This window comes from Gadus macrocephalus, chromosome 1 (genome assembly GCF_031168955.1).
Source record: "Gadus macrocephalus chromosome 1, ASM3116895v1".
Lineage (NCBI taxonomy): Eukaryota > Metazoa > Chordata > Actinopteri > Gadiformes > Gadidae > Gadus > Gadus macrocephalus.
The window spans coordinates 2,657,998-2,730,086 of NC_082382.1; the positions used below are offsets into that span (position 1 = coordinate 2,657,998).

A 72,089-nucleotide genomic window follows, 5' to 3' on the forward strand; every position below is an offset into this window, starting at 1 on the left:
ATACCTTCTGAGATTCTGCCCTAAAAGTAAAAAAGAATGAAATAGCAGTAGCTGAAATAAGAGAAGTAGTAGTATGAGTAAAGATGTACCAAACAACAATACCAACCAGAAGTGGAGGGTTCACTATTACTATAAGGGCTCATTAAAGGTCCCATGGCATGAAAATAAGGTCACTTTCTGAGGTTTTCTAACATTAATATGAGTTCCCCTAGCCTACCTATACTCCCCCAGTAGCTAGAAATTTTGTTGGGTGTAAAACGAGCACTAGGCATTATGCTCCGCCTTTAATAAAACAAAGCTCAGATGCGCCGTTTTGGAATTTTCCCCGTATGTCGTCATAATGGGAGCCACCTCCCCTTTCTCTGACTTGCCAGCCCAGAGAATTTGGCCCGCCAATGAGATACGACCGTGCGAGCACCACATGTCTGTGTGTGTGTGTAACTGTAACGCAAGTGTTCTACACTTCTGTTATTTGGATAGCCGCTCTGCTGTTGGCGTTATGGCGCATAGCACGTCGGTAAGGGAGTAACATGTAGGGAACATCGTATGTACACTCAAATGTTGGGTATATTAAGTGCACTATATAGTGCGTGAAATAAACCACTGAGAATTCGAACACCACTACAACATGGCGAGCACCCTATATAGTGCACTGTATCCGTGATAGGGAACGATTTGGAACACGGCTAAAGACGACGATGACACCTCTTTGAAAGGGTCTCTGGCCGACAAACCACTGATCTCCCTCAGCAGGATTTCTCTTTAAGAGGAAACAGACAGACGGGGGCCCATGGTCAGGAGGGGCCCCTGTTCAGGAAGGGCCCCTGGTCAGGAGGGCCCCCTGGACAGGAGGCCCCCCTGGTCAGGAGGGGCTCCTGGTCAGGATGGGCCCCTGTTCAGGAGGCCCCCCTGGTCAGGAGGGCCCCCTGTTCAGGAAGGGCTCCTGGTCAGGAGGGCCCCCTGTTCAGGAGGGCCCCCTGTTCAGGAGTCCCCCTGGTCAGGAGGGGCCCCTGTTCAGGATGGGCCCCTGTTCAGGAGGGCCCCCTGGTCAGGATGGGCCCCCTGGACAGGAGGGCCCCCTGGACAGGAGGCCCCCCTGGTCAGGAGGGGCTCCTGGTCAGGATGGGCCCCTGGTCAGGAGGGCCCCCTGGTCAGGAGGGGACCCCTGGTCAAGAGGGGCTCCTGCAGCTACAAGTGACCGACCAGGCCCGGAGCTGGGGCCCCCTTCATTCTTGTCTCATTCATGTTCTCTGACTGTTGCCCATCTTTTAACATTTCTATTTGCTGTTAAGGGATATATTAAAATAATATATGAATCTCTCTCAGCGATACAACACGTACTCTTTGAGAAGTAATGAACTGAATCTTGTTAAACAAACGCAAGTAATAAAGTATCTATTCATAGAAGGGACACATGTAATTTTGTTAGAATTAAAGTGATTTATTTGTATATTTTATTCGTAAACAGAAAACCAAGTGTGGGAACATTGAGTATAAAAGGTTTGTGAGAGATGCTGCATTTCATAAGATGTTCTGACCTAATGTAAGCCATAGACATTATGTGAAAAACGCATGGGATTGAATCAGTTTCTTGTAAGACAGTCACAGTGATTACAAAGCAGCCCAGGAGGAAGTGTGTGTTGAGATGTGCTCATAGTGGACCGAGTGTGTTGCTGGTTCACCTACTCATGTCACTCATGAGCAATGGCCATTAGTCACGAGGAATATAAGACTCCATTAATAATAACTGTGTGTTTTGACCTATAATAAGATCAGTGTCCACATCATTATGAAACTATTCTATGAATTATGTCTTCAGAGCCCTCGACGTCGTCTCAATACTCGATGGTGACCGCCTTGGTCTTCAGGTACTCATTCAGAGCATCTTGTCCTGTGGGGAGAGGCGGCGAGAGTCAATGTGGCATGATGAGTAACAGTGAGACAGCTTACCTGGGCCTCCACGGAAAGATGAACAGAGTGAAGCTGCTGTGTTAAATCTCGTTATACATTTAAGGCATTTATTTTATCCAAATCGAGCTCTAAACCATTTATTCACACATTCTCACACCAATGGCGGAGTCAACCACGCAGGGCAACAGCCAGCTCGTCAGGGGGAGGGTTATGCATCTTGCTCATGGACAACTCGGGGATCAAACTAGCAAGTTAACCCGCTCTATCTCCTGAGCTACCGTCGCCCCAATATCAAGATTACTATTTATGATGACCATCATGATGTAACCATATTTACTCCAAATGCCCTTTGAAATCATCTCACCAAGGTGTGTTGCGTTGAATATCTGTAATATCCTCTATAGATATATTCACACTGACCCTTCTCCCACCCACCCGTACCCCCCAACAAACTGTCGATTCCTAGCTAATCAGCACAAAAGCAGAGCCCATGGTCCTGTGCCGGCTCTGCGTCTCCTGTCCCCTGAGGTCCACTACCCGGGGGGGGATTATGGATCCGAGCTCCAATTTCTTCCTAACATCAAGCCCATCTCAGCCAAGTCTATAACTCCACATCCGCATGCAAACAAACACCCAACACACGCACCTGCAAAAACACGCACACACACGTCCAACACGCCCACGCACACACACGCACACACACACAGAAGACACATCAGAAGAAGGGAGGGCTCACCGAGGTCCTTGCCGAAGCCCGACTGCTTGAAGCCCCCGAAGGGCGCGGCCACGTCCGTCTTGTTGTAGGTGTTGACGAAGACGGTGCCGGCGTTGAGCTTCTCGCTGACGTACAGCGCCTTGCTGATATCCCGCGTGAACACGCCCGACGCCAGGCCGTACTCCGTGGCGTTCGCCCGCCGCAGAACCTCATCCACGTCCCTGGAGCGGGGGGGGGGGGGCAGAAACATGGACAGATGTACAAAAGAAAAAATAAAGAGCCAAATATACTACCGTAACATTCATTCATGTAATGAGACAGATAACATACGGAGCATTTGATGCCATAGCCAACAATTGGTTTATAAAAGGTAACCAGATACATAAATAGTACTTAACCCAACCAAATACCGCGAAACTAACCGAACCGTGATTCACCTGAACCCTGACTGAACCGTGACTCACCTGAACCCTGACTGAACCGTGATTCACCTGAACCCTGACTGAACCGTGACTCACCTGAACCCTGACTGAACCGTGACTCACCTGAACCCTGACTGAACCGTGACGCACCTGAACCCTGACTGAACCGTGACTCACCTAAACCCTGACTGAACCGTGACTCACCTAAACCCTGACTGAACCGTGACGCACCTGAACCCTGACTGAACCGTGACTCACCTGAACCCTGACTCACCTGAACCGCGACGCACCTGAACCGTGACGCACCTGAACCGTGACGCACCTGAACCGTGACGCACCTGAACCCTGACTGAACCGTGACTCACCTGTACCCCGACTCTCTTGAACCCTGACTCACCTGAACCCTGACTCACCTGAACCCTGACTCACCTGAACCCTGACTCACCTGAACCCTGACTCACCTGAACCCTGACTCACCTGAACCCTGATTCACCTGAACCCTGACTGAACTGTGACTCACCTAAACCCCTAAAAAATTCATGATGAACATATAACGTTTGGTTGATGCTAGCCTAGTGTTAACAGCGTACACACCCGCCCTTGAAGGAGGAGACGATCATGACGGGGCCAAAGGACTCCTCCACAGCAATGTACATGTGGTCCTGGACGTCCGTGAACAGTGTGGGCTCGAAGAAGAAACCTGAGCATAAAACAGACACTGACTCACAATAAGTCCCATCAAGGAAGAAACCTGGGTACTAAACAGACACTGACTCACAATAAGTTGCATCAAAGAAGAAACCTGGGTACTAAACAGACACTGACTCACAATAAGTCACATCAAAGAAGAAACCTGGGTACTAAACAGACACTGACTCACAATAAGTCACATCAAAGAAGAAACCTGGGTACTAAACAGACACTGAATCACAATAAGTCACATCAAAGAAGAAACCTGAGTACTAAACAGACACTGATTCACAATAAGTCACATCAAAGAAGAAACCTGGGTACTAAACAGACACTAACTCACGATAAGTCACATCAAAGAAGAAACCTGAGCATAAAACAGACACAGACTCACAATAAGTCACATCAAGGAAGAAACCTGAGCATAAAACAGACACTGACTCACAATAAGTCACATCAAAGAAGAAACCTGAGCACAAAACAGATACTGACTCATAATAAGTTATACCAAATGACCCATTCTGTGCACTAAACAGTCTAGGGGTTGAGAAAATCCCTGGTCCTTACCTACTTTTAAAGACTAACACAGTCCTTGCTTGTTTCATTACAGTATAACATGAAGTCTAGTGTTAATCTTTACCTACTGTAACCTTCTATATATTCTACTGCTCCTCTCTCTACCAGGTTCTCTGGAGGTCTTCTCTAACCGGGTTCTGCCACCTACCCGGGCGGTCCACCTGCTGGCCCCCACGCAGCAGGCTGGCCCCCTCCTTCACGCCGGTGCGACAGAACTCCAGCAGCTTTTCCAGGTGGGCCCGGTGGTTCTGGGGGCCGTGGTCCGTGGAGCGGTCCATCGGGTCGCCCACCGTCATCTTCTTCATCTCCTCCAGCTGATTGGGAGGAGCGTCAACACTTGGTTTTTACTAGGATTTACTAGGACAATCAGGGCCTGCTAGGGTCCTTAGTGTCTCTTGGTGTTTTGTAATTAAATATGTGAGTGCTTAATAGAGTATATATCTTACTACTATAATAGCAGGCCTGTCATTACTCAAGTTGGTCAGTGCGCGTGTGCCAAGCAACCTGCAGCTCAAACACACAGCACGCACAAACGCATACATACACCACAAGCATGCACATACACACACGCAGACGAACATACACGGAAAAGCATTTGCACGCACGCACGCACGTTCCTGCCCCAAAGTGTGTTCGCACATGGCCAGCTCTACACTGCCTTTAGCAGAGGCAAGCGTGCCAGAGGTGGAGGGGTGTTCAGTGTTTCCCACAGACCAAGGACCAATGTGTGGTGGTGCGGGGGGGATTATTAGATTTCCAAATTTAGATTTGGAAATCTAAATTTTTAGATTTCCAAATCGCGTTATTAAAAAATATATATATATATAAAAAAATAATAATAATAATAAAAAAGACAGAAACAATTCGTGGCGCTCGATGTTGATTCTGTGGCGCCGCGCCACACAATGGTCTATGTATGGGAAACACTGGGTGTTTATTGGAGACCACAAGGACGGCCTGACAGACAACATTGTGCATTCAGAACTGCTCCAAGTGCAGCTGACGAAAAAGGGATAAATCTTTTGCAATATAATGTTACCAGTTCACTACATGGTTGGGTCTACTTAATCATTTTGTGCTTTTATCTCACACTTCATTTTTTGGTACGCCGAGATGCTATAGATTACATTGTACATATGTGCGATGACAATCAATGGAATCTGAATCAAACTCATGACCCACTAGGTTGAGAAACTCTAGTCCAATATAACGTGAAACAGCAAATAATAGATTTGAATAGACCATAAAGTTACAACAGCTCTAGCAGCTTTATCTAGATCTATGTTTTTGTAGGAAGTTGTAGGAATCACTTAAGCATTATGGAGGCACTGTGCATATTTAAATGTCCTTATGTTCATTAAGTCAGGCCAAGCTCGCTGTAACTGCTAGTACTGTGCTGAGTTGATTATGTCAAAATGTAAATGTTTCCTTTACTTCTACTCAAACCTGGCAAGGCATTTAGCTATTTAAACTGTTATAGAGTTTCTGCTCAAAGTAAAGAAATGTCTGCGTGGTGATACACCGTGCCTAACAGATTCAAGAGGACCATACCACTCTGGCCACAAAGGCATCGTGAATGGTATCTTCCACGAAGAGTCTGCCGGCGGCGATGCAGTTCTCTCCCTTGTTGAAGAACACTGAGCTCATGCCCTGTAACACACACACACACACACACACACACACACACACACACACACACACACACACACACACACACACACACACACACACACACACACACACACACACACACACACACACACACACACACACACACACACACACACACGTCAGCAGTCGGTAATGGTAATGAGGTAAATAGGAGAGGCTGACGTCATGTTAACAGGACCAACCGAGCGCACAGCCTTGTCCATGTCACAGTCACTGAAGATGATGAGGGGGGACTTCCCTCCCAGCTCCAGAGACACCTTCTTCACGTTGCTTACCGCACAGCTGCATAAGGAGGAGGTAGAGGAGGAGGAGGAAAAGGAGGAGGAAGAGGAGGAGGAGGGGGAGCAGGAGGTGGTGGAGGAGGAGGAGCAGGAGCAGGAACAGAAGCAGGAGAAGGAAGCGCAAGAGGAGACGGAGGACATCATTACCATTAGGGTTGCAAAATTCAAGGAATTTTCAGTTAGAAACTTTCCATGGGAATTAACGGGAATGTAAGGGAATAAACGGGAATTTATAAAATGTAAGGTTTGCTCTTAACAGGGGACTTAAATATAGTTGGGTAAAATATATTTTAGCATAATCTTGACTAACACAACCAGATTTCATGCAAGTAAACTTGAATATCTATGCTGTTCCTCAATCACGCTAGCACACTGCCTGCTGCAGGGCTATTGAGACCACGCCCCCTACATGCACTCTGTATTCCTCCATCACATGTGCACTGATGACTCCTAGAACCCTGGACCACACTTTTGAGCCCAGAGCATATTTAACTCAAAATTCATGTTTTTGTTCTTCAATGAAAGAATGAAAGAATTAGAACTTGTGAAAGTTCTACTTACAAATAAATCTGCTAAAAGTCTTTTAAAGGTTTTTTATAGTGTTATTTTGCATGGCTTATCTACTTACTAAAACATATATATATATGCTTGGATATGATATAGTTCGATTAAATTACCCTAAATTCCTAGTTAAATCCCATTCATTCCCATTATTTTCATTTCCAAAATTCCCAAGCTTAACATCCCATGGTAATTTACCAGAAAGTTTACAAGAAATTTCCCCCACCTTTGCAACCCTAATTTCCAAGGAGACTCAGGTGAAAGAGCCAGCAGTGGTAGTCATGGTGTCTTGTTTACACAGACGCACACAGCTACAATGTGGACATCGGGTATCGAACCCAGTTCCTTTTGGCTGAGAGACCAACACCCTAGGTACTAGCCTTTCCTGCCCCATATATATGAGCTTAAACATAAATTATTTGAAATACATAACTCATTATTAAGTGGAAATGAGGACATAACGATGTAGTTTTCCTACAGTGGGGAAGCTTTTGAATGGAAGCTAGCCACGCTGAAACCACGCACCTCTTCATGATGTGTTTTCCTATCTCTGTGGAGCCAGTGAAGCCTAGCTTGCGTACGTCCGGGTGGTCCGAGAGACGCTGTCCCACCACAGACCCTGGAGAGCGAGGAGGTAGACATGGAGGTAATTTAACAGATGACACAACTCATTAGACCGACAACAATATACACATGATGTGAGGGCATTAGTGTGTGTGTGTGTGTGTGTGTGTGTGTGTGTGTGTGTGTGTGTGTGTGTGTGTGTGTGTGTGTGTGTGTGTGTGTGTGTGTGTGTGTGTGTGTGTGTGTGTGTGTGTGTGTGTGTGTGTGTGTGTGTCAACCTGATCCAGGCAGGATATTGATCACTCCTTTGGGTATTCCCGCCCTGGCGGCTAACTCCGCAAACTTGACGGCAGTCAGGGGCGTGACCTGAGGACAATAGTTAGCCATGTATTAACATCAGGCTAACATCTGTTTCCTGGTTCTCCGACTGTCTCTGGTTCAAGTACTTTCACACCTGAGCTGGTTTGAGGACCACGGTGTTCCCTGCCGCCAGGCAGGCCGCGGTCTTCCAGGCCAGCATCATGAGAGGATAGTTCCAGGGGATCACGATGCCGCACACGCTGAGAGGCATGGGGGACAAAGTTAGCTTAGCATGGACAGCATCACTACACACTCTGAAAGGCAGGTGGGGACATCGTTAGCTTAGCATGGACAACATCACCGGCATGCTTTGTGTGTCATGGCAGTTTCAAAAGGCACCCTTTACTCACTTCTGTGACGTCCTTTTTAACATTAAAGCTGATTCAAAACAATTATTATTGTTTTGAAACGCTCCTCAAATCGTGCATTAAAAATGATTGTTAGAGGGTGGTGCAGAGAGTTTTCTCCGTCATAACAAAAAGGTTGAACGTGTGATGTAGATTAGCTTGGTAAACCCCGCCTCTGGAGCTGGTGTACGCTACACTCAATCTAGAGGACTCACTATTGAAACCTGTCTTTGAATTGAGAGCAAACAACGGTTGTACCCGTTGTTTTAGTGAGTGCTCCAGCCATCCTGAGCCTCATCTCCTCACCCTATTGGCTCCTTCTTGGTGAAGGTGAGGTTCCGATTGGGTCGGGCCTGGTTGATGGGGATGGTACTGCCCTGCAAGACAAGAGAGCAGTGCAGTGTGAGGGGATGTGGCCGTGGCTGCATGGGACACCGCTCAGGACCTCTGAGCCCTCAGAACACCTGCTCTACTGAACTAGGTTAGGGTTAAGGCTAGGGTTAACGAGGTCAGATGGAAGATCAGGATTAGTTTGTATTATTATTATTCTTCTGACTTATTTGCTCTATGGTTTCAGTGCATGTCTGTATTTCTAGAACAAACAGTATACTTATTTGGTTGTATTTTAAAGATAATACATTGTATAAGCTTTTTTATACATTTAATCAGCTTTAAAATCCTTGCAAAAATAATAACCGTGAACCCAAACTACAGAAAATCATACAATGGTACATATAACATTGAACATAAATTAAACCTACACATGTTCCATAAGAAGGCTGACCTTGAGGTATGTTTACAATTAAAAATAGCTGAGCAAACACCATTATGCAAATAAGCCATCATTATCCAAATCAATTACAAATCCACTTCGGAGCAGCCCAGGGACCTCAAACTTGGAGAGCACTTTAGGTACCTTTTCATTGGGTAATGATGAAAGTGGCTGTCCGTAGCTCACAAATGACCTCAGAATGTCCAGTCAAAACTACCACAAAAGGATGTCTCATCCTGACCTCTGGGAAGAGGAGAAGGACGTGCTGGCTGGCACCTCGTCTCACTACCCAACCAGGTCTTAAAGAGACCGTGTCCTCTTAAAGAGACCCTGGCCTCTTAAAGAGACCCTGGCCTCCTAAAGACACCGCGGCCTCTTAAAGAGACTGCGGATTCAGCACGACTCCCCCTCCCCACTCCCCCCGCTGGCCCGTGGTCACACTGCTCCCAAAGGCCGTGGCCTGGGCATGATTGCTCCTTCATACATACGTCATCACGTCGTAATACGATAAATACGTCATCACAAAGCGTGGTGTCCAGCTGCGACTGAATGCTGTCATCGGCCCAAATTTCCAGTAAACCCTCGACTTCACTATCGCACCAACGTAAACCCACTCGTGAACCGCTTGCCACCATTGTTTGAAATGATTGTTGTGGGAAAGAAGGGCATCGACCTATAAAGAAAGAAGGGTCGTGCAAGGACTACGTCATCCAGCTCACGTTGCGTATCCGCGCGTCATCTCATTAGCATCTGTACTTTGGCCACGGCACACCTCTCCCAAGTGTGCCGTGGCCAAGGGGCTGTTCCGTGCTGGAATACGGATGGCGTGGTCACACTAGCCAAATGTTCTAGAATTTAGTATGCAAATGAGCTCGGGCACCGGGCCACGGCCCTAGTGTGAGTGGCCCCTTAAGGGTGGCCAGGGTCACTTTCTTTTTTAAGAATTTTCTTAAACACAAAACAAAACAATCTCAAACCTCATATACATACATCACAAGATGACAAAACTCACAGGACATTAGAAAACAATACACAGTGCAACAGGGATTGGGGGGGGGGGGGGGGGGGGCAGATCCATAATAATCAATAAATTCATTTAAATGCCCAGTTTCTCAAATACAGTCTTATAAAGTATAAAGTCTTATAAAAATCCATGGACCTTCATCCCCACGGTCAAGATCATTGAGGAACGAGGTTGAATGTTCCATTGACAGGAGATCCATAAAGTCTTTTAACCAATTGTCAGTGTTGAAGCAATTTGGTTTTTGTACTTTCCAATTCATCATAATGATTCGTTTAACCGACAAAAAGGCTAAAGCTATAATGTGTTGCGTAAGAGTTGGCTCGATATTTTCAACTCTACTGCCTAAAAGGCAAATTAGTGGGCAGAGAGCTATTTTCACTTTCAGAATATAAGACAAGTTATAGATCAAATCTTTCCGAATTATGTTTACTTTGGGGCAATACCACATTAGATGTATCAATGTTCCTGCCTCTCCGCAACCATGCCAACACACATGGGAGAAGGACTTGTCCATTTTCTTTAATCTGCTTGGTGTTATATATGCCCTGTGCAAATGTGTAAGAATTTTATATCTTACACATTTGGATAAGGCTGTTGTGTTTTTGGCAAGTGTATCCTACTTTGCATTACTCAGGGGTATGCCCAAGTCCTGCTCCCATTTGTGTTGAATAGAAGATAGGCTGTCAAAGGATGCAGTGGTCAACAACTCGTATAATCTTGACACTGTTCTCCTCCCTGATGCAATCTCCCTCAGTTTTTTGTCCAGATCTAAATCCTGTACTATGTGTCGTTTTGAAATAAGTAACCCCAAAATGGATTTTAATTGTATACATGCAAAGAAGTCAAGATCGCACAATAAAGGTTGTGAGGCCAAAATAACGAGTGATGGCGAGGCGGGACAACCCTGCTTGGTAGATCTTAGGAGTTGGAAAGGTTTACTGTTCCATTAGTTTTAATTGAAGCACTAGGGTTATTATAGAGGGGCTTCACCCAGCTAATAATAACTGGTCCAAAACCTAATTTTGACATGACGTAAATGGACTGCATTTATATAGCGCTTTTTCTAACCATTGGGCGTCCGGGGCGTCCGGGGCGTCCGGGTTTTTTTTATTAATTGATGATAATGTCCGGTTTTCGGACATTATCTCGTCGCATATTTGTTTTTCCCCCTCGCATATTTGTGTTTCTGGGTCTTTCACATAACCTACTAGTTATTACCATTGTATATGTCTATGGTTATTACGGCCTTCCAAGTTCTGGAAATGGTATCTCCCTTACGTTCCACCTTCTTGCGCGAGCTGACTGTAGAGAGAGTCTGTCATTGGGCGACCGATCTCAGGGTTGCCAGAGCCACGATAATTATCCTCCAAATACGACCATTTTGAGCCTTTGGTACGTTACTTTGCCATTTCCAATCTGGCAACATTGAGCACCTTGCCGCTTCCACTCTGTTTACAACAGCACATTACATCTGCAGCCATGCCTAAACGTAAATGTAAGTTCACGGACGAACTAAAGAAAAAATACCCATGTTTTCGCCTCGGCCGTGATGCTTCGGCCGAGGCACTCCCCCCCCGCGACGAAGTGTCCTCTTTTTCACAAACTCAAATCTGGTCACCCTATACTATATAATAGTAGGCCTGTCGCACCAGTTACTCAAGTTGGTCAGTGCGCATGTGCCAAGCATCCTGCAGCTCACACACACACAGCACGCACGCACACGCACCAACACACAGACGCACGCTGATGCAGACGTTTTAAGACAAAGGCAGCGCAGCACACCACATAGGCCTACACACCCCACACACACACGCACCCCAAGCGCCCTCTCCCCGACGGACTGTTTCAGTTGTTTTATTTTTCTTATGTTTTGTGTGTATGCTATGTGAGACTGTAGGCTACTGCTGCTGTCTTGGCTAGGACAGGATGATTATTATTTTTAACTTACCATAGTTGCCATGCATTTTAAAATGTCAATGCAGTTTTCAGCCCTGAATAACAATAAAAGCTATTTAATAATTGATTTGCATGCATAGTATACTACACTTTCCATTGAACAATTAACCCTGTTAACCATAAATTGACTCATTTTATAATGTAATCAAATGCTCACACACTAGCTGCTTTCAGACACACGTGTAAGTCCTGATATTCTCCCGATGGGCCGTATGTGTCAACAACATATCCTGACATTTGTACGCTGAAAATCTCCTGAATAATACTACCCCATGAGGTAGTTTTTTCTCCGTAGGAAATATAAATGAGTAGAAACTTCAGTGGGCGTGTTAATGATGCTTCTGCATGTCATTGAGTGGCCCCCTAAATGATAATCAGCCGGTTGCCTTTTGTTCGCTGAATGGTTAAAACATATTTAAATGTTGGCACTGTCAAGAGTCATTTGTGGTGAACGCTAAAAGATAGGTCTTATCATAACCCTAAAAGTACACGTCCTACAATAAATTACAATAAAATAGTTCACAGCTGCACGTGTATAGAAAATGTCAGCTTAACATTATACGGTCCTTTCCTTCCACGTTGCACTGTTTTCTCAGTTAAACACAGAAATCAACTAAATTTGTCCAGGTGTTAGTTATATATGAAATGAAGCAAAAAAAATACTTTGGTAACGTTTGCAACACTTTTCTTCTTCGTCGTTTCTTCTATTTGTCTCTAACTCATGACTCCAATCTTTCATCGAACGATGCTTCGGATTTTGTGGATGCAACAGAATATATGAAGCATCATTTTAGCAACCTTTAAGATGATCACGAGTAGTTCTGCCCGTTCTGCCTCCATTTTGTCTATGGTCAAACAAACTAAAGTGACAGCGGCCACATTTATCCCACCTCTTGTGAACTTAGACCCTATGTCAATGACGCCCCTTGCAAGCCCACCCCCCAAACCCCCCGTTGATTCTACTGATGTCTAAACGACATCGATTTCCACATATAAAGCATTATGTGTGAATTTTTGAAAACTCAGAAAAGATTATTATGCTTGCTTCATATACGTAAGGAGGAAATTATTATGCTTGAAATGTCAGAAATGTGTTACATTATCGACTGGGGTTTCCACATTATTGCTATGGGTTTAATTAAAATTAGAGGTGGAAACTCTAGTATTTCGAATAGCCCAATTTATTTGTCAGTCCATGTACAGATTGGGATACCGATCTCATCCAGGACTTGGACCAGGACCAAGTCCTACACACCGCGCTGGTTTGAGCACAGGGTCCTGTTTGTCTTACAGATTCAGGACTTTGTGATTATTGGAATGCAAACCTACGACATCTGAGCCTTTTGGGAATCAGTGCCACTACTCATCAGGTCCACTCGGTCTCTAATAATGTGTGCAAGCGCTGATTGAAGTTGGAGAAATATGTCAGATATTAAATACCAGCATGGAAAACAATGACCCTTCTTTCTGTTTCTGTAACCACAGATGTCAGTCTCATTCCAGGCGTTGAAAGCAACAGGGATCCTCCAGGCTGACTTAAGAGGTGACCTCATCCTGTTGGTCCACCAGCGAGACCAGCAGCTGAACTTTGACCTGATTGACATTGGGTTGACTGTGCCCATCTACGGTGCAGAACGGAGATACCTACAGGCCTGCTGGTCTAGGGGAATCCCCAGGTGCTGCTGCTGTTGGGGACTTCATGCTGCTGTTGGGGACTTCATGCTGCTGTTGGAGACTTCATGGGAAAGGTAAAAGGCCTCTGCTTCATCTCGTCCCGTATTGTTGAAACATTAAAGTACTGCTTGTATTTTTGTCTCCATCCTGAGCGATTCTTGGGCCCGCCCAATACAGAGGCCATCTGCATCGGTGTGCCAGTGTGACGGTGTCTCCCTCTTTGGCTGTTATCTAACTGGCTACTGGGCAGAGAGGGGCTGGATCACAGTGCTATGGTGCCAAGTATGATTCCCCCCACCCCACTGTGCCGCTGGCCTGTGCTCACACTAGGCAATCTCAAATGGGCCCGAGTACGTTTCGCATGGACTAAACGTCACCCAGCTCAGGTTGCGTATCCGTGCTTGTGCGCGTGTCGGCTCATTAGCACCGTACCGTGGCCTGAGCACACCTCTCAAAAGTGTACTGAGGCCACGGAATTTAACTGCACTTGAGTAAGGATGGCGCCGTGCTCACACTAGCCAAACGATCTAGACTTTAGGGGGAAAAAGTACTTGGGCACGGTACAGATAGCCTATTGTGAGTGCGCCCTCCCTTAAGAACGTGGGAAGAAAAAACGTAAAGTTGATGACCAACATTTACAAAAACATGTACTTTTAATTCAGCCTTGGGTTTAATCGAAGTGTTACACCTTTCCTGCAGTCGGCTCCCAGACCGTAGTTGAGGAGCACAGGAGAGACGTTCCCTCCAGGGCCGATGTTCTCTCGGGGGTAACACCCTTCACTTTGACCGGCAGTGGGTCTGCTTAGAGGTCGGAATGAAGCGGCCACCGATTCTTGAAAAGCTGGATACTTTATTCATAGTTCCACTAACTTTACAGTACACTCTACCGCTCGCTCTCCTCGCTCGTCCACTCACTCGCTGAGGTCACTCAAACACACACTGCCATTCTCACGCACACACATACGCTACTCTCGTAACAGAAGCGTAGTGTGTACTGAATGCATGTTGATGATGATACACTTCTTATAGGGGGTATCTACATTGGCACGACATCAGCTTCCTCCATCTTCTTCGCCACCCTTTTAAATAAATTGCCGTTTCTCGTTTTCCGACGGTGACAATAACACAACCATCGTCTCCTTATACTTCCAGCTCACAACCCCGGGAAAAGATCTCGAGCATGTGCAGAATGCAAGATCCGATTCCAATCAAATTGAACGTATACATGCACGCTTAATGCGACTATCAATCGAATAATCTAGAGGTCTTAATCCGACTATGAGTAACCCGATCCGATTAAGGTGTATACATGCATCTTAATAATCAACTTGCCGTTGCTTGTCAACTGAGAAATTGTCTCTTCACTTCTTTTATCGCAATCATCTGAGATTGCCCCAAACTGGATCCAGACTGGAAAGACATTCAGCTTGAGATCAAGCTAATTATGGGGGTAGGCCTGACACTGGAGCCAGAAATGTTTATATTGGGAAAGACTCCAGGAAATACAATAAATATAAATCAGGCGTATTTAATCAGGGTGTTGTTGTTTATCGCAAAAAAGATGATAACTGTTTATGGAGGAATGTTAATCCACCAACTGTCCAACAATGGAGGGTAGGAGTAAAAAAAAAAGAGAGTATTACAGCCAATTTCCAACTCAGGACTGATGCTTTCACTGTTAAGTTGGCACCTGTAATAATGCAGCTAAAGAGACTGATTAAGGAAATAAACTCTCAATAACATCAACAGGGAGGACATTTCTCCAGATGAAATCGTGATGTGGTAAAAATACATGGGTGATTGCATATGGGCTTGAATTAGTTGAATTGGGTACCTGCTGTATGTGTAATATGATTTGAATTGAATGGGTCAATGCAGAGTGAAAATATGCTATGTTGTTTTGTATTGTTGTATATTTGTTCTTTGTATGATTGCTTATAGAAATGTGAAATAGTAAAAAAAATAAAAAATCCAATCATAGTCGGACTAAGCCAATAATTTGATTTTCTTGAGTGTCATGTAAACACACTGAGTGTTTCCTGGTGGTGGAAGCGAGGGACAGTAGTATGTTCAGTGACCAATAGAGAGACGCTGTGTGTGCGGGGAGGCTCTGCTACGAGCAGGCACTGTTTCATCCCTAGCATCTGGATCTGGAAGCTCTGGCTTTAAAAAAAGTTGACTTCAAACCCACTATGCACATCCAAGGCAGACAACCTAATGCATAACACATAATATTTATAAAATAACTGACTAATTTTGATTATATATATATATAGAATAAGTTCCTTACATGTATCTTGTCGCACCAGCCGGCGAAGTAGCGGAAGGTCTGGATGGACATGCCCACGTGGGTCTTGAGGGCCAGCGTGTAGACGGCCCCGGAGTCCATGGTCTCTATGGTGGCCAGCTCCTCCTGGTGCTGCTCCATCAGGTCCGCCAGCCTGGGAAGGGGGGGCAGGGTGTGAGGGTGGAGGTGGGTACATATGGAGGTTTGTGTGTATACATAAATATTTTCAACAAGTATAATAACACATTTTAAACTTAAAAAGTGAAGCAATAAACCCCGTCACTTGATCGGCTGGCGGCCGAGTGTGAATCGGCTGGGATGAGGATCAGCACCGCTAAATCTGAGGCCATGACTCTTAGCAGGAAACCGGTGGATTGCTTACTCCGGGTAGGAAATGAGTCCTTAGCCCAAGTGAAGGAGTTCAAGTACCTCGGGGTCTTGTTCGCGAGTGAGGGTACTATGGAGCGTGAGATTGGCCGGAGAATCGGAGCAGCGGGGGCGGTATTGCGTTCGCTTTACCGCACCGTTGTAACGAAAAGAGAGCTGAGCCACAAGGCAAAGCTCTCGATCTACCGGTCGATCTTCGTTCCTATCCTCACCTATGGTCATGAGGGCTGGGTGATGACCGAAAGGACGAGATCGCGGGTACAAGCGGCCGAGATGAGTTTTCTCAGAAGGGTGGCTGGCGTCTCCCTTAGGGATAGGGTGAGAAGCTCAGCCATCCGTGAGGAACTCGGATTAGAGCCGCTGCTCCTTTACTTAGAAAGGAGTCAGCTGAGGTGGTTCGGGCATCTGGTAAGGATGCCCACTGGGCGCCTTCCTTGGGAGGTGTTTCAGGCACGTCCAGTGGGGAGGAGACCTCGGGGAAGACCCAGGACTAGGTGGAGAGATTATATCTCAACACTGGCCTGGGAACACCTCGGGATCCCCCCGTCAGAGCTGGTCAATGTGGCCCGGGAAAGGGAAGTCTGGGGCCCCCTGCTTGAGCTGCTCCCCCCGCGACCCGACCCCGGATAAGCGGATGACGATGAGGATGAGGATGAGGATGTTGTCTGCCCTTCTGGAATACTTAATGTTGGCCCGCAATGAATCATATTAATAAACAAAACAGTGATGATGGCCTTCTGTTCATTGGTCAGAGTCGGTCATTGTGGTTCCTGTTCAGAGGTTATAGTGGTTCTGACCTGTAGAGAAGCCTGCCTCGGTCCCGGGGGTTCATCCGGCCCCATTCCCCCTCCTCAAAGGCCTCCTTGGCGGCCGCCACGGCCCGGTCCACATCCCCCACCTGGGCCAGAGACACCTCGCAGATGGCCTGGGGAGACGGAGGGAGGAGGAACACCTCATCCTCTGAACCTCAGACTCACTGTCATGAGGACAACACTGAGGGCATCAGTTTATATGAGATATAATATTTGATATGTGAGATGAGAGGAAATGAGAACTTAATCAAGGGTACACATAATAATAATAATAACAACTAAAGCAGCAAACGTTAATTATTTGAATCAAATAATTATAATGATTTATTGAGCAGCCTGTATCGGGGGTCAAGCCTAAGACTCGCGTCCTTTTGGTTTTGATACGGTTAATAACACTGGAAGACCCTCAGCTCGAGTCTGGCGTGTTAAATCTTAGCATGCACATTTTATATGACGTAGCATGTGTCAAACGGGTGAGGGGTTAAGCTTCACTGAAGGTTAAAATCCATCGCTGTAGAGGTTGACATGATCGATCAGATACGGGACATGAATGACAGGTAGAGGCTATTCATCTCTGCCAGGGATGCCTACAGCTTGACTCAGACCACGGGGATCAGAGCTTTCTGCCCCATAACCCTGGTAGATGTAGCATGGTACGGTCACGACACTGTGACCTCCAGGGTCCCTGACACCGTGGCCTCCAGGGTCCTGACACCATGACCTCCAGGGTCCCGACACCATGACCTCCAGGGTCCTAACAACATGACCTCCAGGGTCCGTACACCATGACCTCTAGGGTCCTGGCACCATGACCTCTAGGGACCTGAGACCATGACCTGCAGGGTCCTTACACCATGACCTCTAGGGTCCTGGCACCATGACCTCTATGGTCCTGAGACCATGACCTGCAGGGTCCCTTAGTGTGACCCCTCCCGTCCTACCGTGCCGTCGGTTGGGTTGATGGTTTTGTAGGTCTTTCCTCCCTCGGCATCCACAAACTCTCCGTTGATGAAGAGCTGGTGGGGCATCCTGACCGTCATGTTGTTCACCTCTTTCTCCACCTGAGGTCAGAACACAACAGTTTAGATCAGAGACAGGGTGCGCCAAGCAGTGTTGTTTTTGGCAGGCATTTTAGATTTAGTTTTAGTCTTAGTCTTTGACGAAATGCTTCTTAGTTTTAGTCCCATTTTAGTCATTTCTATCTTTGAAAGTTTTAGTCTAGTTTTAGTCCGACGAAAACTCCAAAGGTTTTAGTCTAGTTTTAGTCCGACGAAAACTCAAAAGTTTTCGTCGCAAAACTTTTTACGACCACCCGCACCCGGCACCGCTGCTGCTGCCATGGTGTGTGTGTGTGTGTGTGTGTGTGTGTGTGTGTGTGTGCCTCGTCCACCAGCCTCTCTCTGTAGTGTATGACTGAGTGTGTGTGTGCCTCGTCCACCAGCCTCTCTCTGTAGTGTGTGTGTGCCGTGTGCGTGCAGGCGCAGCTGCGCGCGAGCGAGGCTTAGTGTGTGATGGGGGCGTGACTGTTAGGACAAGCGTGACTGTTCGTCCACTCACTAACAATTTAGTCTCGTCTAGTTCTCGTCTGACGAAAATGTCTACATTTTTCGTCACATTTTAGTCTTTATATGGCTTTGGTGACGTTCGTCTTAGTCTCATTTTCGTCATGGAAAAAAGGGGTCTGACGACGTCATTTTCGTTTTCGTCTTGCCTGACGAAAACAACACTGGCGCCAAGACCAGTGGGCGGAGGGGGCGAGGGAGGAAGGGAGAGAGGGAGGGACGAGGGAGGGAGAAGGAAGTGAGGGAGGAAGGGAAGTAGAAAGAAGGGAGAGAGGGAGCTAGAAGGGAGGGAGGGACGAGGGAGGAAAGAGGGAGGGAGGGAGGGAGGAAGAAGGGACGAGGGAGAGAGGGAGGGTGGGAGGAAGGGACGAGGGAGGGTGAGGAAAGATGTTCAAATCCTTCATCCACGCCCACAAATTAGTTAACAAGTGGTTACAATACCCCATTGGGTTCTTAATTTCGGCCCAGCAGTTCGGGGGAGGCGTTACTACCACATAGCGATTTCCATTTTCTTCGGTTTCTTAGGTCCAGGCGTATCGCATGCGATGGGCGTGGCTCGGCTCTCTAAAGGACAAAGGGAAGAGCGCCACCTACGGGCCTTCAGAGACCTCTACCAGCCCCTTGTGGTCTCCCATCTAGAATGGACCAGGACCAGTCCTGCTTAGCTTTCACAGAAATCAGCCGCGCAAGGAAGCTAGCCACCGTGAAGCTAACCTAAAGACGGAGGTGATGGAGGAGAGACTCACGGGTGACACAAAGAAAAGACAGAGCCGACGAAGGTGACGGAGGAGAGACTCACGTAGTCCACCTGCAGCTCCTCCTCTCCGTCCTCCCCCCGCAGCTTCCTCACGCACATCTGGATGAACTCCTGGAAGGAGGTGTTCATGTAGACGTCCTCGTTCTGCAGATGGCAGCCCGCTGCACGGAGCTTCACCTCCTCCACCAGCCTAGGAGCCGAGTTCAAGGTTGAATTTATTAAACATTATATATTTCGATTATTGTTGAGACATAAAGTTAAATGGACTAAGTGGAAGAATCTGAAATGCCTCTTCATTACCGAGTTGTGGCTGGTAAATTGTGCATTGAACGAGAGCTGTGGAGCGCTCTGTGGGGAGAGACAGTCTTAAACTAATGCTTCTGATAACCATAACTAAACGTGAGCTAGCTAATTAAATAAAATCATCCCACTGGCGGTTCTAAGCAAATCAAAGGTCGGAGAAGGTCTTATTTCTTAAGTACAACCGGTTCCTATACTGGCGATAATTGCTTATTGTTGGACGCTGCAAACTGTTGGATGATGATCTCAGCCAACACATCAGTGTTTGGGTTGTAGGTCCCTTTAGGATAGGAGGGACACTAGAGGAGCAGACGTGATCAGCCCCAGGGGAGGACGGCTGTCTGCGTTAGCTTCTCACGCCTGATCACAGATACACACAACCTCTCTGGAAGGTTAGCATGGCCTCTCGGTGAGTTCCAGGCTCAACGCGACCGCACCCTCCCTGCCCTCCCACGGTAACCTGACAACATCCATGGACGCCGCCCCGGACTTGAAGAAGTCCGTGGAGTCCTGGATCTCAGCCACGTTGGTCAGGATGCTCTGCCACACAGCCTGCCGATAAGAAAAATATAGCATTATGTAGCATTGTTCTCATAAAGTGTTACTTATTTTACAAATTACTTTATTTGCACATGCAACACCAGAAGCTGAAGAAATACTAATTTCTTAAATACATTTTCTGGTCATAATGACAAACTGTCTAAACCTAACAAACTGTATGTATGTATGTCCGTCTGTCTGTATGCACATGCGTACGTATTTACGTACACACGTATGAACTGCACTACATTTACGCTGTTGAAATGAAGAGTACATCTCTAATCAGGCCAATGCCCTAACATTCTCACAGTTTGAACATGTTCACATCTCCAAACAAATCTTTTCAAATACGGCTCTGTTGTATATCAGGGCACACTGCGGACCCCTCTGACGACCAGGAGGAGACGACAGTGGCCTACCCTCATCTGCAGCGCGAAGGCCCGCTCCTCCACAGTGAGCTCCACAGCAGCGCTGCTCCCTGAGCTGAAGTACTGCCCCGCCGGGATCATCTTCCCCTCCGCCATCTGAAGGTTCTTCACCAGCAGCTGCAGGGAGAGAGGAGAGACAGACATGAGCCCCCTTACCCAGAAAACTCACAGAACATCTCCTGCTTGGTGTGAGTTGGAACAGGGCTTGTAATTCTTTGAAATCTGCACTGGCAATTTGACCAGATCAGTGCCGGTGTGGCTGTGTTGTGAAGGAAATCAGTAACATTGCCGGGAGTGGTTCATCACTGGCTCCAATATGACCCCCCCAATACTGGCCCCCCAATACCTTTCATAGCAAAGGCCCAAACCTTTCAAAGCGGAGTCAATATAATGTGTACAGTAGTAGCTATGGAAACAGATTGATCACACGTCAAATGGGTGTGTGCTTGAGTGTGTGTATGCGTGTGCATATGCGTTGTGTGTGTGACTTACAGCCTTCCCATCGTTGCCAAAGAGCATCAGGCCTGCCTTGGTGACGATGCCCGGGCGACTGGCCCCCTCTATCTCCAGAGGCTGTCCCTTGGGTAACGCACCGCTGGCCACCAGAGAGGAACCGAAGAACGTTACTCTCTAGTGGCAGGAGAACCAAAGAGTTAGCTTTTGTTTCCAATGAGACTTCCTTCTATGTCATTTGTCCTAACAATTGAATAAATTGACTATTCACGCTTTAAACAATTAGTCAATCGGATGGGGCATACCATCTAGTGAGGGTTAGGTTTATATGGAACAAACATCTGGTGAGAACGCTGCTCTCCCCACCTGTCCGTCCACCGTGGCCCAGGCCCCAGGGACCTTGTCATTTCCTCTGATCCAGTTATGGACCGCCTCCGCCGGCTGGTTCCAGTCGATCTAATACAAGACAAACCAGTGTCAAGGGGTCAGTCAGCCATCAGTCTTATTCAATAGGAACTTGAAAGTCAAACAAATGGCAGCGTTGCCTGCCCGTATTATTCTCAACGTAAGATACAAGATACATCATGTTTATTGTCATATACACAATGGAAACATAGTTTGCACCGGGCAATGAAATTCTTAATTTGCAAGTTCCCTTCACAAAAAATGTAATTAAAATAAAGTAAATCTGTACAAAGAGCAGATTTAAGTTAAAACAACAACAACAACAACAACTTAAATATAAGGTGCTGTTTAGCATGTGCATTGTTTGCATACAGCACAAGGCACTGAAAGAAATTGAAATATAAGAAGTTTGAATATATACATTGGATATTGAATATTATTCTTAGATAATACATAATGCAAATGTAGTTCACAGTTGAAAATAAATATAGTTCACAGTATTGAATATAGTGCAAATACAAAGTTGTCATCAGTGTTTGATAAGAGTCATTCAGCAGCCTGATGGCCTGTGGATAAAAACTGTTTTTAAGTCTGGTTGTTCTGGCTTTCACGCTCCTATAGCGTCTGCCAGATGGTAGCAGTGTGAACAGTGTGTGCTGGGGGTGTGTAGTGTCCTTGGTGATGCTGTGTGCCCTCTTTGTGACCCGAGTGTTGTAAATATCCTAAAGTGATGGGAAGGCTGCCCCACAGATGTATTGTGCAGTTTATCCTACGTTGGAGAGCCTTCCTTTCCTGTACAGTTCCCAAACCACACTGTGATGGAGTTGGGCAGGAGGCTCTCCACTGTACACCTGTAGAAGTTGCTGAGGAGTTTGGTGGACAGTCCAAATTTCCTCAGCTTTCTTAAGAAGTACAGCTGCTGCTGAGACTTCTTGGCAATGTGCTGGGTGTTGTGAGACCAGGAGAGGTCCTCGCTGATGTGGGTGCCGAGGAATTGAAAAGGTTTTCACCCGCTCTACCTGAGTCTCGACGATGTGCAATGGACTGTGCTGGTCTCTCCTCTTCCTCAGGTCGATAATCAACTCCTTAGTCTTCTCAGTGTTTAAGGAGAGATTATTTGTGTGGCACCAGGACACCAGCTGAGCCACCTCCTCCCTGTAGTCTGTCTCCACCCCACCAGTGATCAGTCCGATGACTGTTGTGTCATCCGCAAACTTGATGATGGTGGTGTTGCGCTGGGTGGAGGCACAGTCGTAGGTGAAGAGGGTGTACAGCAGAGGACTCAGCACACAGCCCTGGGGGGTCCCTGTGCTCACCGTCCTTGTGCCTGATGTCCGGGTACCAACTCTGACTGTCTGGGGTCTGTCTGTGAGGAAATCCAGAACCCAGCTGCAGAGGGAAGGTGTCAGTCCGAGGATGAGGAGCTTCTCAGCCAGTCCGGTTGGGAGGACTGTGTTGAATGCTGAGCTGTAGTCGATAAACAGCATTCGAACACACGTGTCCTTGTTCTCTAGATGTGTGAGAGCTGTGTGGATGGCGGTGTTACTGCGTCGTCAGTGGACCGGTTCTGACGGTACTCAAATTGTAGGGGGTCCAGCCAGGGTGTCCGGGATGGTCTTTTTAATGTGGGACATGATTATCCTCTCAAAACACTGTGAGTGTGATGGGGCGGTAGTTAGTCATTTAAGCAGGTTATGGTGTTTTTCTTAGGGAGGGGCACAATGGTGGTGGTCTTGAAGCAGGTGGGAACAGAAGATTGTGAGAGGGACAGATTGTAAATATCTGTTAGCACCTCAGCCAGCTCCGCTGAACAGACCCTCAGTGCACGGCCCGGGATGTTGGCAGGGCCTGCTGTTTTCCGGGGGTTCGTTCTCCTCAGCGCCCTGCACACCTCAGCTGATGTCACCGGTTGGTAGAATCCCTCTGTTGGTGTTGAGGTCGTCGAAGCGAGCGAAGCGAGCAAGCGAACTCATTCAGCTCATCTGGCAGTTTGCTTTGGCTGGTTGTGAACCCCCTGCTCCGCTGCTGGTAGTCTGTGATGTGTTGCAGGCCCTGCCACATGCGCCGTGGATCCGCGGTGGTGTAGTATCCCTCCAGCTTCACTCTGTCCCGTCTCTTGGCTTCTCTGATGGATCTACGTAGGTCATAACTGGCCTTTTTGTAGCCTTCAGTTTCACCAGAGGCAAATGCAGTGGAGCGGGCACGCAGCATGGACCGTACATCACAGTTAATCCAGGGTTTTTGGTTAGGGTATGTTTTGCAGCACTTGGTGGGGACAATGTTGTCTATGCATGTGCTGATGTAGCAAGTTATAGCATGTAGCATATTCCTCTAAGTCCACAGTACAGTCCTCTCTCACAGCAGCAGTCTTAAACACATCCCAGTCAGTACTGTTAAAGCAGTCCTGCAGCACAGGATCAGTCTCTTCGTTTTAATTACTGGAGGGGCCTGTTTGAGGAGCTGCCTGTAAGATGGGTAGAGGAACACGGAGATGTGGTCGGACTGTCCGAAGTGGGGGCGGGGGGCAGCCTTGTAGGCGCCCTTCACGTTGCTGTAGACGTGGTCCAGAATGTTGTTTTCCCTCGTCGGGAAGCTCACGTGCTGGTGGTACTTGGGGAGGACAGTCCGAAGGTTGCAGTGGTTAAAATCCCCTGCCACAACAAACAGTGTCCGGGTATGTAGTCACGTGTTTGCTGATGGTGTCTTGCAGTAGTCCGAGCGCTGCAGTCCGGTCTGCCCGCGGCGGGATGTAAACAGCCAGAATAAACACGGCACTGAAGTCCCTCGGTATATAAAATGGTCTGCACTGAACAATGTTTCTCCACCACCTGAAAGTCCGAAAACCTTCTGTTTATGTAAACACAGACGCCACTGCCTTTGTTCTTCCCCGAAGCCGACGTGCGTTCTCCGCGGTAAGAAGCTCTGTGCTGTATCTCGAACACCAGCCATACAGCTACATTGTATTCTCTGCACACAAGGGTGCAGATTTCATTCAAACTTAGGGGGGAGTCCTAGCCGGGGGGATCACAAACATGGAATTTTATCAAAGTATTTTTTGGAGGGGGCATCCATAATATCACCAACGTGTATCAAATGATCTTTGGTTTGTTGGTTTTGCTTTAAACATGACTTATATGATCGTGACCATAATAGTCTAGGCAAGGTGTGTGTGGGGGCCGGCCCTGACCAATTTGGCGCCCTAGGCAAGATTTTTGCTAGCGCCCCCTACCCCGTTGGATCGCACAGTAAATTCGACTACCAATGTTCATAAACTCAGAGAAGCTACAAAGCTTTGTCTTTGAGACTCTTTGATTTTAGATAGAAAATTAAACACACGAAACGTATTACAAACCAAGTAACAAGCAATGAATCACTCATACAATAAGTATGCACAAAATACTGCAAAGAAATGCATGATGTTTACTAAAGGCATTCATAAGCAAAATAATAGATAGAGTTCAGATTCAAATGATTGTAAATACAATTAAATGTATTATGGTTTATCTAGTTTGGTTCTAACCAGAGATTAAACAAGCACTCAACTGAAGTCTAAAAAAAATACAAAATTAGGGCTGTGCAGAGGTAGACGGGACAGCAGCACCTGATGCTGTGTCACTGGGGGTGGTACTGAAATATTTTAAAAGTGCATCTGAAGGGAGAAGAGAAGTATATGTGACGACTGCATGTTACATTTTAATAAAAAAACAGATGCTTGGTGTGCTATACATGAGACTAATACAGACTAATGAAAATGTGATGAGATTCATTCAACTTTATTGTCATTGCAATGCAATTCAGTCTAACCACAGTGCAAAAAACAGTAAAGTGCAGTGAAATGAATGTATATATAGCCTATGAATGATATGTGAAAGCTAAGGTGTGAAATATTAACATTAATACACTTTAACTGCACACTCTTGACCCCGCCCCCCTCACAGAGGGCAGGTACAGAGCAACGAGCCAGGCAGGCACCCAGAAAAAAGGCTTCTCCATTATTTAATAGCCTTTGCTATGACTTTATGTTTCTGTGGGCTTAAATAATATTTCGAAATAATAGTAGTAATGGCACTGAAAAAAAAAAAAGTAGTATATATATATATATATATATATATATATATATATATATATATATATATATATATATATATATATATATATATATATATATATATATATATATATATATATATATATATATATGGCTCTGTGTCTGGGCAGTGGTTGAATGCAAAGAACTGAAAAACTAAAGATAAGCTTCTCAAGGGTTCATGATGTGTGTCTATCTAATTTTAACGCTGTATTGGCGTTTTCACTCCTCCAGTGTTGGGTTACCTGCGAGTTGTCCTTCTTTTGGATGCACTCGTAGGTGGCGCCCTCTGTGGGCTGGGTGATCCTCGGAGCCTTCCCTTCCGCTATCAGGCGGACCGCATCCACCTGCCAGCGGGACAAACTGCCCTGTTACGGCTCAGCGACTAGGTCGTAGCGGCGCAAAATAATTCTGGGGGGGGGGCAGAATTTTTTTTTAGCAGGTGCTCATACATTTTGACCCATACTTGTAGAGAAAAACGAGATTCAATGAGCCCCGGCTTATAGGCCACATTTACATTTCATTTACATTTCTGGCATTTAGCAGACGCTTTTATCCAAAGCGACTTACAATAAGTACATTTGTGAAACAATATATCGCTGTCGGTACAGTAAAGATGTTCTATGAACATCACTCACATCACTAGGTTAACCCATTCCCTGTATGCAACAAAGAGAGCTAGGATAAGATGCTACACAACTAAGTACTATAACTAATTAAGACATACAATAAGTGTGTAAGAGGGATGGGAGGGGGTGACTATGCAGGGTCTAGGTGAACTCTGAATAAGTGAGTCTTGAGTCTTTTGTGGAAGCTGGTGAGCGAGACTACATGATTACCATGCACTTTACTAAATGTTGCCTTTTACAACAATGCAAGCACAACTAGAACGATCTGCCTGTTGTGTAAAATATAGATATACATATTATATTATTATTTTTAATGTAGTGTCCGAGGTGAATGGGGGTTCTGGGAGGGGGGCTTAGAGGGGGCTCAGCCTAAGCCCCCGCTAGCCCCCCCATGCTGCCGCTTCGATCATGTGCTGCGTAGCACAAAGTTACTCTGGTCCAACTGAAATGGTTCTTTGTTCTCATGCAGAGGTGAGCTGTACCGTATTCCTAGCGCTTTGGTTGGGGGGGGGGGGGGTACTGCAGAATCATCCAGTCTTTCCATGTGAACCTTGTATTTAAAATGTTTCATTAGTAAAAGGAATTGTTTCTACATTTAGAGAAACAGGAGGCGTGTCCTGCCTGGTTTGATGAGGACATCATTGATTTTGTTTCTGTGAACAACGTTTGGACTTTGGTGCTCAGTGTTTTTTTGCACAGAGGTTTTTTTAACTAAAACTATAATAATACAATATAACACAGACACATAAAGACATGAAAGCAGAACAGAGTGCTATACCAACGCCTGTATCAAGAGAGGAGTGTTCCAGGTCTGGGTGACATGGTTTTTAAATGGTTTAGGAACAGTTAAGGGTATTTGTCGAGGACGTAGAGTGGGGTTGCAGTGAGTCCAGAGGATACAAGTCAGAGCAGTCTCAAACCTTTCTGACTGGATGTTTGTGTTAGACAGACTTTATTCTTAACGAAAAGATCCAACACCAAAAGCCATGTCAAATATATAAAATATCAAATAACTTAGATAACACTCAATTCATAATGTTATGTATGCAATGGATAGTTGCATTGTTATTCCCATGCCTTCGGGGCGCTATACAGCACCTGTATCGTAGGTATAACTTGTAACATTATTCTGGTGCGAGTAAATCCGACTTAAAATGGATATCAACGTCTCGACCTGCATTCTTGTGTCACTCCATTACGAATTAGATATCCTTATATTATTTAAAGAACATTAAACATACTCCATAGTCCGTGATGACTAACAGATCAGATCATGTTTTCTGAGTTCAGGACTCTAATGGCGCATTTCAACCGGACGGTGCGGGTCGGTTCAGTCTGCAAAGGTGAAGCACGGGTTGCGTTTCCACCCCCCCCAGGGGGGGGGCCTGACCCAGACTGAGCCGTATTGAGCCGTACTCGTCACGCAGTACTCCTCCGTTGGGGTACTGAGACGTCTGAAAGGATGCCGGCAAGTTCGAGCTACACACGCCATCCGTTAATTGGTCGACAGAATCGCACTTCCGTGCGACAGGGGGATAATAACAAACAAACACATTATCCGCGAGGTATTTCTGGACAACGGCGAAAGCTTTGTTTATTGAAGAAAATGTCGCGCAAAGAATGTTTGCTGTCCTTCTTGGACGTCCTACATTGTTGCTCTTTGTTCATTTTGTGCGTTCTTCTTCTTCCTTGGATATATTAGCAGGCTGTAGCAGGCTCTGTGTACACTGTGTGGGGCTGCTATGAGGTCACGATGTTTACGTAGCTGCCGCGGCTATTGCCATACGGCTTAAACCATGAGGGTACTGTCGGCGGGTGGAAACGCGAGCCGTAACTGAGCTGGGCTATATGCAGCACCCTCACTACTGGACTGAGGCGTTCTGGGTCCGAAGCGTACCCGCCGGTGGAAAAGCGCCATATGGCTCAGCAGCAGCAGAAGAAGAGCCAACAGGCTGATCTCCATCAGCAGACTCACAGTGCCCTTCACCCCCTCAGGGAACAGGAACCTCTTGTAGATGGTGCTGACGGTGTCGTTGGCCTCTACATCACACTCCCTCTGGAGCAGGATTGGTCCGGTGTCCAGTCCGTCGTCAGCCCAGAACACGGTGAACCCGCCCTTCTTGTCCCCGTGGATCAGGGTCCTGGAGGGGGGGGCGGCAGCAGACATGTGACCGTTACCATGACATCCAACCACCATGTGACACAGTTTAGACCCCACCGCTCACCAGTTGATGGCGGAGGCCCCCCGGTGGCGTGGCAGCAGCGAGGGGTGGTAGATGATGGAGCCGTGCTGGGGGTGGTCGATAACCTCCATGGGGATGAACTGGGAGCAGAAGGGCAGCACATTGAGCTCGGCGCCCGTGGCCTTGTACTGGGCCACCACCTCAGGCAGCGCCTGGCCCTTCAGGCGCCAGCGGGGAAACTTGAAGACCGCCACGTTGTCCCGCTCTGCCTCGACGGCTGTGGGAGGGGAGGAATCACAGGGTTAAGAGGCAAGGGGACATCATGTAGACACATTACAGGGTTACTATATGAACAACCTCTTGGGTCTCATGCTGAATAAAAGGCATCTTACTTCAGATCAGACAGGTAAAAACAAAGAGATAAAATCACCACGAGACTAAAGCTGCCATAGAATAGATAGATAAGCCATTTTCCCACATGCCCTCTGTCTTTTCTCCACATTTGTATATCAGGAGGTTCGACTGTGATGGTCATTCACACCAGATACCCGATATGCGGACATCGGTGTCGCTCAGACATCAGTCGAATCAACGGGGGTTTAGGGGGGCGGGCGGGCGGGCTTGCAAGGAGCGGGATATGACGTAGGGTCGAGGTTCGCAAGAGGCGGGATAAGGACGGCCGCTGTCACTCTAGCTTGTTTTGGTTTGACCGCAGACAGCACGGCGGCAAAATGGGCAGAACTCATCACGATCATCTTAAATGTTGCTGCTATTTATTTGCTTAATTTCACGTATAACAAACACTGGGACAAATATAGTTCATTTATGTGTTTAAGAGAAAAACAGGGAGTGGAAGGAGGGGAACATATAATGTTCAGCTTTTCTTTTATAATAATAAAAAAAAGCTGTGATCTCATGTATGGTAATTTATTGTACTTTTAGGGTTACGATAAGACCTATCATTTAGCGTTCACCACGAATGACTCTGAAATGCAGCGCCAACAATTCAATAACATTCAGCGAACAAAAGGCAAAAGGGTGCCACTCAATGACAAATGCAGACGAAACGTCATCAACACGCCGACTCAAATTGTGTGAAATTCCGACATTCTACCGCTCATGCACATATAAAAGGTAATTAACATTTCCGCCGGCTAAAATACTACCTCAGGGGTAGTATTTTTTCAGGATGCTTCCAGGATACCAATGTCAGGATATGTAGTTCACATACACAGCCCGTCGGGAGAATAGCGGGCTAAGCAGGACTTGCATGTATGTGTGAAAGCAGCTACATAGATACATAGAGAGAACAACAACCTTCCGGTGGTCGATTTGAGGGATTCTTCTCTAAAATGATGGGTTACAAAGGACGTTGCTGCGATGGGGGCCAGGGTCTGAGCAGGGCTGAGTGACAGGATGGCTGTAGGACTACCTCGGCCTGGCCTTACTAGAAACACAGAGGTGGTACTTTGTGTAAGATTTCAATGAAGTCGCACTGCAGTACCAGTGCTGAAGAAAAGAACACAAGCACTAATCTGGAAGATGGATCCGCAGAAAATGAATAAAATAACATCCGGAGTCAATGACCTGATTCAGTCTTACAGTTGTCGTAGTAGCAGGAAGGTTTTGATGTAATGTGTGTTTAAACATTGACACAGGGTGGTCCTTATCACAAGCAAAGGCAACAAGCGTTGTTAAAAAAATATAAACATGTTTCATGCATCCAGTTTCCCTTCTGTGTAGCGCCTCCTAGTGTCATACCATGAAATATACAGACATCCGAAATATTTACCTTACCGTGATCATTTTCCGTGATTGATCTGCCATACCCAGCCATGGTTAATACACAACATACAAAGATATTTATTGGATTAATGATGAGAGCAGAACTGACCGTCGTCTTTAATGATTGAGGGTAACAAGGCTGTAGACCTGGAGTCAACTTTGGGGGGGACCAAATCTCAACTAGTAATTCACGTTATTCTACAAATAAAAAAATACACAGATGGTTTCGGACTGGGAGCGTTTGGGTTGTCAGCCAGGCACTTTAGCCAACAACGCCACAATATAGCTTGCCATCACAATGCAATGCGTGAGTAACGGAGGTCTACCTTACAGCAAATGTGAAGGCGGGACAACAATTCTAGGTGGTTATTTAAATCCATCATACATTGGCTAATTTACAGTATATCAAATACACTGCACCACTGTCCCCCCAAGAATTATTGTAATTTTGGCCTTGGTATGATTAGATTTGCTAATGATTATTTCGGACGGAGGTGTTTTTTTTTGGATGGCGGTGTGAATGTCAAAGGAAAAAAATAAAAATATATAATAATAAAGGGGGGGGGGGGGGGGGGGGACATTTAAACGCAGCTGAATATTGGGATTACAGCCTTGGAGTAATAACTATTAAGAAACAATAAACACAAGGTTGTGAGCCCATTGATAAACAGTGTTGCTGTTTGACTTATACAACCGAAAGGGTCAGGTTTGTAAGGTTGACCCAGTCTGAAATAATAAACAGCCTATAAATAGTTTGACTGAAGCCTAGCCTGGCCACATGTCAACCTTCATGCATGCGAGTGTTTTAAATCAGGTCTAATTATAGGCCCTATTATAGTTCCCATTGTTAAAACTGGAGATAAAACTCAGAAGGTAACATTGTATTGCGGCCTCTCTTTTATGATGAAGACATTACAAAGGACTGCTGCTTTGACAACAAGCATTTTGTTTTACAGAAGACTTATCTTGGGGGTCCGTTGGTCAGTTGCTGATAAAGTTATGGTCTCAGTTCAGCTCCTTCATTCATTCACCAAATAAACCATAACAACGTAGAGAACAGCAATACAAAGTGACCAATGTTTCACGTGTATGGCATTGGTGTGAGCTCTTTAATCTTGACGGTTTAATGAAGGTAATTCCATGTGTGGTTTATGATGCCCCATGGGAAGTGCGATAACCCCATGCTAGGCTGTTTATCAGGTTCACTGCCTCTTCTTAACCCTGCTTCCTGAAGAGTTTCTCCACTGTTTATCAGGGCTTACTGCCTCTTTTAAACCATGTTCTTTGAGAGTTCCCCTGTAGCTGTCCTCACCCAGTGGGTCGGCCTTGCCGTCCTTGTCCGGGACGGTGAAGACGCCGACGATTGTGTGGCCATCCTTCCTCAGCTCCTTGTAGACCTCCTGACCAAAAAGGCTCTGGCCAATCACAGCAATCCTCATGTTGGAATTAATGTCCTGAAGAAATGAATGAATTAATGAATTATTGTTACTCAGCGGATGTCTACTAATTATTTCGTTCATTATTAATTTCTCAATGAATGATAAGGAATAGCAATAAACTCGACCCCCCTCTCGGCTGTGTGTCTTGGCTCAGGGGCCACAGACGGCCAGCCGCAGCAAATCACGCAGCACAGCTCAGTCATGCCTACTGTTCGACCAATCAGGTCTCTGAGCCGCTGCAGCCACTGACAGGTGCACAGTGCATGCTGTACATGTTTAATACCTTTATGTTTAACCTAGATAGATAAAGTGGTAATTATTTATCCAAAAGTGTTGCTTAAGGTGTGCATGCCGTCCAGCCTGACTTCGCTAGACCAATTCACAAATTAAAAGAGTCGTCAGATCCGTGTGGTTCTCAGTCTGTACTACAATTTATCTACAATAATTGATCATTATCACAGCTGAAACAAACAAACTACTCAAAGTGATTTAAAGTCTACAGTGTTTTCAAAGTCCATCGACGTCGATAATAGCGATGGCTTTAACGTCGTCCTCATGGATCAAACCAACGAGTGGGTGTTCATGATGCAAGTTATAAAGTTAAACTAACTACGTGGAAAAGAAGCATTGTGCCCATAACAACCGTAGTGATCTCACCCCTGCAGCGCTGAACAGATATGAATCCGCGTCTCAGCCCCCCGATGTCCCGGTGTCAACGGCTGCTCTGTTTTCCGGTAACCGAGTAAGAAGGAGCTGCACCCCTGACAGTCAATTCGCTGCATAACCTGACAAGAGGTCATGGGTTCATGGGACGGAGGGGAGGGTCCGGGAGTGAATCAGCCTATCACTGGCAATTTTACAGGATCACTAAATTACAAGCACCAAATCAAAGGCTGCAATTTTTCAATTTCAATTGTGTTTATTATAGGACAGCCCTACTTAAAAGGGCACCATTTGTCATAAGCAGATTTCACTGCAATTCCCAGGATTACAGTGGTCTTGCAAAAACGATGATTATGCAATTGTTGTGCAAACGATTTCTGTGCTGATCACAATCCACACACATCTGATTTAGGCTTAAACCTCTTTGCTGAAATCTTTAATATTATCTTAATTTTAAATAACATCATGGAAGGTCAGATTATATCAGGAATATACCATCCAAAACAGAAAAAACAAAATTTCTAAAAAACAAGAGGCCGACATCAAACACACACACACACACACACACACACACACACACACACACACAACCGCGGTGACCTTGGGACCTGAAGTCTTGTTGACGTCCCCATAGGACACAGGGACTCTCTGTACCTTAGCTAACACACGTTGTTCAGGTTGAGCTCTAAAGGGGAGTTAATACTTTACATTGGCTGTGGAGCCCAGGTCCCATTTAGAGCTCATCTAACCATAGTTTCTGCTTAAACACCAACAGTTGTTCACCGCATTTTTCTTGAAGTTGATTGATTCTATTCAGGTTTTTTATTCTTCTTATGATGGTCCTGAATAGTATAATGGAAAATCCACTCTTTGGTCTGCAGTGGAACAAGACCAAAATAATGGATTACTGAACAGAGTCAGGGAGATTCTTACTGAATGAATATAAAAGTTATAAAAGTTATGAAATGTGCACTTTCTTTCATGCATTCATATTTGACTGTAAATTTCGACTGCTCAATTGATGTTAACTGAAATGTAAACTATTATAATCTTTTAAATGAGTCGTTTGTATATTTCTATCAGCCATCCTGCCAAGAGGGGGTCAGGTTAATGAGTCTGGCAGCTGATGCCTACGTACTATAGGGTACACAGCTCCTCTTCTCAAGTCACCCTATGGCTGTACTGCTGGAACTCATAATACATTGCACAACTTCTTCTTTTTTTTCTTACACAGACAACACCTTCCGTCTGTAATGATATGATGAATAGTTATGAAACACAGACTAAACCACATGAGTGTTGCAAGATGAGGGTCAGGGGGGTCAATGGGTTGTGAGGGTCTGTGTGCATCAGTCTCTCACTACTGATGTTTGCTCTCAAATGACTAAAGATTCGGCAACAAACTACAAAATACACGTTGACATAAAAACACCTTTTTAAATTTTTTTCAAAGTGACTTTGACTATTGGAATGAAGGCTCCAGTATTCATAAATCTGCAAATGTTTCAAATCATTTAAGTTCTAAAATAAATCAACTTATTTAGAACTTTGGTCACAATGCTGGAATTTGTCTGAGGGAGCAGGTTTGGACCGGTTTTGTAGCTCAGTTAATGATCAATTCGTTGTGTGTGTTTTTGTGTTTGGGGGGAGGGGGAGGGGGGGGGGGGGGGGGGAGGATGCATGTGTGTGTGTGTCTGTGCGCGTTTGAGTGTTTGTGTGTGTACCTTGGTCAAATAATATTTGAGTTGGATGTACATCCGTGTTTGAGCTTCTATATTATGTGTGTACATAGAAAGATGACTAATGGTTCATGTAAAATGTGAAAGACGTTGGAGTTGCTCAGGCCATATTGGGTTGTCGCCTGAAACTGTTGTCATGTGTCTGTGATTGTTATATTATGTGTATATATATATATATATATATATATATATATATAGGTGACCTTGGGTGTCTTGAAAGGCGCCTCTAAATGAAATGTATTATTATTATTATATATATATATATATATATATATATATATATTATGTTATATACAGCTCTTTATTTCCCTCTTATGGAGTTGTGGTTATTCCACCACAGGGAGGCGCTACAGTACCACGTTACACATTCAAGTTCCCGGGCTGCCGTCGAAGGTCTAAACTGTGATTTAAACCTAAGTTGGCTGATTATAAAATGAAATACTTTGCAAGTTAAATCAATTGACCAAGCCACTTTCACATTTGTTTGAGACTTCCTAATCATCTGATTTCCCAAATGACTTGAAACATCGACATCCCTAAACACTGCTCGCCTCAGAGTCACAAAAAGAGTGTCTTCTTTATGGAAATATCTCCCACACTCACTCAATGAGTGAGTGTGGCCATCTGGGCAGCAATTATGATTGCTGCCCAGATGATTCTGCCATCTGGGCAGCAATTATTAAAAAAAAAAAATATATATATATATAATTTTTATTATTATTTTAGATTAGTTTGTCAAATTTGACCTAATAAGGCAAAACACTTTTTGTTTCAAAACAAAAATCTTAATTACAACTCGTTTTTTTATATATTTTTCTGTATTTCTGTTTCTGAAAACGAGAATCAAATGAACAAATATATACACAGACTCATCAGATCTGAACTACAGAAATACAATTGTGAGAATATTTTTATTTAATTGTTCAGTGGAAATCAGGCCTACTGTATGCAAATAAGATTAAAAATGTCTAGGTAGTATAACTGATAACTGTAAATGGCAGGTGTACATTGCTTCTGATGGAGCCATAATGTTATATTAATAATAATAATAATAAAATGCATTTTATTTATGGGCACCTTTCAGGCCACTTAAGGATGCCTTATGTATAATTAATAAAAGATTGAAAACACTTGCACACCATCAAAACAGAGCAAAGAGCAAAAAGCATTGCAAACAACAACAGACTAAAATACTAAGAATTACACAGAATATGCCAGTTTGAAGATGTGGGTCTGTACGGCTGAAAGCTTGGGACGCCATGGATGACAGCCGTGCAGGAGGTGTGGTGAGGAGCATGGAGGAGGAAGAGCGGAGAGTACCGGTGGGTTGAGGTTCTTCAGGAGGTCAGAGATGTTATGGCATGTTATGGAGACCTTAAAAATAAAGGAGGAGAGTTTCATACAGTACAAGTGACATGTAAATATATATGCAGTTTTGTGTTTGAACACTGAGTGGAGCATTAGCAAAGGAAATGCTTATAGTTAAATTAATGAGGTTCAGGTGTGTTTTACCTTCATGTTTGTCACTTTTGTGAAAGAGCTGGAGTAACGGAATAAGATGCAGCTGGGCAGGGCGCTGTGAGGTGATGTATGAGGCATGATGGTGGCACGGCAGACAGGGGGGAGCTATACCCTAACTATACCCCATTCTATGATAGCTGATAACCAAGATACACACTGTAATACTATAATATAGGACATACAGGCAGTTCAAATAAAAAGAGATAGATCTTTATTGATCTGGGAACTTCATAAGATTGCTCCATATAACACCAATAACATAGTAAACATATGTAGGGCTAGAAAAATACAGTTCAATGTTATTGCTAAAGAAACAGATTCCTTACAACTAACTATTTACGAAAAATGCAATCAATAATTTACATAAAAGTTAATGGTTACATATCGACCAGCTGGAATAGCCTACCCAAAAAATTAATTGTAATACACCAACATTGTTAACTGTCATACATAGCTAAACAAGCAAATGAAATTGAAATACCAACGCAACTGAAATATTAATATTAGACTATTAACAATATTATGAAAATTACGTAGGTCTCCCATAACCATTCAGGTAATCAATACGTCCGTGCCTGTTACCAACCCGGTATCACACGATTGCGTGCTCATGCGCACAAACGTTAATCTATTGAAGCGTGTTCCAGAGCACGATAGTCCGACTTTTCTCGTGCTACACAGAACGAAATGTAAACCAATGTGTTCTGAATGGGAGTGTTCTCAGACAATTAACGTGCTCCACAAAACGGTACGAGAGAGAGAAAGAGAGAGAGGGAGGGACAGAGAGAGAGAGAGAGAGAGAGCGAGAGAGAGGCTTCAGAAAGGGTGTGCGCAGATAGTACAGTGCACCCATGTTTATGCCAAAACCTCAAATGCTATATATATATATATATATATATTGCCTAATTATGTATATTGCCTATATATATACATAGGCTATATATATAATTAGGCTATAATTATATTATTTAGCGTGTAATGAGACAATCTATAGCCAAATTGTCGAAGATGCCCGAGAATCTCCGGAGATATCAGCATGGGAAATCGGTGCATCAGACCCATGAACCTATAAAGAAAGACGTCATCTCAAGTGGGAGAGAACGTTTGCGGTGCTGGTTTGTGTCACGTAAGTACAGGGCTCTCATGTCTCATGCATTCGGCGTGAGACACACGCAATTCAACCCATGCACACGCTCGAACCTGGTCTCACGAAAATACTATTATTACTATTATTTAATCTATTGAAACGTGATCAGGGACACGTAGGCCTATTTTATAAATTTTGTATTTCAATTGGAAGTAGGCTATTTGTCGTGTCACTAGCACGACTTCCAAACTAAGGTTCTGTCCCGGAGCGTTCTCCCTAATGTCCCTTATGGAGCTCCGTACAGATCATTCATTGTTGATAATTGTCTGTGATAACTAACAAATGACAGCTTTTGGCCACCCGTTTCTACTTAAAATTGTCTGTGATAACTAACAATGTGACAGCTTTTAGCCACCCGTTTCTACTTTCACCTTTGATACTGAGAAATTGTGACAATACACAGATATATTAAATGCAGGTGCGCTGCTCTGTAGGCAAACCGCGAGGGAAAAAAGGGTAGCTGCGTCAACTGTTCTTTTTAGAATTGTATGTCGTGATGTTTATTTTATCTAGCTATCTATTCTCTTGTTTTTGGCTATGTGAATGAACGTCCGTCGATGCCTCGCAAGTCCAGTGTCGCGAGCGGACGTTGCCATGACATCTAGAAATCATACCGTATTTAATGGGTTGTAGTGAGTGTAACATAATTCACCTACAGTATTTTGTTATGTGTTGTTCTTTCAATTGTGTTAGGCATGTCGTTTACTGTCTTGGTGGTTCAGGGATCGCTGTCCCTTTAAGGATTACGAGCGTCTCATGACGTCAGAGCCCATGCGGGATTTGCTTACTTGCAAATTTCCTGTTTCTCTCTTACTAAATAAACGAGTCACACAACTGTGTGCTCAACGTGCGAAATTGTATCTCTCACTTATTGCAATTTCCACAGGGTTATCATTAATATTGAAGGGTAGGGGTTGATTATAACTCGTGAATAATATTGTTTAGACCACGGTCTGGGGGAATACTCGTATTCCGATTGGCTGCAGTGCGCGCATTAAAGGCCCACTATGCAACTTCGGGCATTTCTTCGCTGTTTTCTTGGTTTGGCACGCACCTTTCTCTACACAGCGCCCCCTACAGCTTCGTAGTAGATATTTTACAACACTGTCGTAACAACTCGTTGACGACCCTTCCCCATGCACTTCTACGCGAGCCATATGCATTTGTTTTCAAAGACGCCGGCGAATGCGTGGAGCCATGTCCGAAGTAGATGTTCATAAACTGTAGGCAAGGTTATACATTTTTAAAATGGTGTGTTTGTATTGCAATAAACATAAATCCATCCTTTTTTATCGTTGACGGGGAAAATTTATATCCTAGATTATAATTGTTTTATCTTAGGTTGAACAGGACAATCAGAGTAAGAGTGTTGGCCAACATAATAATCTAAATAAACAAGAACCTGGATTCGGGGATTCAGTCTGTATCTGGGGGATGAGACAGACGAACAGCAAAACACCCATGGAAACAAAGGTGTTTATATGGTTGCAACCAAGCAAGCTAGAAACATACAGGGCTCACAACAAAACGGTCGAGAAAACAATTTTTACAGGGCTCACAACAAAATGGTTGAGCAAACACATTTGTACAGAGACTATCAACATCAAGAATACGACATAGACAAAGTTCACCCAAGGGTACTTTCAATTTCAAAAGCAACACGGCCAAGTCGGCGTCTGATTTGCAGTCTTCTTTTTCTTTCAGTTCACGCTATTCCTGAAAAGCTTGCCCAACGTTTACTCGTGTCTGGCCTCTCTGTCGGTCAGTCTCCCTTTTCTCTTCTTCTGTTCCTCCGACATTGGGTTTCTCTGTCTCTTTTTAGTCGGCTGATGTATGATGATGAATGTAACAATCCCTTAGTTACTTGTGTTTACATCGAGCCGGTTCTGTGTTTGGGGGTCTGTGCCGTAAAGCAATTCGTTACATCGCGAGACCCGAGACTCCCGCGAGAGTGGGCGGCGGGTCGCCGGCAGAAACATATTCCTTTTCTCCGCCAAGATGCGGAGTCGAAACAACGAACAATCAAACAAAAATGTATAATAGAACCATCGCAATGACTCTTAGCCTGTTATATTAAGGTAAATCAAGCCAAAAAAGTTGCATAGTTCCCCTTTCACTCGTGTCTGATCTCTTTTCTGGTCCATTCTTCTTTTGTTCCACCGACAGTCGCCTCTTGGCAGGGACGCGGGAAGTGGGGGTGCTTAGGGTGCTGCAGCACCCCCCTGGCGGTCCCTGGCTGTAACTGCAAGTGAGAACGTTTTCTGAACGAATCAATACTTTTTTTTTTTTTTGGAGAATTTCATCATACAACATGATTATCATGAAATTATTGACAGCCACCCTTTTTTGTTATATTTATCATATTAGCATTTCATTTTATTTAGGACATTGTCTGTGTAGTCTGACGTAGTGACGCACAACCCAGAACAATGCTGTGTGCGCAACGGGAAAATTCGAAAAGTCAAGCTTGTTACAAGTGCAATGTGTCGCAGAAAATAAGTATTTTCCGATTTTTTGGCACCAAGAAGGCAAAACTTCGCGATCAAAACACAAGCCGGACATCCAATTCCCTGCCTTCCGTATGTGACCTGTCCATAGCTCAATATGGTAGGCCTACTATGCTGATTATACATAAGCATGTTGGTGTTCAACATCTGTTGTAGTGCAAAACATTCTAAAACTGGTGTAAAATGTTGCTGGCCATATTAATAGACACGTTGAATGTTATCGTTTTAATTCTGGAATCCCGCACGTAAACTGGTTGGCAAATAAAGAGCAAAGACGGACGGACGGTTCACTTGACGGAGAAATCGTCACCTTCCTCATATCAGACAACTCGTAAGTCTGTATGAAAATGAAGGCTTTCGTTTACTGTCACTTTCCTTTGTAAACCTTTAGAAATAACCTCCTGAATCCTTGTTATAACGCTGTGTATAATCCCAGACCGCAACAGCTTGTCGGCATGTTGTTAGTGTGTGCAATTCAGCACAGTATCAGCCGAGTTGACTCTAATTTCCACATTGTTTACTTGCTAACGTTTTCGAATAACAGTGGCTAGTTGGCAGAGTTAGTATGTTTATCAGAGCGGAGCCCTAAATGTGACGTCACCCGTCATCTCGTCTCTGTAAACATTGGATGTTGCGCAGCATTTATTATGACGTCATTATATAGACTCTCTCTCAGCACCCCCCACTCGGACTGACTTCCCGCGTCCCTGCCTCTTGGGTCCCTTATCAGTCGATTGATCCATGATGAATGCAACAATTGCCTCGCAACTGGTTCATATCTAGCCGGTGCCATGTTTGGGTGTGTGTCTGTGCCGTAAAGCATTTTCGAAACTACAATCTGACTACATTTTCGAGGCGCGATTGGATACTTCCGCTGCGTCACATCCGGATTGTGTCGGTCCGAACAGAGAAAGTTGCATATGCGCCTTTTCCTTGGAGAGGCGACATGGGGCAATGACACACCCACCAAACGACCCAGAAATGGTTGCAGAACCATCAGAATAACTCTCAACCAGCATAATTAATGTAATTTTGGCTAAAAAAGTTGCATAGTGGGCCTTTAACTCCTGATATAGCCCTACAGACACCTGCTAAGTAGTTCCAGTCAGTGTTTAGATTCTCTGCCCGAGCCCGAGCCCGACGCGGGCCGGGTCGGGCCGATATTTCCCACCACTATAATCGGGCCGGGCCTTTGATCGAGCGTTTTAATTTTTATTTTACCATTGGTTTATTGGCCTAATCTGAGGATAAATCTATGCCATAAACAGAAATATTATAGGCCTTTATTACACGGGTCTTCTCAATGCCGTGGAACACTCCGTTCACTTGCATGGGTAGTAGTCCGGTGACTTGTCTACCCCAGCGTCTTCCGTTGTTAAGAGACGTCACCGTCTTTGCGGACAAATTATTTCTCTGCTGATCAACACTACGAATGGCCAAAAGACTTGTATCCCCCCCCCCCCCTTAAATAAATACTATGGCAGAATTATTATTATTATTATTATTATTATTATTATTATTCTCATTCAACTTGAACATGTGTTTTACTTAAGTACTATTCTAAAAGGTGACTTTTACTTTTACTTAAGTAATTTTCCAGTAAGGTATCTGTACTTTTACTTAAGTATGGCTTTTGAGTACTTTATACACCACTGCACCGTAGCCATCCAACCTGCATATGTGAGAATCAGGCCTCTCTTTAATAATGACAAAAAGTTCTGAGAGAAATACACATTAACTTTTGTTGTCTCATAAGCGGCGTGGTGCCGGCTCCTTTTGACCTTTTGACCCCAGACTTCTGGGGGAATAACTGAATCAATTCATTAGTCAATCAGAAGTATGTAAATATCTTCCCGGTGGCGTAAGAGGGCGAACAAGGTGTCCTTCAACATCTACGCTTCCAGGCGATTGCAACGGTGCCACACAGGAGCATATTCAAACATGTTTAATGGTAGTAATTAGCTGTCGAAATTGGAGGCCTTAATCAATAATGAGCAGCTATTGATTTGCTTCCCGATAGAAATTTGTGACAAATGACATGTTATTTAGCATCTACACGTTGAGCTGAGTCCAATGACACCAAGCATGACACTCAAGCAAATGGTAACATGTATTTTACATGCCCACCAATGGTCTAGGACATGATCTCGGTGTAGCAAGAGGGCGAGCTTGATCTCATTGGACTCAGCTTAATGTGTAGATGCTAAATAACATGTAATCTGTCAAAAATCTACATCGGGAAGCAAATCTATAGCTGGTCATTATTGATAAAGGCCTCCAAAATCGACAGCTAATTACTACCCCGAAACATATTCAAATATGATCATGTGTGGCACTGTTGCAATCATAGCCGCGGGAACGTATTCTCAGCAGGGGGTGCTGGGAAAAAAAACTCTAGCCTGCACTAGACTCGCTACATTGATAAAAAAGATATATAGCAGCGCAGCTCAATTACACCAGTGCATGCGCCCACAGTCGAAAATCGATCATTGTGTTCACACCATGGTTCACATCCAGCTGCTCACAGAACAAGTTTAGCGCACCACCGCTCCCCTCACACTTTTTCATATAACTTTTTTTCAGCACTAGGTCATATGAGCATTAAATAAATGCTGCGTCTCAAAATGCCCTGGACAGCAGCGAGGATGACTCGCTTTGCCACGGGCCGAAACAGTGCGGAGCGACCACAGCCAGAGTGAACACAGCGGGGCAGAGGAGTGTCAGGAATAGTCTTTGGTGTAGCCTACACATCAGTACGGCCTATTTGCACTACTGTTTAGTGGCAATGCAGTTTTTTATTCTATGCCTTTTTATTTTCGTATATTATTTCAATGAATACAATTTATTTATTTATAAAAACAAGATCTGGTCTTCAAATCTTTTTTCCAAATATAGGTCGTCTTACAATGGGGTTTGTGTTTATATTCGGACCAATACGGTACAGAGGGCGCTCACATGACGTTAAGCATTTCCTGGTGCATAATGTGACGCTTCAGAACCCAAAATCCCGTTTCTCCCCGTTGACACGACAACACATAACCGGCGTTTTCAGAAATCTCCACTTTGGCCGGAGTTTTTAGAAATGATCGTTTTCTGTGATAAGACAGGGCCTCAGACAGGGGGTGCTGCAGCACCCCCAGCACCCCTACTTCCCGCGGTACTGGTTGCAATCGCCTCGAAACGTAGATGTCAAAGGACACCTTGTTTGCCCCGTTACGCCAACGGGAAGATATTTCCATACTTCTAATGGATTGATTCATATTTTAAGGTTCTCGGAGTGAGACTTTAAGCGGCTGCAGCAGAAGTGTTGAGACGAAAGATGATATCAAGACATTTATAGAATATTCACGTTCACATTATGATTCTTCGTCATAACATCCGACCAAACATCCTTCACATTCACCGAGCGAAGATTATGAAAGTCCAGGCCCCCCCTTCCTGCACTCGGGGTCCGACTGGGCCAAGTTTCCTTCCTGCCCTCGGGGTCTGACCGGGCCAAGTTTCGGTGCGGGGGTCCCAGTTAGGCCCTAGAATAAGGTATTCAAATTTCAGGGCGGTAGGACCTTCCTATCTCAAAAACAGTTTTTCCACCAAATTCTGAACCAGGTCTTGCAGGCAACACGTCCAAATAAGATAAGATAAGATAAGATATAACTTTATTAATCCCCCGTAGGAGAAATGTGTTTGTTGCAGCAGCAGTGGAAGGACACAGGACAAAATAACAATGTAATAAATACAATAAATAAATAAAAGTGCTAATGCATAAGTAGACGCTTATAGTTAATAGGGACAAAAACAAGACAAACAGAACCAACATCAAGATGGGTGATGCATATACACATATATACGCATACCTAAACACACACACATGCATATGCAAACACATAGACATACACAAACACAATCATCATCAGGCACTGTTGAACAGCCTAATGGCTGCCGGCACAAAGGAGCACCTGAAGCGCTCCGTCTTGCACCTGGGGAACATCAACCTGTGACTGAAGGTGCTCCCCATCTGCCACAGCTCAGCATGGAGGGGATGGGAGGGGTTGCCCATGATGGACTTGAATTTGTCCCTCATCCTCCTCTCCACCACCACCTCCAGACTGTCCAGCTCAAGTCCCACAACAGAGCTGGGCCCCGTTTCCCGAAAGCATCTTTAGCCTAAGTGGATCGCAGAGTGGGTCGTACGAGCATCGTACAGTTTTCACACCGTTTCCCGAAAGCATCTTTGGTAACGAACCTCTTAAAAACGTTCACGAGTTACGAGTAGCTAACGAGCGCTCCAGGGTACTCGTAGGACGCTAAGAGCCTCGTTAGCCTACTATAGCCTCAGTGGCGTAACCAGCGGACATTCCTAGTATTGGATGCGTTTTATTATAACACATTGGTAATGGTGTATCACGTGCGTGAGCCTAATGTGGGCCATTATGTTCTTAGTTTGAGAGAGAGAGGCTGTTTCCCAAAGTGAAGGCTGCAGCCTTGCTAGGACGCGTCCTTGCTAGTCGCGTCCTATGGAGATGAGACTAGAGTGCTAGCTCGAGTGCTTCCTAGCCGTTTGTAACGTCTGACTTTGGGAACGACTTGGTAGTGTGGAAGCGCTTCCGCTTTTTAATACTGCGTGTCCGCTTGTAAACACATGTGCGCTTATGAATAAAACATGGCAGCAATCAAGCTGATCGATATTTATTTGACTTGTGTCTGTTATGAATGCGGTCATGTCTCCTTCGCATGGAGCCTCTTTGGGGAAGTCACAAAAGCTTTGTTGTGGTTGATCGAATTGTCTTTATTAAAAGGAAAATCCATTCAATTTTTATAAAACTAAGTGAAATTGTCTGAGAACTTAATTCATGCATCACATTTACAGTACGGTTGATTACTATTATGCAGGGGGAAAAAGGCAAAGAAAGAGATGATAAACGTGTATTTATTTGGATATATTATTTAACTGATCTGATTCATTCATTCATATATGCCTACAATCTACCAGTGCTTTGAACACATATCATATAAAATACAATTATATACGTTCATTAAAAATTACAAACATTGCAAATGATCGGTTGTGCATTAATTTTACAACATTGGATAGTGGCACTATCCCTTCCACCGGTAAACAAATGTTTGTGCGCCACCCTAAGGCGCACAAAAGCCTCCGTTTGCTGGGCTGACCCTAAAAAAAACGATTCAACACAAACATAAATAGGTATACATAAATAATGCAATCTTGTGAGCGAGTAAATTGACATTGGTGACAGTGGTGTTTAACACCAGCTACGTCCATGCAAAATATAGCAACGTATCATTAAGTTGCAAAAACGTTTGAAAAGTGGCACAGGTCTTCAGGCTTGATTATTTGCATTAACATGATGAATCTATAAAAAGCAATACGGCACAAAATATTTCTGAAAACTAATATAACTTCACTTCATTTGAACGTGTACTGCTCTGCCATTTTCAAGAACCCGCCCAGTGAACGCAGAGGATTGTGGGTAGTTTTGGCTCGTCTAGGATGCAGCGATGCATCCTTGAAAAATCTCGGAATTCTCAAAAACAAAGGACGCAAAAATGGCGCGGCTTTCTAGTGTCCTCAACATTGGAACAGTGCTTGTCGGCGTTCTATGACGTAGCGTCCTTAAAAGGGCGGCCGTTGAGCATGCTTCCTTGACATTGGGAAACAGCCAGAGTCCAGGAAATGTTTGAGCAGGCAGGGCACTTAAAATGTGTGAGAGAAAGTGGGGGGGATTTGTGCAGACTGACAAAGGCTACTCATAAAACGTAGCCTAAAATAATGTAATGTAATAATGTAAAATAAAAAAATAATAAAATTATTAATTATAAAAATATAAAAAAAAATGCAAAGGAGCAGGCAAAAGGCTGGGATATGGTGGGGATTGGTCACGTTGACGGGAATGTTTAGTGACATGTGGGAGGGTGGAGGGGGTTAAAAAAAAGTCTCAATCACTCTTCGACGTGCATGAAAACCAGCCGCGTAGTTATGAGGGAGGCCGTCCTCACACCGATCTTCCTCGTCGTCATCGTCCTCAATGTCCTCCGGTTCAACCAAAGCTACCCCAGCCTTAGCTGCAATGTTGTGCAACATAGCTGTCACACATATCACAGCGCATGACTTGGCCGGCGAAAACTGGAGCCCTCCGCTGGACTTGTGAAGGCATCTAAAGCGCAACTTCCACCTCCCGATCGTGCGCTCAGGATTAGGACTGATATATATGTCGGCCTAGGCTTAATCAATTGTGTTTTAATATCTTTAGCATTCATATTATTGCAATCTATTCTTTTCGTAGGCTACTCTGCGGTTGGCCTTGATGGGGAGATATTTTAACCCTTTTTAACCCCATTTTCCTCCGACATTCCTGCGTCTCCCCCTGCGTCATAGCCCGTTTCAGCACCATGTCAGTGGACAGGTACAATCCTACGTTCGTCTTGAGTGCAGCGAATGCGCGTTCACGTTAAGAGGAGTTTCGGGAAACGCTCCAAAGAAATTATCGATGGTTCGAAAGATCCACCTTTCGAACCATCTTACGAGCGAAGATCCATCGATATCGGGAAACGGGGCCCTGGCTTTCCTAACCAGCTTGTTGAGTCTGTTTGACTCCCCAGCCTTGATGCCTCCTCCCCAGCACGCCCCAGCAAAGAACAGCGTGCTGGCTACCACAGACAGATAAAATGTCCTTAGCAGCCTGCCACACACGTCAAACAACCTGAGCCTCCTGAGGAAGAAGAGTCTGCTCTGACTCTTCCGGTAGAGGGCCTCTGTGTTGTCAGACCAGTCCAGTTTATTGTTGATGTGTACTCCAAGGAACTTATACGAATCCACCGTCTCAATTTCAACCCCCTGGATGGTAATAAGGGTTGGGGGCTTCCTCTTCCGGCGGAAGTCCACCACTAGCTCCTTGGTCTTGCCGATGTTGAGTTGGAGGTGGTTCTCCTCAGACCATCTGACGAAGTCCTCCACCACACCTCTGTACTCGTCCTCTCTGTCCTCACTGATGCAGCCCACGATGGAGGAGTCATCTGAGAATTTCTGGAGATGGCAGGTTCCAGAGTTGAAGCTGAAGTCAGAGGTGTAGATGGTAAAGAGGAAGGGTGAAAGTACTGTTCCTTGGGGTGTGCCAGTGTTGCTCATCAACACATCTGACAGGCTGCTCTGCAGCCGCACGTACTGTGGCCTGCTGGAAAGGTAGTCACCAATCCAGGCCACCATATCAGGGTGTACCTGCATTGCTGAGAGCTTCTTCTCAAGCAGGGGAGGCTGGATGGTATTAAACGCACTGGAGAAGTCGAAGAACATGACTCTCACTGAGCTCCCCGGCTTCTCCAGGTGTGAGTAAGCCCTGTGCAGCAGGTAAATGATGGCGTCGTCCACGCTGAGTTGGGCCTGGTACGCGAACTGCAGTGGGTCCATGGAGTCACACACCTGGGGCCTGAGGTGCTGTAGAACCAGTCTTTCGAAGGTCTTCATGATGTGCGAGATCAGCACCACTGGCCTGTAGTCATTGGGAGAGCTAGGACGAGCTATCTTAGGCACCGGAACAATGCAGGAGGTCTTCCACAACTGGGGCACCTTCTTTAGCCTCAGGGAGAGGTTGAAGAGGTGTTGGAACACTCCAGCAAGCTGTCCGGCACACGCTTTAAGCACCTTGGGATTGATGTTGTCCGGACCCATTGCCTTATTCCTCTGGAGCTTAGATAGCTCCTGCCTCACCTGGCCTGATGTAATGAAAAGACTGGTAGCAAGGGGGAGTGGAGGGGGAAAGGGAGGGGGGAGGGAGGGGAGGTGACTGGGTTGGGGGTAGGGGAGGTGAAGGAGGGGGGCACAGACTGACTCGCTGAGCTCACTGGGGCAGGGGTTGAGTCAAACCTATTGAAGAATAGGTTCAGCTCATTAGCACGTTCGTGCCCGCCCCCCACAGCTGGACCTGGCAGTCTGTGTCCCGTAATCTGCTTCATCCCATCCCACACCTCCTTGGCACTGTTCATTTCCAGCTTGCCCTCCAGCCTCTCCTGATAGCGGTTTTTGGCCGCCCTTAGTTCCCTTCTCAGCTCCTTCTGAACTGATTTTACCCCCTCTCTGTCTCCTGCCATGAAAGCCCTCTTCTTCCTGTTGAGTAGGATTTTAATGTTCTTATTAATCCAGGGTTTGTTGTTAGGAAAACAGCGGACCTTCTTGATGGGTACAACGCTGTCCTCACAGAACCTGATGTAATCCGTAATGCAATGGGAGAGTCCCTCAATGTCCTCTGCGTGGTCTTCCTGGAACAGATCCCAGTCTGTTCTCTGGAAGCAGTCCTGCAGGGCCTCCTCAGCCTCTCTAGACCACACCTTCACAGTCCTGGTGGTAGCCGGCTGCTTGTTTATTACAGGCTTGTACACAGGTGTAAGGTGTATCAAGTTGTGGTCAGACTGGCCGAGGGGTGGGAGGGGAGAGGAGCTGTATGCCTCCCTCACATTGGCATAAAGACAGTCCAGAATTTTATTTCCTCTGGTTTTACATTTCACATACTGTGTGAAGCTGGTCAGAGTTTTGGAGAGAGAGACATGATTGAAGTCTCCGTTGATTATCATGAGCGCTGTGGGGTGCCGAGTCTGTAGTCTCGCGACGGTAGAGTGGATGACGTCACAGGCGCGCGCTGCCACTGCGGACGGTGGTACACACACAACAACAACGATGACGTGAGAGAACTCCCGAGGCAGATAGTATGGCCTCAATCCCACAGCTAACAGTTCGATATCTGGAGTACAGATGCTCTCCTTCACGGTAACATGTCAGGGGATACACCATTTTGTGTTCACAAAGACGGCTAGACCCCCCGCCTTTCTTTTTTCCGCTCAGTCGTCCCCTGTCCGCTCTCGCTAGCGTGAAGCCAGCCAACTCGATAGCACAGTCCGGTATATTCCTATGTAGCCATGTCTCCGTGAAGCACAACAAACTACACTCCCGGTACACACACTGACCGCTCGCCAAGGCTGTTAGTTCGTCCGTTTTGTTGGCCAACGATCTCACATTCCCCATCACGATAGATGGAAGGCAATGTTTAAATCTCCTGTGCGTCTCCCGTCTCAACCTTGCCTTCGTTCCAGCTCTCGTTCCCCTCCGGTGTCTCCTAAGCTCCGCAGGTATGCCCGCGGGTGGGGCTCCAACGGCCCCGGCCGTTGGCCCCGGCCGGTACATCAGCAGCCCTTCCCTCGTATGGGTAATCATTGTTTGGTCCACGAGTATCACAATGATCAAATGTGTTTAAAAGATTAAAGGCACCTTCCAGCGAATATCAGAAAGATGTAAAGTTGAAATAATAGTAGCAATTAGAAGAAAAAATAAGTAGGAACTGCAAGAGCTACTGCAACAGGCAGCCACCCTCGACGGCGCCATGGCAACTGGCATGGCAAAAAAATGACAGTCCATTTGGGAAAACTTTTTTTCACTAAGGGCTAGAACTCCAAATCTCGGATATGTCGTTCTCGGGGCCCCGGGAAATGTGTGTAAACATTTTAGTATCCCTAGCTATCTCGAAAAGGCCGGAAAAGGGGCGTGACCTCCAACAGTACAGTCATGCTGCTATCCATCTGGATGGTAGGCTGGTACGAACGACCAGCTTCAGCGAGAACGTGACGTATTTCCCTTGCTCCAGCCTTCCAGTTTGCTATTTGTGTCCGACGAGTTTGAGAAGAAAACAATTTTGGAAAAAAGAAATAATCCAGTGTATAATGGTTGCCAGCCTTTACAGAAACATTAATATTGCAAGCCTTTTACATTCCAATAATATTTTGCCAATTTCGCCAATTTTTATTTCAACAAGTGCTGTCGTGTTTCTGTCGAGCCACGAGGGGTGGTAGCGGGCTAGTCGTCATTAGCAACATAGCCTCTTTAGCAAACCAGCTTGAAAACACAACTTTACATTGAATTTCACGCAAAGCAAGACCATAAATTGGTGACCGGATTAAAGCAGCAATGAAATCAAGTGTGTAAGAGGATTTAAAATCGACATTACAACCCCCAACGTGGTACAAATACAAAGAAAATACAGCTCAATCCCCATTGACTATGGGCGGCAGGGCGCAGCCCTCTTCTTTGCTAGTTGTACAGATCTGCTCGCTCTACTTTGAAAGCGAAGAGATACTACGACCGAAAGGGGGCGTGCCTCAGTGAAATGACGCAAAAAAGCTGGGAGATTTGCGACTTTACCACTTCGTACATCCAAATGGATAGCAGCATAAGACAGAGGTTAGTTTCTAGTCCTCATTTTTTGTGGGATGGAGGTGTACATTTGTGGCTTAAGGTGTGTAGACACAGCTGGCCTGTGGCCACGTTTTTGAAGTCTGGGGTCAAAAGGTCAAAAGGAGCCGGCACCACGCCGCTTATGAGATAACAAAAAGTTCATGTCTTTTTTTCTCATAACTTTTTGTCATTATTAAAGAGAGGCCTGATTCTCAGATATGCATGTTGGATGGCTAGGGTGTAGGTCTTGGAAGAATTTCAGGCCAAAATCTTGCAAGCGAGCCGCTGGGTGCAGGTGCAACGAGATGGAGCACTTGCTGAGTCATTTCCTGTAGGGCTGGAGCCACAGGTTGAGCGTATGCGTCCTTTGAGACCCCCTTTGATATATACGAGAGACCTCAAGGTACAGCTTACTTAAATGTTGTCGTCTCAGTCACCTATTGCATCACTTCCTTTAGGGACTCGGCCTCCTAATTGATCATTATAGTATAATTGAATGCCCTCTTTCATACATATGATACCTCCACCACTGGAACGTGGCAACAATTCTCCAAATCCATATGGGGAGGTGGGGGGGATGCTTGTGGACAGTGGGGGTGTATACTCGACATAAATAGGAAGCAAACTCAGGAGAAGTAATGACATCTCACAAATATTTATTTAATAAATTGTTTCAAATAACCCTGCCTCATTAAATCAATGAGCTTGGTGTTTTGCTTTCAAAAATAGGTTATAGTAGAAGTCTAAACTGCAGAAAATAAAAACATCCAAGCTGCCTTTTAAGGATACCTTGGAATATCTGTCTATTTTATAACCATCCTAGTTTACGACAAAAACAACACAATTGACGGCAGCTCCTTTGCCGCGTGGTTTTTAGAGCCATGTAAGGATTAGAGGGGGCGGTCGATAGCAACCACCATAGCAACCATAACGGTCAAGTGACTGGATGCAGCCCCGTTGAAAAAAATAGAATACCACCCTACACACTCATGAGATTAATGATATTTAAATTATTATGACCATGAAGTCTTTATTTGCATGGGTTTACATTTCGTTCTGTGTAGCATGGAAAAATCTGAGAAACACTCCCATTCAGAATGCATTGGTTTACATTTCGTTCTTTGGAGCACGGTTATTTTTATTTATTTATTTATTTTCCGTTTTTGAGGAGGTGCTTCAAAGATGCAAATGTTTCTGCAATGATCCAAAATCCAATGGCAAAACCAATTGGCTTTTTGTCGAGGGAATCCAGGGCGACGCTCACTTCCGGGTTGGACAACATACGTCATCCCTCCACCACTCTACTGTAAAAACACATGTTCAAGTTGAATGAGAATAATAATATGGTCTTTTGGCCATTCGTAGTGTTGATCAGCAGAAAAATAATTTGTCCGCAAAGACGGTGACGTCGCTTAGCAACAGAAGACGCTGGGGTAGACAAGTCACCGGACTACTACCCATGCAAGTGAACGGAGCGTTCCACGGCATAATAAAGGCCTATAATATTTCTGTTCATGGCATAGATTTCTCCTCAGATTAGGCCAATAAACCAATGATAAAATAAAAATAAAAATGCCCGATCAACGGCCCGGCCCGAGTATAGTGGTGGGAAATATCGGCCCGACCCGGCCCACGTCGGGCTCGGGCTCGGGCAGAGAATCTAAACACTGACTGGAACTACTTAGCAGGTGTCTGTAGGGCTATATCAGGAGTTAATGCACGCACTGCAGCCAATCAGAATACGAGTATTCCCCCAGACCGTGGTCTAAACAATATTATTCACGAGTTATAATCTACCCCTACACATCAATATTAATGATAACCCTGTGGAAATTGCAATAAGTGAGAGATACAATTTTGCACGTTGAGCACACATTTGTGTGAATCGTTTATTTAGTAAGAGAGAAACAGGAAATCAAAACATGCTGCAACTAAACAAATCCCGCATGGGCTCTGACGTCATGAGACGCTCGTAATCCTTAAAGGGACAGCGATCCCTGAACCACCAAGACAGTAAACGATGCCTAACACAATTGAAAGGACAACACATAACAAAATACTGTAGGTGAATTATGTTATACTCACTACAACCCATTAAATACGGTATGATTTCTAGATGTCATGGCAACGTCCGCTCGCGACACTGGACTTGCGAGGCATCGACGCGGACGTTCATTCACTTAGCCAAAAACAAGAGAATAGACGGCTAGATAAAATAAACATCAAGACATACAATTCTAAAAAGAACAGATGAAGCAGCTACCCTTTTTTCCTTCGCGGTTTGCCTACAGAGCAGCGCACCTGCATTTAATATATCCGTGTATTGTCACAATTTCTCAGTATCAAAGGTGAAAGTAGAAACGGGTGGCCAAAAGCTGTCATATTGTTAGCTATCACAGACAATTTTAAGTAGAAACGGGTGGCCAAAAGCTGTCATTTGTTAGTTATCACAGACAATTTTCAACAATGAATGATCTGTACGGAGCTCCATAAGGCAGGGTTGCCAACTTTGGGACTTTGGCTGGAGTGAGACTCTAAAATATTAGTGTGAGCGGCTAATTTTTTGGACGACCCATAACCCTAAAAAAATGTTTTATACAAAATAGTCCTCGTTTAGTATAAACCCTTATCTATGAAAACAAGTTAAAGAATGGAAACGCTTTTTCAAAATGGACAATCTGGGCCACCTTGAATCATTTGGGGAATTTAAAAGTGCCACTAGCCCGATTCTGAAGTATTCCAAGATATGCCCTGGACTAGGCTCTACCCCTGTGAAAATCGACATGACATACTATTTTGTATTGGTAGACGTCCCACCAATATTTATACCACTTGCTTACTCTCTATATGTCATTCATGGTTTTATATTTATAATTTTAATTTACTTTACATTTAATTCTTCATAATTCAGGCATTACAGAACTTTCATGGTCATAAATAAAAAAATACGAACTGCAGTTTAATTTCTTTGTTTGTTCTTGAATTGACGGAGAATGGAGAAAAGGCTCATGGGAATGGGAAATGCGTTTATCCAATAAACAGATGGAGGTCAAGTCTATTTTCGGAAATGTAGGGGGATATATTAGTGGCTCCACGTCGAATGGTATGACCCAAGATACGTCAGACAGAGAAAGCGCGCAAATTCGACGGTACCACCTTGTCATTTGTTTACCCAGGTGCCATGGCAACACCATTGCTACCTCTCATTGGCTGAATCTTTGAGAACGTTGTAGACTTAATCGATATAAGGTGGCGGGGAGACGAAGCTCTGTTCGTTTGTATATTTTATTTACGTGACCATATTTTTGTTTTATGTTAAAAAAAAAAGAATCAAAGAACCAGTTCTTCTTGTTTTGGGGAACAAGTTCTTGTCGTTCACGTTCGGGATTCGTTGGTTGTGAACGGATCGGTCGCGACGGACCCATCCCCAAACGCGCATCAGTGGGCTCCGACTCCGGCTCTGAACTCTCTCTGACCTTTTCAAACGCAACTTAGTATCAGGTGCGTGGTTTTCAGCGAATCAACGATCAGAGAATACTGCCGTGATCACGTTGTAGGTAGGCAGATGTTACAGCTGTTAGTCTGCTCCCGCAGAAAATGAACGGGAGGATTTTTTATTTTGGCGTGACATTTCTTGCGTGTGCGTGACAGCGTGAGATTGATGGTGAAAGCGTGAGAGTCACGCCAGGGGCATGACTGTTGGCAACCCTGCATAAGGGACATTAGGGAGAACGCTCCGGGACAGAACCTTAGTTTGGAAGTCGTGCTAGTGACACGACAAATAGCCTACTTCCAATTGAAATACAAAATTTATAAAATAGGCCTACGTGTCCCTGATCACGTTTCAATAGATTAAATAACGTTACAGTGTCACGTATTTTCGTGAGACCAGGGCCCGGATTCACAAAAGTGTTCTTAAGATAAAACTTAAGAAGATTCTTAAGAAAAAATATAAGAAGTTCCTAAGAATCTTCTTAAACGCTATTCACCATTTTTTTCTTAAGAATTGTCGATTGCCTTACGAACTTCTTAGTTTTCTCACTTAGGATGTTCTTAGATTTTTATCTTAAGAACGCTCGCGAGGTTTTTGAACCAACAGTTGACCGACAGTTGAGAGAAATTGATTTGTGAAAAATGGAGGACATCGCCTGTAAACGAAGCAAATACTTCTCCAAACAGGAGTTGGAGGTGATGGTCGATGAGATCATCATCCGAAAAAGATTATTGTTTGGCAAGCTAGACAGTATGATAACGTCGGAAAACAAAAAGAGGGCGTGGGCCAAAGTTGCCCAGACTGTATCTGCAGTGGCGGATGCAGGAATCGTTCGCGATGTCAACGCTGTAAAAAAAAAGTGGGCGGACATCAAATCTAAGTATCTATTTATTAATTGCAAGTAGTTCAGCTATTGGCCCCATGGGTTGTAAGCTGTCAACAACATTGTGTCCTGTGAAAAGTGTTTGATAAACTGAATAAACCTTATGCCATTTAATAAACCCAGGCAAGGTAACTCATTGTTTAAATATTAGAACTTGATCAAGTAGGCTACTGTGTGTAGCTTACAGAGCAAGCACTCACCCTGCTAATGTAAGTTGTTTTAGCCAGCTGCATCTAACATCACATTTCTTTCTGTTTCTGTTGCTTTTCTTTAGATACTTTGGTCGTAATAGCAGTCAACCAGGATGCAGAACAATCCCACACAATCAATGCAGCTGAACCAACCCAAGCCCTTACAAATCATAAACGTAAGTTAATAAGTGTATCTGACACTAACTGTTTTACCTAACCATACATTTTGATGCTGTTTAATTTACAATCGTTCCACTCACAGCTCACAGAGTCCCGGGGATGACCCGACATTATCACAGCTATTCTCGGAAACCTTTCATACACCTGCCACATCCAGAAGCAACACGAAGGACATGGTCTCCCTTCAGCGTCAGCTTTTGGAGGATGTTAAAATGCTGAGGCGTACTCAGGAGCAACTTCTGCAGGGAGAGAGGGAAAAGCTGCTCGTCGAGAGGGAGAAGCTTCGCCTTGCCCAAGCCAAGTATGATTTAAAAAAAAAAATGAATGTTGAACCTAGAATAAAATAGCAATCACTCAGAGGTTTTCATGTGTTGTTTATTGTGTTTTTTCTTCACATGAATCTCCTTATGAGGTCTTGTCTCACTTGCATGCCAGTGTTACATGGGGCAGGGACTGGGACATCTCCCTCGGGGTCATCATCATCTGGGATGTCAGGGATTGGCAAGTGGTACATAATGCAAATGTTGTGGAGGATAAAAGCACAGGTAATAATTTTACATGCCCTCTCAGGAGTGTACTGGAGCACTCCACCAGAACGGTCGATACACCTAAACCTTGACTTCACTACCCCAATGCACCTCTCCACAACACTACGTGTTTTTCGTTGTGCCCGGCTGTAGCGCTCATCTGGCTCTGTTGCAGGGTGAAGGATGGGTGTCATCAACCATGGTCTTAAGGCATAGCCACTGTCTCCTGTCATAGAGGACATTAGTTAGGGCAATACAGTATGTTTTTGTTTTAACCTAAAGTAGAATTCATGTGTAGTTCTCACCTAACAACCAACCACCGGGCATTTCTCCCTCATTAAATGTAATGCCTGTTCCTGAATTCATAAGAACAAAGGAGTCGTGGGTGCTACCCGGCCACTTCGCAGCAAGGTCTGTCACTCGGAGCGTTGCATCACATATGACCTGTGTGTTTATCGAATGGAAATTTTTCCTGTTTACAAAGGCCTCCTCATCATTTGGTGCCTATGGAATTAAAATGTATGGAATAATTCATGAGGGCTTGTGCAACACAGCTGAGGGCTGTGTTGTCTGGAGCCTTGTGCTCCTGGTAGGGTCTCTCATGGCAGAGTGGTCTCAGGTGAGGGGCCAGACTAAGAATGGTTCAAAAATCCTCAATGAATAACGGAAGAAGAGGAGATGTGACCCGGCCCGGAGGAAGCCCGGGGCCCCCGTCTGGAGCCAGGCCCAGACGGAGGGCTCGATGGCGAGTGCCTGGTGGCCGGGTTTGCCACGGAGCCCGGTCGGGCACAGCCCGAACAAACTGTGTGGCACCCCCCCTCTCTTCATCCCATGGGCCCACCACCTGTGGGAAGACCCGTTGGGGTCGGGTGCGCAGCCACATGGGTGGCAGCGAAGGTCAGGGGTCTCGACGGACCAGACCCGGGCGGCAGAAGCTGGCTCTGGGGACGTGGAACGTCACCTCGCTGTGGGGAAAGGAACCGGAGCTTGTGAGGGAGGTGGAGCGCTATCAGTTAGATCTGGTGGGGCTTACCTCCACGCACAGTCTCAGCTCTGGTACCGTACTCCTGGATAAGGGTTGGACTCTATTCTTCTCCGGAGTTGCCGAGGGCGTGAGGCGCAGGGCGGGTGTGGGGATACTCATAAATCCCCGGCTGAGCGCCGCGGTGTTGGAGTTTACCCCGGTAGACGAGAGGGTCGCCTCCCTGCGCCTAAGGGTTGTAGGGGGGAAAACTCTGACTGTTGTTTGTGCGTATGCACCAAACAGCAGCTCAGAGTACTCGGCCTTCTTGGAGACCCTGAATGGAGTCCTGTATGGGGCTCCAGTAGGGGACTCCGTAGTTCTGCTGGGTGACTTCAACGCCCACGTGGGCAACGATGGAGACGCCTGGAGAGGCGTGGTGGGGAGGAACGGCCTCCCTGATCTAAACCCGAGCGGTCGTTTGTTATTGGACTTCTGTGCTAGTCATGGATTATCCATAACAAACACCATGTTCGAACATATGGGTGCTCATAAGTGTACCTGGTACCAGAGTACCCTAGGCCGAAGATCGATGATCGATTTCGTGATCGTGTCATCTGATCTGAGGCCGCATGTTTTGGACACTCGGGTTAAGAGAGGGGCGGAACTGTCAACCGACCACCATCTGGTTGTGAGTTGGATCAGGGAATGGGGGAAATTTCCGGATAGACCTGTTAAGCCCAAACGAGTAGTGCGGGTGAACTGGGAACGTCTGGAGGAGGCCCCCGTCCTAGGTATCTTCAACTCACTCACTTTTTCTGGCATTCCTGTGTAGGTTGGGGGCATTGAGCCGGAGTGGGCGGTGTTCAAAGCCTCCATTGCTGAAGCTGCAGTGGCTAGCTGTGGCCTCAGGGTCTTAGGCTCCTCAAGGGGCGGTAACCCTCGGACACCGTGGTGGACACCGGTGGTCAGGGAAGCCGTCCGATTGAAGAAGGAGGCCTTCCGGGATATGATATCCTGGAGGACTCCTGACTCGGTTGCTGGGTACCGACAGGCTCGAAGGGCTGCAGCTGCTGCCGTGTCGGAGGCTAAGCAGCGGGTGTGGGAGAAGTTCGGAGAGGCCATGGAGAAGGACTTTCGGTCGGCACCAAAGTGTTTCTGGAAGACTATCCGGCACCTCAGGAGGGGGAAACGGGGAACCATCCAAGCTGTGTACAGTAAGGAAGGGACTCTGTTGACCTCAACTGAGGAGGTCGTCGGACGTTGGAAGGAACACTTTGAGGAACTCCTGAATCCGAATAACACGCCCTCTATGTTGGAGGCAGAGCTCGAGGTTGATGGTGTTTCGTCGTCAATTTCCCTGGTGGAGGTCACTGAGGTAGTCAAACATCTCCGCAGTGGCAAAGCCCCAGGGATTGATGAGATCCAGCCAGAAATGCTAAAGGCTCTGGGTGTTGAGGGGCTGTCATGGTTGACACGCCTATTGAACATCGCGTGGGAGTCGGGTACAGTGCCTAAGGAGTGGCAAACCGGGGTGGTGGTTCCCCTGTTCAAAAAGGGGGACCAGAGAGTGTGTGCCAATTACCGGGGTATCAAAGTCTACTCCAAGGTGCTGGAAAGGAGGGTTCGGCCGATCGTCGAACCTCAGATTGAAGAGGAACAATGCGGTTTTCGTCCCGGACGTGGAACTACGGACCAGCTCTTCACTCTCGCAAGGATCCTGGAGGGGGCCTGGGAGTATGCCCATCCGGTCTACATGTGTTTTGTGGATCTGGAGAAGGCGTATGACCGGGTCCCCCGGGAGAAACTGTGGGAGGTGCTGCGTGAGTATGGGGTAAGGGGGTCTATCCTCAGGGCCATCCAATCTCTGTACTCCCAAAGCGAGAGCTGTGTTCGCGTCCTCGGCAGCCAGTCAGTTTCGTTCTCAGTGGGTGCTGGTCTCCGCCAGGGCTGCGCCTTGTCACCAATCCTGTTTGTGATATACATGGACAGGATATCGAGGCGTAGTCGTGGTGGGGAGGGGTTGCAGTTCGGTGGTCTGAGGATCTCGTCACTGCTTTTTGCAGATGATGTGGTCCTCATTGGATCATCGGCCTGTGACCTTCAGCACTCACTGGATCGGCTGGCGGCCGAGTGTGAAGCGGCTGGGATGAGGATCAGCACCGCTAAATCTGAGGCCATGACTCTTAGCAGGAAACCGGTGGATTGCTTACTCCGGGTAGGAAATGAGTCCTTAGCCCAAGTGAAGGAGTTCAAGTACCTCGGGGTCTTGTTCGCGAGTGAGGGTACTATAGAGCGTGAGATTGGCCGGAGAATCGGAGCAGCGGGGGCGGTATTGCGTTCGCTTTACCGCACCGTTGTAACGAAAAGAGAGCTGAGCCGCAAGGCAAAGCTCTCGATCTACCGGTTGACCTTCGTTCCTATCCTCACCTATGGTCATGAGGGCTGGGTGATGACCGAAAGGACGAGATCGCGGGTACAAGCGGCCGAGATGAGTTTTCTCAGAAGGGTGGCTGGCGTCTCCCTTAGGGATAGGGTGAGAAGCTCAGCCATCCGTGAGGAACTCGGATTAGAGCCGCTGCTCCTTTACTTAGAAAGGAGTCAGCTGAGGTGGTTCGGGCATCTGGTAAGGATGCCCACTGGGCGCCTTCCTTGGGAGGTGTTTCAGGCACGTCCAGTGGGGAGGAGACCTCGGGGAAGACCCAGAACTAGGTGGAGAGATTATATCTCAACACTGGCCTGGGAACGCCTCGGGATCCCCCCGTCAGAGCTGGTCAATGTGGCCCGGGAAAGGGAAGTCTGGGGCCCCCTGCTTGAGCTGCTCCCCCCGCGAACCGACCCCGGATAAGCGGAAGAAAATGAGATGATGAGATGAGAATAATTCATACTTAAGGTAACGCTTCAAGCACCATGTAAAATGTTTTTGGATTTAAGCTGATACGTTCATAAACAGCATAAACAGATTTGCTGACCCGAAGGCTGCAGTGTGACGCCACAGACGTAGCCGTGTGACGCCGCAGACGCAACTTCCGGGTAGCCGGCTTGGTTTGGTTTGTTTGGTTTGGTTAGCAGGACGCTTAGCGTCGACCTGCTATCTCGGTTTGTATCGGTTTGTATCTACTTTTCGGTATTTATATCTGTGACCTGTTCTGCACACTCTGTATTGTATTCGCTGCTTCCTCGTTGGAGCTCCGTCTGCATCAACCACGGTAAGCATGGATTGCGATTGTTCTTGCTCTGCCTTTCTCATGGATAAGATAGCTCTGTTAGAGAGACGTATCTGTCAGTTAGAGGATTAAAGGGTAGCGAGCGTAGAGAGAACAGATATTCCAGAAAGTATAGAGAAGAGACCCGCCAGGCGGACTCGTGGAGCTAACGCTATCGTTAGCAGTGACTCCGTCAAGGCAATCCTGTCGGCAGCACCGCTTGCGAGGCAGGCTGTGGTCAGTACCCTGCCTCGCAAGTCTTTTTCGGGGGTAGAAACGCTAGTCATAGGTGACTCTGTTACACGTAAAGTTAGGCTACACTCGCCAGCGACAGTTATTTGCCTACCCGGGGCCAGGGCTCCCGACATTGAAGCTAAACTTAGGGTGCTAACATGCGGTGAGACCTCATAACATGACCTCATGCCATGGCGGCGCGCACGGTCGCAGCGGCTTATAACGGCTCTTCCCTTTCGGTGCTTTATTTGTTTTTTATGCTTTTATTTACGTTTTTGTTTGTGTCTACTACGCAAGGAAACAATTGCTACAGTAGACAGGCTTTACTGGACGTGGGTTTTCACAGAAAATCACCGGTCACAGCCGACTTTCATTGCCACAACAACATCCCGGACGAGATAGCGAGACCACCAGGCTCTCCGTGGATCGTCATCAGCTGCGGCAGGCGGCGCCGACGGAGAAGGGAGAGGAAGCAGAAGCGGGGACGTCGCTCCGGCCTCCTGGCAAGACTGAGGAAAGACCCACATAAGCCTCCTCTACCGAGTATGTTCCTCTCCAACGCAAGATCTCTGACACACAAAATGGACGAGCTGGAACTACTCGCCAACGGTAACCGCTATGTACGAGACTGTTGCGTGTCTGTAATATCCGAGACATGGCTTCACCCGTCGATCCCGGACGCAGCCGTACAGCTGGGGGGGCGCACCGTCCACCGCTGGGATCGCAACAAAGACTCCGGTAAGAGCAGAGGAGGTGGTTTGTGCATCTTTATACACAACAGCTGGTCTATAAATACAACAACTATAGACACACACTGCTCCCCGGACTTAGAGTACATTACAGTTAAATGTCGCCCATTTTTTCTGCCCAGAGAGTTAACAGTAGTGCTAATCACGGCTGTTTACATTCCTCCCGATGCCAACGTTGGCATAGCTCTCTCTCTACTGCTAAAAGCCATAAACACTCAGCAGCGTGCTCACCCCGACGGTGTTCACATCATAGCCGGTGATTTTAATCAGGCAAACTTAAAGTCTGTCCTGCCGAAGTTTTATCAGCACGTGAAGTGTCCGACCAGAGGGAAAAACACATTGGACCATGTTTACACCAACATTAAACATGCTTACAGAGCCATACCACTACCTCACTTAGGCCAGTCAGACCACCTCTCTCTGCTCCTTACCCCTGCATACACCCCTCTCAGGAGAAGTGCACCACTACAGACCAAAACCATCACCACGTGGCCTCAGGATGCACTTTCCCAACTACAAGACTGTTTCCTACACACTGAGTGGGATGTTTTTAAACACCAGGACCTGGCTGTCCACACAGAATCTGTACTTTCCTACATCAAGTTCTGTGTGGGAAACGTCACAGTGGACAAACGCATTCGTGTGTTCCCCAATCAGAAGCCCTGGATGACCAGCCAGGTCTGGACGCTCCTCAAGGTCCGCAACACCGCCTTCAGGTCTGGAGACAGAGAGCAGTACAGCGCTGCTAGAGCCGACCTGAGGAGGGGAATTAAGAAGGCAAAGGCGGACTACAGGAGGAAAATAGAGGATCACCTCTCTGAAAACAACCCACGGCAGGTGTGGCAAGGCATTCAACAGTTGACAAACTACAGGGGACACAACACCACAACTGTGAACTCAAGTATCTCGCTGGCAGAAGAACTGAACTTCTTCTTTGCCCGCTTCGAGACATCAAGGACATCACAGACCTCAGCTTCATCACCACCCGAGCCCCCACCAGCTCACAGCACCCACTCACTGACTGTACAGGTGCAGGATGTGAGACGTGTGCTTAGTGGAGTCAACCCCAGGAAAGCTGCCGGACCAGACGGACTTCCTGGGAAGGTCCTCAAGGGCTGTGCTGACCAGCTCTCACAGGTCTTCACAACAATTTTCAACCTCTCCCTGACACAGGCCTTCATCCCAGCCTGTCTGAAGTCCTCCACCATCATCCCCGTACCCAAGAAATCGGCACCGGTCACTCTAAATGACTACCGCCCAGTAGCACTCACACCCATCATTATGAAGTGCTTCGAGCGGCTGGTCCTACACCACATAAAAGCCTTCCTCCCCCCCACCTTAGATCCTCACCAGTTCGCTTACAGAGCGAACAGATCCACCGAGGACGCCATTGCCATAGCCCTTCATGCTGCGCTGAGTCACCTGGAACACCGGGAGAGCTACGTCAGGATGCTCTTCATTGACTACAGCTCAGCCTTCAACACCATCATCCCGGCTATCCTGGTCTGCAAACTGTCAGCTCTGGGTCTCGACCCGCTCACCTGTTCCTGGATTAGTGACTTCCTCACAAATCGACCCCAGAAGGTGAAACTCGGTCCCCACTTCTCCTCCACCCGCACCCTCAGCACAGGCTCTCCACAGGGGTGTGTGCTGAGCCCACTCCTCTACTCTCTGTACACCTTCGACTGCAGTCCCACCCACCTCAGCAACACCATAGTGAAGTTCGCGGACGACACAACGGTGGTTGGACTGATCTCAGAGGGAGACGAGTCTGCCTACAGGGATGAGATCCTGAAGTTAACATCGTGGTGTTCAGACAACAACCTGGCATTGAACATCGCAAAAACTAAGGAGATCATCCTGGACTTCAGGAAAAGCAGAGCAGACCCGGCTTCCCTCTACATCAACGGTGACTGTGTAGAGAGAGTCCACACCTTCCGCTTCCTGGGCACCATGATCTCTGCTGGCCTCTCCTGGACTGCCAACACAGCGGCGGTCGTCAAGAAGGCTCAGCAGCGGCTTCACTTCCTCAGGGTGCTCAGGAGGAACAACGTGGGAGAGAAGCTGCTGGTGACCTTCTACCGCTCCACCATCGAGAGTCTTCTGACGTTCTGTATCTCAGTGTGGTTTTCACAGTGCACTGAGGCAGAGCGGAAGAAACTCCAGGGAGTGGTAAACACCGCACAGAGGATCACTGGCTGCCCCCTCCCCTCCCTGAAGGACATATACATCTCCCGCTGCCTAAGCAGAGCGGAGAGAATCATAAAGGACAGCTCCCACCCTGGCTTTCACCTGTTTGACCTGATGCCCTCTGGCAGGCGCTATAGGTCCATCAGAACCAGGTCTTCACGGTTCAGAGACAGCTTCTTCCCTAAAGCTGTATCCACCCTGAACACACACATGCACTGACCCCCGACTGACTGACCACCCCCTAACCTCCCACTGCTGTATTGTACTTTACTTTATTTTACTTTATTATTTATTTTACATTATTTACATTTCTATTTGGTATACTGTTGTTCTTGTTCTATTTATAGATTATTTATTTTCTCGAATGCACCAATTGGGAAAGCTTACTAAAAATTTCGTTGTACTTCACTCGTGCAATGACAATAAAGGCTTTCTATTCTATTCTATTCTATACGGAGTTAGATTAGATGCACCAAACACCAACACTAGCTTCGACAACATTGTAGTTCATGTCGGCACCAACGATGCTAGGACAAGACAAACTGAGGTCACAAAAAGCAACATAGCTAGGCTTTGTGACTTCGCCAGAAAGATGTGTCGGCATCGATTAATTCTCTCTGGCCCTCTACCCAATAAGGGTAATGATGAGCGTTATAGTAGATTATTGTCTCTAAATCGCTGGCTGGCCCTATATAGCTCAGAGCAGGGCTTTGGTTTCATAGATAACTGGCCCTCCATGTGGGGTCGCCCTGGTGTGCTCATGAGAGACGGCCTACACCCTACTGGGTTAGGCGCCTCAATTATGTCAAAAAACATAGATGTCTTAGTCAGGCGTGACTCATCCACTCACGGCACGCTGGGCTGCAGGAGTTTAGCAAACCTGCTAGCAACATGATAGTTTACGTTGCAGAGTCTAGAACAGCAGATGGGTTAGCTGAACCAGTATCTATTGCACCAATTGTTTCAGAGCGTGTTGTTTTTGTTTCAGAGTGTTGTACCTATATGTACGCTGGTGCGGCCTCGCGCTGTCTCAAGGTGTAAAACCCGCAGGCGAGGGTCGCGACCAGTATGTCCAACGCTGGCGATCCCACTGATCGCCTCAGAGCTGAGTGTTAACCAGACTCCCTCTGAAAATAACCCTGTACCTATATGTACGGTGGTGCGGCCTCGCGCTGTCTCGAGGTGTAAAACCCGCAGACGAGGGCCGCAACCAGTATGTCGAAACCGCGGCATCCCCTTGACCGCTACAGAGCTGAGTGTTAACCAGACTCCCTCTGAAAATAATAAAAGGGAAGTACTCAGAATAGGGTTCATGAACATAAGGTCGCTTTCATCGAAGGCGCTCTTGGTCCATGATCTAATTATTGATAAAAAGATCGACATACTGGGGCTTTGTGAAACCTGGTTAAAACCAGATGAGTTTCTAGCCTTAAACGAAGCTACTCCACCCCATTACGTTAGCACCCAAGTATCTAGAGAAGTTAAGAAAGGTGGTGGAGTAGCCCTGATATCTAATTCTAAGCTTAATTTAAAGCCAAAGAATAGATATATTTTCAGATCCTTTGAGGTGCTAGCGCTCTGCACCTCAGCTCCTCGAGAAGCAAAACGAGTTCCAGACTCTTTTGTTTTAGCTGTAGTATACCGTCCCCCAGGACCGTATTCAGTTTTTCTGGATGAGTTCTCTGACTTTGCAGCTGATTTGGCTACATATTCAGACAATATTTTGCTTATTGGGGATTTCAATATTCACGTGAATAACCCGTCTGATGCCCTCACAAGGGCTTTTCTGTCCATTACAGATACGCTTGGCTTCAAACAGCTCGTCCAGCATCCAACCCACATCGGTGGAAACACGCTGGATCTCGTTCTGACCCGCGGTGTTGACATTTCACAGCTAGTGGTCTCTTCCTACACCTCAGCTTTATCAGACCACTTTTTGCTCACTTTCCAGGTGGTGGTATCCTGCCCCTGCGATGATCAGCAAGCTACTTTCAGCTGTCGCCGCATCACACCTGCAACCATTACAGCTATGGAAGATAAGTTATCTGGTTCACTTGCACCTCTCTGTAACTATAGTGGTTCTGTGGAGTGCCTTACTGATGACCTCAACATTGCCTTGTCTGTTGCCATTGATTCAGTTGCTCCGTACGTAATTAAAAAACGAACATTGAAAAAACCAGCTCCTTGGTTTAATGCAGAAACGCGCATTTTGAAGCAAAATTGCAGGATCCTTGAACGCAAATGGCGCTCGACTAAACTTGAGGTCTTTCATCTTGCATGGCATAATAGTCTGATCACCTATAAGGGTGCGCTGACTATCGCCAGGAACGCCTACTTTTCTAGTATCATTAATTTGAATAGAAATAATCCTAAATTTCTTTTTGACACGGTGCGGAGTCTCACTCAGAAACAGAATCAGACCGTAGGCTCCTCGATCTTGGCAGGTGAATTCATGGATTTCTTTGAGAATAAGATTCAATCAATTAGAGAGGAAATTTTAAGGCAATTTTAAGGCAGTTTAAGGCAATTTCCTTGGTGGAACTTGAAAGGGTGATAAAGGCCTCAAAGCCAACAACTTGTATGTTGGATCCGCTCCCTTCTAGGGTTCTAAAGGAACTTCTTCCAACGGTGGGGCCTGTTATCCTCTTGCTTATGAATCTTTCGTTTTCAACAGGAATTGTTCCTTCCAATTTCAAGGCTGCGGTGTTAAAACCGCTACTCAAAAAGCCTGGCCTAGATCCTGAATTAGTCAGGAACTATCGGCCTATATTGAATCTGCCCTTCTTGTCCAAGGTACAGCAAAGGATTGTAGCAAAGCAAATTGTTGACTATTTGACGAGGAATAATCTCTTCGAACCTTTCCAGTCGGGGTTCAGGAATTTCCACTCAACTGAAACTGCTATTACAAGAGTTGTAAATGACATCCTTCTTGCTTTGGATAAAAATACAAGCACAATGCTTGTGATGTTGGATCTGAGCGCTGCGCTTGATACGATTGACCATAGCACTCTTCTTCACCGTCTTGAACACTATGTTGGTTTCGGGGGTACGGCTCTTGGTTGGCTTGAATCGTACCTCACAGATAGAACCCAATTTGTGCTTCATGAGGGTGCAGAATCAAAGCATTGTAAATTGCGCTTTGGCGTACCACAAGGGTCGGTTCTTGGTCCATTGCTTTTTGCAATTTATATGCTTCCCCTCGGTGACGTTATCCGCGGCTTCGGAATTAGTTTCCATTGCTATGCGGATGACACCCAGCTCTACATTCCTGTAGATTCCGGGGACTCTGCCCAGATTCAAAGGGTTGAGTCCTGTCTGGCTGCTGTGAAGGGCTGGATGTCACAAAACTTCCTACAGCTTAATACTGGGAAGACAGAGCTGATGATTATCGGCTCGAAGCGGGACCGGGAAAAGTTTGAGGATGTCTCTCTGTGGTTGGATGGCTTCGCCATCCCACAGAGTGCGTCAGAAATCTTCAGAAATCTTGGTGTCTTGTTTGACCCTCAATTATGCTTTGATCAGCATATAAGAAGTATAACAAGAATTGCCTTTTTCCATTTGAGAAACATTGCAAGAATCAGACCAATGTTATCTGTAGTGGATGCAGAGACACTGATTCATGCGTTTGTCTCGTCAAGACTTGACTATTGCAATGCACTGTTCTCGGGATTACCGAACTCTACTACAAAGAGTCTACAGCTGGTACACAATGCGGCAGCTAGATTGCTGACCGGAACGAGAAAGTTTGATCATATTACACCTATTCTCGCCTCTCTACACTGGCTACCAATAACTTTCAGATCAGACTTTAAGGTGCTATTGCTAACCTATAAAGCCTTGCATGGACTATCTCCATCGTACCTGAAGGACCTGATCATTCCTTATAGTCCTTCTCGGTCTCTCCGGTCTTCGGGAGCCGGCCTTCTTTCATTGCCGAAGGTTAAAAAGAAATCGGCTGGACAGAGAGCGTTTGCCTATCGAGCCCCCTTTCTATGGAATAGGCTGCCATCAGCGATCAGGGAAGCTGACTCTGTGGAGCTATTCAAGGGGAAGCTCAAAACGCATCTCTACAATCTTGCATTTGGAGTGTGAATACAACAGATGCGTAGTGAAGACTACTCTGTTTGCTTGTGCTTTTGTTATCACATTATACATTCCCACTATGTACTTTTTCCGTTCTAATTCACTATTCTGTCTGTTCTAGCGTGTTGCGGGTGCTGGACTGGATGCCTGGACTCTCCTCATGGATAACCAGCCAGAACCCCATCACCATTGTTTTTTATATGTTGTGCATGTATTTACTTGTGTGTCAATTGTGGCACCCATTGCACTCCTGACCATCCCTGGAAGAAGGGATCCCCTACACTGCGTTTCTTCTCAAGATTTCTTCCTTGCTGATTCAAGGGAGTTTTTTCTTGCCCGTGTGGGGGCATGGGTAAAGGGGGGTGTCACAAATATTTGGCCTGTTAAGCCCTTTGAGACTGTAATGGTGATTAAGGGCTATACAAATAAAATTGAATTGAATTGAATTGAATTTGCAAAAAAATTCAAATAAATAACATTATCTTTGATAGAAATATATCAACTGCCCCCAGCACATTTGGAAATCCGGCTATTTCAAAAAATTGCTGTTTAGTTCGAATGCATTCTGCGTCTGTTGCTGGAAACTTGATGAACTGCCGTGCTCTTCTACAGAGTGCATTTGTAACATCTCTGACCACTCGGCTAACGGATGATTGGCTCACACCCAGGGTGCCCCCCACCACCATTTGAAAAGACCCAGAGGCAAAAAATCTCAGGGCAGCCATAATTTGCGTTACAACTGGAAGGGGTGACGATCGCCTTGTTTTCCTTTTCAGGTCATTTGATAGCATATCTGCTAAATAAATAATTGCAGGCCTAGGGAGCCTATATTATGGCCTTGGTGGATTTTCCTCCCTAACTGCCACCCAAAGAACTTCCATCTAAAAAAAAATGAGTAATATGTTTTCAGTGACTTGGCCTACTGAAATTATCTAATAATCTAAATAAATACAACTGCCTTCTTGATATACTTAAGAGAAAATTTAAGCATAATCAAACATCCTTGATAACTATTACTTCTCAACACTGTCTGGTATTATCAATAGTAACTGACAGAGTTTAGGCCCATTTAAATTAGGCCCATTTAAAACTAGTATGACAAGCTTAAATTCACAACATTGTTTAACACATAGTCTTGGGTTAAGCAATATATTAATGAATTCATATAAATGTCATATAGAAATTCTTCAAGAATATCAAATCTTAAATTTTGTCTTAAGGACATAGTTAAGAAAAAAGTGCTACTTAAGAACTTTTTTCTTCTTAAGAATGCTTTGTGAATCCGGCCCCAGGTTTGAGCGTGTGCATGGGTTGAATTGCGTGTGTCTCACGCCGAATGCATGAGACATGAGAGCCCTGTACTTACGTGACACAAACCAGCACCGCAAACGTTCTCTCCCGCTTGAGATTACGTCTTTCTTTATAGGTTCATGGGTCTGATGCGCCGATTTCCCATGCTGATATCTCCGGAGATTCTCGGGCATCTTCGACAATTTGGCTATAGATTGTCTCATTACACGCTCAATAACATAATTACAGCCTAATTATATATATAGCCTATATATATATATATATATATATAGGCAATATACATAATTAGGCAATATATATATATATATATATAGCATTTGAGGTTTTGGCATAAACATAACTAGGGTGCACTGTACTATTTGCGCACACCCTTTCTGAAGCCTCTCTCTCGCTCTCTCTCTCTCTCTGTCCCTCCCTCTCTCTCTGTCCCTCCCTCTCTCTCTTTCTCTCTCTCTCGTACCGTTTTGTGGAGCACGTTAATTGTCTGAGAACACTCCCATTCAGAATACATTGGTTTACATTTCGTTCTGTGTAGCACGAGAAAAGTCGTGCTCTGGAACACGCTTCAATAGATTAACGTTCGTGCGCATAAGCACGCAATCGCGTGATACCGGGTTGCTGTTACAGCTATTTCAATATGTGTGTTTTGTATATCCGTGTTCAAGATACAAGATACAATATCGTTTGTTGTCATATAAACAATGGAAACATAGTTTACACTGGTGTTATGTGCAGATAATATTTTGTGCTACTTAGTAGCTAGATGGGAGTTACTAGGCCTATCCCTCTTATCATGGTTTCAAGAATCATTTAGTAGAAGGGATTTGTGATAAGCTGTAGTGTTGGATGAGGTGTGTACTGGGCGTACTGGTGTAAGTTGAAACCTTGGGTAAAAGCGATTGGTGTATTTGTTATTTATGTTTGGTTACTGAAGTTATCTAGTATGGCGGCTATCGATGACTTTATTAGTGCACCCTCGGAGGAGTTGCTTTATCAGCTCACTAAAGAACAGCTCCTTAGCCTTGCCAGTCATTATGATATTGAGATTGCCAGTGGTGATAAACGTCTTAAAGATAGTTTAAGAGAAGCACTTAAGGCTAGCCTAGCAGAAGGAGGCGTCCTAAAGACGTCGGCTCTACCAGCATATCAGCATCAACTTGTTCTTCCTCAAATGTCAGATGCTGTGCTGGAGTTCAGGTTGAAGGAGTTGGCATTTCGAGAATTAGAACTAGAGGATAAAGAAAAAGAGCGTATCCTTAAGGAAAGACAAATGTACCTAGAACATGAGCGTTTCCTGAAAGAGCTTGAATTTAAGCATGCTGCTTTGAGCTCATCCAGTTCTGCCTCGGCTCAGTTTAATGTAGCAAGCAACATCAGACTAGTACCTCCATTCGCTGAGAAAAATGTTGAGAGGTACTTTGCTCATTTTGAACGAGTGGCTACTGTTTCAGACTGGCCAATACATGCCTGGACATCGCTTTTGCAAAGCGTTTTGGTGGGGAAAATACAAGACGCTTACACTGCTTTGAACATTGAGGATATCAAGGAATATGAAAAAGTTAAAGGCGCTATTCTAAGATCTTATGAGCTCGTTCCTGAGGCGTACCGCCAGCGTTTTAGAGGCCTCAGTAAGCTGGATGAACAAACTTACGTTGAGTTTGCAAGAGAAAAGGAGATCAGTTTTAGTTCTTGGTGCAAGTCACAGAAGGCGGAAACTAAGAAAGATCTTAAACAATTAGTTCTGTTGCAGGACTTTAAAAATGTTCTGCCTACTGCCATGTGTACTTATATCAATCAGCAAGAAGTGTCCACTCTTGATAAGGCTGCTGTCCTAGTAGACAAGTTTGTATTGACGCTCAAGGTAAACTTTGATAACGACCTAGGTGAGCGAGAAGGAAGGACTGGTTTTAGTAGAACTCGGTTTCCAACCACTTCCTCCACCTGCTCAGAACCTCCTCCCACCGTTTCTACAACTTTCGCTAGAAGATCGGCTACTGTGAGTACTCCGTTAGAGAAGACTTGTTTTTATTGCAAGAACAGTGGTCACTTCATTGCCGATTGCCCTGTCTTGAGTAAGAAACAAGAGTCTTATAAGCCTGTTGCCTTACTAAAAACAGTGAAAAATTGTGCTGTCATCCATAACATGGTCCAACCCCCTCAAAAGAGTGAGCTGCCTGGTTCTTCGTCTTTCCTTATGGATGGTTGTGTTTCTCTTGTCACTGATCCTTCAACCAAGCAACCGATTAAGATTTGGAGAGATAGTGGAGCTTTTCAGTCTTTGATTCTACAGGACCTCCTACCGTTTACTGACCAGTCTAAGTTGGGTTCCAGTGCCCTCGTCCAAGGGTTTGGGGGGGGGGGGGGGGGTATCTGTCTCTGCCTATGCATAAACTTACCCTTGAAACCGGTCTTGTCTCGGGGAAGTAGCTGTAGCTGTGTGTTCAAGCCTTCCCATTAAAGGGGTGTCCTTCATCTTGGGAAATGACCTAGCCGGTGGTAGGGTGCTTACGGCTCCTGAGGTTGTCCCTTTTCCTGTAGTGTCAAAACGCCCAGATGATCTTCAGAAGCCCAACCAGAAGATTCCTCCAGCTCCTTTACATCCTATCCCTGCCATAGGAGAGCCTTTTGAGCGTATCTTGATCGATTGTGTTGGTCCCCTTCCTCGTACCAAGTCAGGTAACCGGTACTTATTGACAATCATGTGTACAGCTACCCGGTTTCCTGAAGCTATCCCTCTATGTAGAATCACCGCTTCAGCCATTTCCAAGGCCCTTATTAAGTTCTTTACAGTGTTTGGCCTGCCAAGAGTTATCCAGACCGACCAGGGTTCGAATTTTATGTCCCGTGTGTTCTCTCAGGTTCTCCAGCAGTTGTCTATTGAGCACCAGACTTCATCTGCTTGTCATCCAGAGTCTCAAGGAGCCCTTGAGCGGTTTCATCAGACCCTAAAGTCCATGTTACGAGCCTACTGTAAGATTGGGATGAGAGAACCCCTTTGCTCCTCTTTGCAGCTAGAGAGGTCACTCAAGAGTCCCTTGGCTTTAGTCCAGCTGAACTGGTGTTCGGTCATACTGTGAGGGGCCCTTTGAACCTTTTGAAAGAGAGATGGTTGTTAAACCAGTTCCCCTCCACAAATTTGCTAGAATTTGCTTTGTTTGTCATTTTCGGTCAAAGCTGAACAAGGCATGTGAGCTGGCGAGGCAGAACTTGGGGGAAGCCCAAGGACGGATGAAGGGGTGGTATGACCAAAGGGCAAAGCATCGGGCGTTCTCTCCTGGGGACAAGGGGTTGGTGCTGCTGCCACTTCCAGGGTCTGCTTTGCAAGCTCGATTTAGCGGTCCATATGTGATTGAGCGTCGGGTGGCAGAATGAGGAACTCCAACCACCGGCTGATGCGATGGAGTTTGTTCCTGCAGAGCTTTAACCCGGAAATTTAACCCTTCCACATCCGTGGAAGGGACAATGTGCTCGCAGATGCCCTGTCAAGGTCATGAGTGTCATAAGCAAATGTGATATAGCTTTTCATTTATTTTGTTGATATTTTGATTTATGTAACTTGGCGGTTGCCTAGAGCAACCGTTTTAAGGGGGGGGGTGTTATGTGCAGATCTGCTCCATGTTTTGCAGTGCTCCCGGAGCTCCTCCTTCAGCCCCTCCTTCTCCTCGTTACCTGGCACCTGCTGTTGCCTTTAAAGCCTGGGAGGCTTCACTCACTCGGGCTCCAGCCAGGGCCAGCAGCATGGTTCCCATTCCCCAGTCTGTTTAAACTTTGTAACAATAAACCCGGTTTTCTTATATTTAATCCTCCGGGTCGTAACACTGGGCAATGAAATTCTTAATTTGCAAGTTCCCTTCACACAAAATATACTTAAAATAAAAGTAGATAAATAAACTAAACTACAAAAAAAATGACATTTCATTCAACGCCATTAATGTTAAGTAAAAGGAAAAACCTCGGACACGAGAAGTTAATGGAGCTTCTTTAATAGGTCCATGGCACTGAGCCGTTTGTTTCACTACGATTCCTTTCAGCTGCCCATCCCTCCTTCTCCAGCAAAAAAGAAATACATAAAACGGCTAATAAAACGTTTGAGGAGGTGTTTTGAAAAGAGGAAACTTCTTTTTTTTTAGAACATGGTATAAATATAATTATGAGCCTTTGATTGATATCCAGACATTTTTGGTGGAGACACATTCCTGTTCCCCACTTGTATTAGAGTGAACGGAGATATCTACTTCTGGGACCCGGTGAGTTGACGGACCCGTCGACAGCCTGCTAAACAGCTGCAATACCAGGCTTGGCCGCTGAGCACTGGTGGATTTCGGAAGTATGCACTGTTCCTGTAGCCTGGTCCTACCAGACCATCTACCAGACCACCTTTGTACAGAAGGTCTCGAACTGCCCAATTGACAAACGTTCACTCACTTGGAGGCGGGTGTCTGTTGATGGATCTGCCATAACCAATCGCATAGCGTTTGGTCCTGACGTATGTCATGCGACGGGACCGGCTCCTTCACCGCTAACGGAGCCAGCTGGAAAATCAAACTTTTCCCGAACCCGGTGGGGAGAGGCGCCACAACATCATGGCCACCAACAGAACTCAGCAAAGCTTGTTCTTACTCCGGCTTTAATTGATCGATATTCGGCAGCGATCCCACAACAGACCGAATAGCTTCTTTTTTATCCTTC

General features: G+C 45.8%; 1 protein-coding gene and 2 long non-coding RNA genes across 3 annotated transcripts; 1 reads left to right on the forward strand and 2 right to left on the reverse strand.

The window, feature by feature from the left end:
* Nucleotides 1-1,420: 1,420 nt before the first annotated feature.
* aldh1l1 (aldehyde dehydrogenase 1 family, member L1) lies at nt 1,421-32,393 on the reverse strand. The gene is made up of 23 exons (XM_060062367.1): nt 32,236-32,393; nt 31,452-31,593; nt 28,397-28,631; nt 28,147-28,312; nt 25,788-25,889; nt 21,417-21,506; nt 21,090-21,227; nt 20,589-20,714; nt 20,090-20,181; nt 19,372-19,519; nt 17,952-18,071; nt 16,996-17,123; nt 15,815-15,965; nt 8,405-8,475; nt 7,846-7,951; nt 7,670-7,757; nt 7,353-7,446; nt 6,168-6,267; nt 5,866-5,964; nt 4,463-4,628; nt 3,643-3,748; nt 2,648-2,847; nt 1,421-1,891 (listed from the first exon to the last, which is right to left on the reverse strand). The coding sequence occupies exons 2-23, from the start codon at nt 31,576-31,578 to the stop codon at nt 1,836-1,838; spliced, it is 2,709 nt and encodes a 902-aa protein (XP_059918350.1). The 5' UTR covers nt 31,579-31,593; nt 32,236-32,393; the 3' UTR covers nt 1,421-1,835.
* On the reverse strand, nt 3,051-3,636 carry LOC132465678 (uncharacterized). Its single transcript, XR_009527672.1, has 2 exons — nt 3,371-3,636; nt 3,051-3,317 (listed from the first exon to the last, which is right to left on the reverse strand). It is a non-coding gene; the product is annotated as an uncharacterized LOC132465678 (long non-coding RNA).
* A 10,894-nt stretch (nt 32,394-43,287) lies between the features above and the next one.
* LOC132465683 (uncharacterized) lies at nt 43,288-45,094 on the forward strand. Its single transcript, XR_009527673.1, has 2 exons — nt 43,288-43,389; nt 44,848-45,094. It is a non-coding gene; the product is annotated as an uncharacterized LOC132465683 (long non-coding RNA).
* The last annotated feature ends 26,995 nt before the right edge of the window (nt 45,095-72,089 follow it).

Excerpts from the sequence above, each read along its gene's own strand:
- aldh1l1 (XM_060062367.1), bottom strand. The coding sequence starts at position 31,578 with ATGAGGATTGCTGTGATTGGCCAGAGCCTTTTTGGTCAGGAGGTCTAC. Across the intron at positions 6,268-7,352 it reads GGAAAACACATCATGAAGAG|CTGTGCGGTAAGCAACGTGA; the intron begins GTGCGTGGTTTC and ends CTCCTTATGCAG. Across the intron at positions 2,848-3,642 it reads GTCTCCTCCTTCAAGGGCGG|GGACGTGGATGAGGTTCTGC; the intron begins GTGTGTACGCTG and ends CCCCCGCTCCAG.